Genomic DNA, 72089 nt, shown 5'->3' with positions numbered 1-72089 from the left:
AAACCTCTGCAAAGAAATCTAATCTAAGATACTATCTAGCTTAGACTATCCTTTCTCTTTTTATTAGGTGAATTGACCAATGATGTAATAAAAGAGAGATCACCCCAAAACAAGGTTATATTTTTCCAATGGAGTGAAAAAGGTTACAGTAGAGACACCTCACTGTTTTGCATCCAGTAGCATGTATTATTAAAGCATCAACTCATATCTGTCACATGAAGTCATATTTCTTTTTAATAAATGAAATAAATTTAAGTAGTGTTATTGTGCCATGCCTTTCAGAAGATTTGTCAAGAAAAAGGCATCTTTGACTATTCACTTAGCAAAGGAGTTATACTGTTATATTCCTGACAGTTTTGGGACAGGGAAAAAAAACAAACTTTCCTCTTGCAAAGCATACTTGCATCCCCAGTAAAGCCCAAACCCTCCTTGGGCAGCTCCAGGGCTCAAAAACACAGCTTTGAAAGAGCAATCTGCGCATTGAAATGTAAATATTCGCTACAGTGTACTGTACACAGGAATTCTGAAGGAAAGCAGGATGCTGAGCGTATTTATTCACTCATCATTACCCAGAGTTCTCTGTTGGCTGTTTCACAGAAATGCTTTTCAGTTTGTTTGAGTTCTGGAAGAAACAGAGCTTAGGCATTGCTTTGGAATGGGCAAAGTTCTTTTCTTGCCTCTTGTAGAGTACTAAAACTCATTTGAAGGCTTGATTCAAGAACAGATGAGTCAGTACTTTCATTAACAGATTTTAGACCTTCATACAGAAGTTGCAGGTTTGGTTTTGTTGGGAGAAGTAACAGAGCTGTAGGCCCATTCCCTCCTCCTTTCCATTAGCACAGCCTCCCATGCTACAGCTGTGGTTGTGTAAAGGATTTAAATCAGTTCCATTTGTATTTTCAGACAATTTGAAAGATGGGCAAGTAAATGCCAACATTGAACACTGCTGATGTCTGGGAGGGAAAAAAATTCCTGATCTATACAAGACAGTAATTTTCATTTTTAAAGAGTCCATTTTAGATGACACTGACAAACCAAAGAATAGAATTTGGCTATACCTTATTTCATGCTGATCCTTTCAGAAAAGAAAGAACAACCACAAACAAACAACAACAACAACAACAACAACAACAACAACAAATCTATGGAAATTTAATTATATGTTACCAGAAAAGGACTTTTAAAACAGTATTTCATTCTGTCAAAAAGAAATACTCCTTTTGGGCAAATACAATTTTGTTTCAGCATTAGGTATTTTTTTAAAAGAAGAAAGTTTCAAAAAAATTACTAAAATTCCAAGAGAAAAATTATAATGTCATCTTTTATGGATGCTGAAATAAAACATTGCTTTACGTTCAATTAACAGTTTGGAAAATTTGTGAAACACATTGATGTTACTCCTACTGTCTCCCCTGAAGGGGGTCTTAGCTACAATAATGCTACTCTAGTTCTAGTGAAGTCTTTAAAGTAACGTAGTTTACAACCTTCTAATTTTTCTGCCAAATGGGAACAAATGTAAAATAATATTCTGAATACTATGTGCAACTGTGATAATGAGTCATTCTTCTTTCTTTATGAAATGTTTAAGAAACATTAATACCTGTGAAATAAAATATCTTAATAAATCCTGAAAATTTTAATAGGACACTTGAAATGAGAAAATTATGGTCACATTATCTACTACTATGAAATCATGACAAATCCAAACCAGACTATTTCAATGTAACTGAAGTAGGTTATATTACTGTTCCTGAACTTGACTTGTTTCTTTCAAAATTATGGCAGATTATATTTCTTAGTAAACTCTACATAAATCCTTTCTTTTTCTCAACAGTCTTTCCACTTCCAGGTATTCAGAATACTTTTAGTGACTTTATTGACATGAAAGTTTTCACTATTACTAATAGTTAAGATTCCACAGTTGATTTTTCCTTTGTGTTAACAATGCACATAATTTTTACAGCATTCAAGAGATGGAATAGGTCAGGAGAAGTAAGAAGCAATCCCATTTGACCTTCACATGCCAACAGGGATAGCTTTTAGTGCTGTATACTTTTAAACAAAAGGCAGTTTACCTTCTGGTGTTGTTCTTCAAGCTAGAATCTGTACCTTTGTGAGTCAAGAGCAAAGAGGCAATGGGAAGTAAACAAACCCAGTGGAAAAATAAATTATTTGTGCTGCAGCTATGCATCTTTACACTTCTTGGTCCAGTGGCCAGAATTCAGTTGAGCGAACTGCAAAAGTTCTTGCAGAGCACACAGGAAAATAAAATGTTGAAGAGTGGAACAGAGTAGGTTTGAATGAAAACGTATATGGGGAAAATCTCCAGGTATCTTTTAAAGAGGAGAGCCTTTTTAAAAAAATAATTTTTAAACACGTTTGTAAGATAATAAAGTAATTAATTAAATTAACTTGGAGCAAAATTTTTGATGATCAATTTTACTACAAGACTCAACTGTTAAGAGTTTCAATTTGGAATGCAGTGAAACCCAGGCAGTGTAACAGGTTTTAAGAGAGTCAGAATTAAAAACCTCTTCCTGCTCTAATGGGATGATAATACATTGAGTTTTGTCATGGGATGAAAAGCTGGTCCTCTGTCTAAGAACAAATCCTGAAATTAACCTGATATTTGGAGATTTCCGAGGAGCTGATGATAGACTTGGAAAATTTGATGGTGATGGAGGAAGTACATGCACACAGCATGGATGTTGAAAAGAGAAATCTAAAAAAAACCCAGATAAGAGACAAAAAGAACTACCAGACTTGTGAACAGAAAAAAAAAGAAAAATCTCTTACTTCTGTGAAAATAATATACAGTGACTTATGAAGAGTAGTTTAACCCAGCTGTAAGATTTAATGTTCAGAAGAATTAAATCCTCAGCTTTGAATAACATTCGCAGTAAATTAAACCGGCAGTTATGCAATGTCTGGAGTAGATCGTAGCTACCCCATGATTACCACAACCAGCCAAACGCTGTCCCCGAGCATGCAAAACTTCTAACTGGGATCAAGGTTTTTATCCAGTATTTAGTCTTCTTTGACCTGATTCCTTTCACCACACTTACTTCGGAAGTAAGAGGACAGTTTTGTTTCTGTGAAAGCCAGTGCAGACATTTGAGCCAAAATTGAACCTGATGCAACTCAAATGATGTCACACCAGGGATGGATTTGGCTGAAAGTGTCTTGGGAGGTTAATGTTCTTCCTGAACTGAAGACCACTGTTAATTCATGTCAGCTCTTTGGATTTGATGAAGTTACTACTGCAGACCAGGCCAAGGAGCTGTATAATCTGGTTGCAGTAAAGAGGGGAGCACGAGTTTGCTGCTGCTGGACCAATAACCCCTTTTGTACCTTTACAATTGTGACAACCTCCTAATTTCTTTGCAAAGATACATTTCTTTAAAAATGTGAAAAAACCTTTCCTACCAGACACTATCTTTTTGGTCCCTTCTGCTCCTTTGGTTGGTAGCATTTCAAGCCAGTCACAGCTCACAAAACGCACTTCAATATTTCCTTAGCAATGGTTGCTGCCATATGTCCTGCACTAGGCACCTTTGTAGAACACAGGGCTATCATACACTGTTTTAAGGGCTGGATTCTGCTCTCTCATCCCAGTTCATGAGATGGAAATGGTGTGGCACCATTATAACTAAGAGTGGAATTTAGAGCTAGTACGAAAAATGCCATCTGGCCAGGAGCGCTTGCCTCCTGCATTTCAGATGTTCCTTGTCTGAGCATGCATTCCAGTGAGAGCTCTGTGAACATACAGATGAGTAATGACTTCTCATTTAATAACCTTTCCCCCCAAGACAGTTATTAATGGTGAAAACAACTTACTGCAAGTTTGACAGGTAAATTGTAAGACAGCTATGGAAAGAGTCTGGATGTCCTGATGGCAGTGCTACCACACCTTGCAAGAAAGCTCGGGCAGCAGCGTTACATGTCTCAACTGTGAGGCAGACAGGAGAAGATGCTGAGTGTAGAAAATGCTTATCTCTGTAGTCCTTGTCAAGGAAAATAAGAGGGCATTGGCAAACCTCTGGTCCTCCTCTGGCACAGCCTCTTCCTCCCCCAAAACAGAAATCCAGAGGGCAGAACAGGAAAATAAAGATGGCTGTACACTGCCTTTCTGCTTCCATCTCCATGGGCTGGTTGATGAGCTGCTTTATTCTGAGGCAAAGATAAAGTATGGTCTGCCCTACATCTGCCATCCCTGGAGCACAGCAGGGTGTTCTGGGCACATGTTTTGTACTTCCAAGTGTGGTCCCCTACTAGTGGGGTACTTCTAAGAAGGTTAAAAGAGAGGTAATGCTGTGACCTACACACCATCCAAGGAAGTCCTGCTTCATGGTCCTTGTCTGATAGCAAGGTCAATCACCTGTGCAGGCATGAATGAGTCTCGTGTTGCTTTTAGCCTGACAAATAACTGGAAGAAAGCCCCACTTTTAAATTACAGTTGGACGGGGACACCAGATTAACTCACAAATCCCAACAGTATTGACAAATTTAAATAATCAGAATGCTATCCAGCATTTAAATCATATTTTAATAGTATGGTTAGTAAGTTAAGCTTCCAGTCAGCTGTAACGTATGCAAGCTTTTGGTTTGCCACTGGAAAATTTCCCAGTTCTTGTTCACAATCAGTGTCAGAAAAGCCATCAATATACCTGCCCTCGCTTTTGCAATACCACATCCTTGTAATCTCTTCAGTTCCTGCAAAATCTCACCACATAAAATGCTGTGACATAAGCCAGTTGTTTTTCCTTTCAAATGAAACAAAGAACCTTCAGTTCTTCTGCTCGTCTTTTCCCTACTCCACACACCAAGTCTACATTTTCTTACTTTCCCAACCTTCAAGTGAAATTCATGGGCTACAGTGCCACTAATACCATTTGGTTTTCCCATGTGTGTTTTTCTTGATCTGCAGTATTCCTCACTCCATGATGCCCCTCCAGATCTTGAAAAAGGGGAGGTTTTTCTTGCTTCAGCCAGAAGTGAAAGGGCTAAAGCCATGAAAAACTTACTGATTTTTTTCCCCATGTTAAATAAGTTTGGGTTGTCATTCAGAGGTAGAGATCATGCAAAACCTTCTTCCTCCTTCCTCTGAGAATATTTCTTAGAAAATGTCCTGTGAATCCCTAGCATTAGTCAGAGAGATAAATAGAAATTCGAGAATTACCAGAAAGGGTGTAGAGAATGTAACAAAAAGCAGTTTTATGTGTTGTATGAATCCATGGTGTACTCACAGCCTAAATAGTGAAGGTACTTCTGATCATTCTAACCCATAAATACTATAGTAAGAATAAGACAGTCGAGGGCAGAAAGGATGATCAAAACACTGAAAGGTTTTGCTCAGGCAGAGGCTGAGGCCCTTTAGTCCAGAGAAAATACAATCCAGGGAGATTAGTAGATAATTAAAATATCAAAAGTGGCAAGCAGAACAACTATTTCATCTTTTCTCAGAAAAAGAAGGAAACAAGAGGCTCCCAGTGCAAATTACCAAGCTTCAGGATTAAAAAATCACAGAGGGAAGTGCAGAATGCACTGCAGAATGAAGCAGTGGGACTCATTGACACAGGATGTTATGGAGGTCAAAAGGAAGATTATGAAGAAGGACTAAATCACTTCATAGAAGGGTCTGTGGAGTTCTGTTAAATGTGATGGTCTGGATGTAAGACACAAATCTGAAAATCCCTCATCACCTATTGTTAGAAGATGGAACAGTATGCTACAGGGAGAGCATATTTACCTTCTTTATTGTGTTTCCCTAAACATCCATTACCAGCCCCTCTAACAGGCTGAAAGCTGGCCTTTCAGCCTCATCTGATAAGGCTCATCTTTGTGGTTTTTAATTTCTTTGCCCCTGTAAGACTGGAAGGTGTGGCAGAAGTTTCCCATCTCCTTTGCTGAGCCTTCCAAAGGAAGCAATGCCAGTGGGACACTTTGAAGGAGAGCCTTTGCTCCGAGATGCTAGTAAATGCTCTGGCTCATTACATGAGAATGATGAATCCCAGAATATATAGGTCGCTGTCTCAGCTTTGCCCTTGGCCTGCTGCATGCCTCGCTTGGTGATTATCCCAAAGCTTAGTATATTCTGTGTAACAGAGATTTGCGAAGGAAAAAACACATCTACGTTACCAAGAAAATACAGCTTTTCCTATCATGGCTGTCAGTACCTTGGGAGAGACAAGCATAGAAGAGTAATTCAGAGATTTAGGGTGATAACGTAGACACAGATGTTTCTGTGACTTTGGATTCACTCATTTCTGTGCCTTGGTTCTCAACCCAGGAGACAACAACTGTGGGGTGGGGGTTTTACTGTTTGTTTGTTTGTTTTCTTTTGCTTTTTCATTCTGCAAAGGCTTTATGTGGCTAAATATGTCAGATATTTTGATAACAAGTGAGACAGAAACCATAAAAATACCTGAATTTACATTACATGCCTGCAAATGGAACTGAAGTTAAGTCCAGGTCTGACATTTCCAAATGGCTTTTGCTCTCCCCGATTTAATGCATGTAGTCTTTTTAAAAATGTAAGTGGAATCTAGCATGGTTCACTAAGAGTACTTCTTTAGAAGCTAGAGGGTGGATTTGCCCCACTTCATATCAAACCATTCATACCAGATGGTTGCAATGTCAATGTAAGGACAAAGTCAATGCAGATTTTAGAAAATAGCAGTGTTGTGGAAAAAGTGCTCCCTCTGGTTATTTTGCTGGAGAATTATTTGCTTACAGCAGAAGAGAAGTAGGGCAGAGGGCAGTTGGGTTTACCTGCATTGTTTTCACCATTACAGTCAGGACGAGGGCTGTTTGTCAAACACGGGTTTCTGTTCCCTCCCCACCCCCCAAGGGCACACGTCCCTGACACGCTGTGTTGGTTTTCTGAGGAGATGAGGGCTCTTTCTCAGGGGCCGTTCGTTTCCTGGATGCAGTAGGGAGGGAAAGGACATGGTTTCGTTCCCAGCATGGGTTTCATCCTTTTTACCTGCTACTTCAGCCATGTTGTTTAGGAGCAGAGACCCAAAATGACAGACGTGACTGAGGCAGCTGCTGGAGCCAGCACAGCCTCCTTCAAAGCCCCCTGATCTGACACAACAACAGTGCAGCGTGCTGGCAGCCCTGGAGGATTACAGCATCACCGCAGACTTTCTGTTAACCCTTTGGAGCTCACAACCTGCCGAACGACGTCATGAGCTGCGAAAAATACAGACAGCACCCAGCCCCGGAGGCAAAGTGTCTCTCCAGAGGCAGCACCTTAAATAACGACACACGTGTACGGTACCTGTTGCTGGTGTGGCACAGTCAACTCTACCTGCTTTAATACAGTAACAAAAAAATGGAAACTGTCTTCCAAATTTTTCAAGTGGAAAGAAAAAAACCGAAGAGGTCATGCCAAGACATCGAGTGGAGGTAACAGCAGTAACTTCAAGGGTTATTGCTTCAGGAGGGGAGTTAACATAAATTATTTGTGCGTTCACACAGGGAAGTAGTGTGGCCATGTTCTGGGCGCTATCATTTAGACTAAGTCAGCAAGTACAAAATATTCAAGTGCAGTGTGCTTGATTGCTGAGAAGACATCTTCACAAACTATAAAACTATATATTGCCATATTAAAAAAAAAAAAGATTATTTTTTTTTTTAAGGCAGTGCCCAAGAGAAGAGAGAAGTGCTGAACTGAAAACCTCAGAGATTAAGAATAATCTCAAAATACATCTTTGGGACTGTGATCTGGCACTTCTGCTCCACAACCATGCCATGATTCTAGAGTGCTCTCCCAAGCTAGGTGGATACTAATTGGTATCATTATGATACCTCCTAGTTAATGACAATCACACCTCTGACTCCAATACTCTTGCACTTCAGGGCAAACACATATTGGCAGTGGTATGTCTACATTTTTCAGGAGGTTATTACACCCTCCCTGTAATGACAGCTTCTTAGAGGAGTACTCTACTGACAGCCTGAGGAAGGACCAGGAAGATGGTTTTTTGCACATTCCAACCCTGAGCTGCTTTTGACCTTGACAGTATGGGTTGTTTTTCTTCCAATACAGGTTAATCATTGTATCCGCTCTGTGGTGGTGCAACAGAAAAAATCAGGAACTTTTGTTACAGGCTGTACCTGTAACAATCTGCAATTCATGATCAGGAAAAAATACCTGTTTTCTATGACAGCCTTTCTTGTTTCTATGATAAACAAGGTTTACAGATAAAAACCATAAAAAGTCAAGACTATATACTGTCAGTCCTAAACCCCATTTGTTTTCAGAAAGTGATGTTTGCTGGAATGTGGGATTTAACTGATGCTTTAATTATTGCTTATTTTGCTCCTCATCCTCTTTCTTCCTCCTTTGACACCTAAATATAAGTTGCATTGTTCCAGTATATTGAAATTCTGACTGTGTCTAGTTAGCACTGTTCATAACAAGTGAAAACCAAAGCTCATCCCAGCCCTCCCAGTTGGAAAAAAAAAAAAAAAAATTGAAAGGCTTTGCACCTACAGCTAATAAACTAGATTTCAGTAGACATAGGACACAGCTACTGACTCTATATTTTGTCCAACCAAAATAGGTCAGTTAGGAAGCACTCCAAAGTTGCACAGAAGTTGGCATTTCTGATTATTCAGGCTGAACAATTCCAACAGGCCAGTTGTCAAGCACAATTTGCAAAGGCTCTTGGCACTCTGGCCAGGGGGGAATTCCCCAATTTATGTTATAACACAGACAGCAGCAGTAACATTTTAATCAGGCTGTGGAGCCTGCTGGGAAGCTCTGTTATACACCATTGTTATGCCCAACAGGGCTGCAGTTCAGTATGGCTTGGGAGTCTACAGCGGTCCATGGTTCCTTAGTACAGCCACCATGGATGTTAAAGCAAAATTAAAGAAAATATGTTTCCCCTCTCCCTTGACACTTACGTTTCAGTAAGTGACTGTAGTAAATTGCTCCTTCTGCATAGAACTCTAAGCTATTTTAAGACCTATCTGCGCTGCAATTAGATCAGGGAATACCTTGTATGTTAACAGGGGAAGTCACAATTAAGAAGCAGAGACAGAGGTCTTAATCTGTCACAAGACATGGGTGAAAGATGGATCCCAAGAGCTCACTTTGAGCACTTAAATGCATGTTAAGCACGAGCTCTCCGTCTATACTAAACTTCTAAGATACGTTAGTGAACGCATCTTTGCAATCAGGACTTTAAAATCAAAGTAGAATTTCTGATTGGCTTTTATGTCAAAACCATTCTGTCTTCTAAAGACACGGAGGAATGGAAGGGCAAAAATATTAGCCTTTATCTCATGGTCTAGTTGAGAAGACTTCAGTATAAATCCAAAAATACTTCAAGGAAAAGAGAGGAGTAACAAGAAAAAAGGACCATAAATGTATGGATTTGGCAGAAAAAGAAGTAGTGTATTTAAAAATGAACAACAACAAAACCGCTGTTCAGATGGAATTAAAAATATATAACATTGGAGTTTATATCCTATAATAGTTCCTAAGTTCATGCTTTAGATACATGAACTAATATCTTTCTTGAAGCAATTATAGTATCCCTAATTAAATTGTGAGCCTTTTACTGTAATATCAATTAGCTCTTTTAAAAATCATTATAATTTATCAAGGAGACAACTTGATAACATGGTGAAGGCAATAAAATAGATCAGTCTGTAACGCCCACTACTAGAGGGAATAGACTTCATTCAAAAGTAAACAGACAGTGATGAGCTTGCACTGATTCACCCCTCTCAGGATGGGATTGGCCTTATTAACATTAAAACTTTCCTTTTTTTGTGTTCTTTTGCCTTTTTTCTATACACACAGCCATGAAAAAAATCGCATTTTCATACAGTATGACCTGTAATTAAGCTGTGTTGTAATGGGTTCTTCTTTGCTGTAAAATGCATGTTAGTAGGTGTGGAAAGAAGATAAGGACATAAGAAGTTAGGAGGGAGAATGAGAACTGAAATTAAAACAAACAAACTGAAACAAAATAACAACTTCTTAATCGAGAGGTATTTTAGATACTGACAGTGAAGTTTACAGATGACCCAGAAAAGAAAGGAAGATTGGGAAATACCTCTGGAAACTATTTCTGAACAGCAAACAGATGAATGGGATGGGCTGTGTATGCTTGACAGAAGCTACTCTGTGAAGCAATAAAGGAATACTAGACAACTAGTTGATCTGCTGGTGGGTTTGGATGGCAGAAATATGTATGCACTCAATGTGACACTGCTTTATGGGAAGGAAAATGTACAAATCCTCTGAAGAAGAGGAATACAGACAAACAATGCAGAGTGAGAAACATGACAAGCTTCCTCCACTGCCACAGAATTATGCAGCTCCTTGTTTGCCAGGCTATTACAATGGAAACTGTATTGAGATATGTATGTGTATATATATATATATTTAAATCAAGTATTTAGTATTTCAGTTCTGCTTGTTACATCTCATCAATTTCATTACTCCTTTCTGCTTCTTGTTTTGATCTTATTTCTATCATTGTTTCCTCCAAGCATTCTTCTAGAGACAGTTTCTTAATCAGGGCCCCACAAACATCTTCCTGATTTGCGAAAGTGTCATCTGTATTTACATACATGTTTGGGGGTCAAAACCCAAGCTCTGAATCACTTCAGCATTTGCCTGCAATGTCTTGATGTTGTCGACATACACCCAGGTTGGGCCGTGTATGGAAAGTATAACGTAGAGCTCCATCTGCTGCTGGAGGGGCCTCTCGCTTGGATCATCACCACACAGATTCTTCCAAATTCGTTTAGGGAGGGCACAAAGCTCGTACCACTGAATGATCTTTGGCAATCTGATGCAGTCTGCTGTTTATGTAGGCTTCCAGATGAGCTTGTCTGCTTTGCTCCCATGCCCAGGACACTTGGGTACATCAAAAATACCTGATGAACTCAGTCTCTACCAAATGAAATCTTTGGAGTCACAGAATTGTTATTTTCTGCAAGGAAACAACTGCACTACTGGAAGATTTCTCATTTTAATAAAAAATTTGTGATGTTTTGTAACAAAAGTCATCTGAGTCCTCTGAAATGTGATATAAGAAAACAGTTCCCACTCTTCCAAATGTCTGTGGAAGAAAGAGAATCATGCAGGCAAAAGCTAAACTGATAACTACATATTAGAGACCCACAAAATATTACAGTGGAAGCATGAATAATACAAGACAAAGCTAGCCAGAAATTTAAAATATAATTTTACTCTGTTAAAAATTGCTTTTCTTTATAAGGAATCAGCTACATCACAAGACTGTTCCCATTGTGTTTCAGATATCTGAAGTGACATAAAAATAAAACTGTAAGAGTTAAAAGGCATAGATTCGAGAGCAAGATTTTTGTAGTCTAACTGGTCAAACCAATATTATTGAGGGAACTAAACAGAATTTTTCAAGGAGAACTCGCATTTTGCAAGGCTTATTAAGAATTGTGCTTTTTAAAATATAGTAATAATAAAGGCATACACAGTGCCTAGGTAGAAAATTGTTTTCCTACTTTGAAAATAATCACAATGTAAAACAATTATTTCAATATAGCTGAAACAATCTGTTGTCCTCCATGACAGCATTGTAGATAATCAAGTAAATTTAAAAAAATTTCAGGTTTGGATGAAAACCAACATTTCTGTATCAGGTTTGACCTGATACAGAATGTATAAAACACTGCATATTCAGGCCATGTATTGAAAAATATGCATTTAAGCTATCTCATTTTGCAGTTAAGTTCCAAAGCATCACTTCTCACACAACAGGATCAGGACACAGCAAGACCTCTTGTGTTGCACACAGACAGTCACTATCATAACACAGGGATCTGCAACAGAAATTTGTACAATATACCAAGAAAGGTAATAAAAATTGAAGAAAGATTTACTAAGCTGAAATAAATGGGATAAGTACATAAATCAGATGCTCATTGCCAAACTAGTTTGACTAAATCCAGGAAAGATGGAAACAATTTTGCAAATGGCAAACCTCCAAAACAGTGATGCCTTACATAAGGTTCAGAGAATGTTTCTTTTGAAGATAAAAGTCACCCAAGTGTGAAATCCATGATCAATATAGGAAGCAGAAGGAAAAAGCAAACCAGACACAAACAAAAATTACTGATGGCATTTTCATTTCACATGCAATAGACAGCTCCAGGGGAAAAGACCAATAACTGTACACACTTTATATAAACTGCATGTAAAATATACAGTGTTCATCCTTGATAGTATACATGTTTCCCTTGTCAGTTAGGGACTCCATTTCCATTGTCTCTTTATTCTCTGAAGACTTGATAGAATGACATTTTACAAAATTAAATAAATTTACTCTTCTTTGCTAAGGAGTATCACTGATCTTTCTTAAGAACATTCAGGAGCTTCATGTAGCATTTAGCAACTTCAGGAAACATCATCAGCAATTAGAAGAAGAATGAATTAAATTTTGAATTAGATGGAATAAAACTTCATACTACTCCCACTGAAATTTCTTGGGGTGAAATATTGGATGTGTGATTTCAAGAAGGCCTGGTTCTCTCTGATACAAGTAATCCAGCTAGGGTAAGCTTGGTGGATTGTCTGAAGCTGCTTAAAACTAATTTTCCCACTGCTCTATCCTTCAGAAATGAAGTGTTACCAATCTTGAATGGGGACAGACCTGAGGAACAAAGCCTGGCTCCAAAGATCAGTTTACCTCAAAACATGGCACACGTTTGTGTTTGTTTCTCTGATTTGTTTTCTGATAAATGAGATACAAAATTAAATGTCTGAATATGATATCTTCTAGCAAATGCCTGTTGTGTTGGCATTTAGAAATATGAGTGCTTCAGCACCTCAACTGAACACATATTTAATAGCCTGTCCATTTTTAAGCAGGAGAACAGTCTCGTTGGTTTCAATAGGACTACAGTCAAAATAGTATCTTGTGTGTCTTTTAACAAGTCAAAGAGCAGAAGAATGGCTGACCTCCCAGGGCAAACTCAAAACATAGACAGCAATCCTTTCCAATGTGCAAGAAGTTGAGTAGGCATGGCAGGAGGTTGTTTTGGCAAATGTCATTCTCATCTGATGAAGAAAGATCTGGGAAGTTACATGCTAGTCAGCCTTATCTCAGTTCTTGAGAAGAAAATGTAGCAAATCTTCCTGAACATCATTGTAAGACAAATGAAGGAGACGAAGGTGATGAAATGACTGGTTCAGTAAATAAGGGTATGAAAGTGGATGTCATTTACCTTGACTAAAAGGCTTTTGACACAGTCTTCCAAAGCATCCTTTCAACCTATCTGGGAAGGTATAGCTTGCACACGTGGAAAACTAGATGGATCACCAGACTCAAAGGGCTCAAAATTTGAAGGGTAGTTGATTACTAGTGATGTTTCTAAGCGCTGATCTTGGTACCAGTATTACTTATCATCTGCCTTAACAAACAGGACACAGCTTGTTTGTTAACTGTCTGTTACCAACACACCACTGGCAACAGGAATGATCTTGGGTATAGGGATGGACACCATCCCAGTATAATGCTATTGACTGGTGCCCCTAGAGAGCATACACAATAATTGCATAAAGAAACACAACAGCACACATCCAGTATGTAAAAAATGAACTTACTCGATATTGACTTCAATTTATTTGCTGTTCATCTGCCTAGACACTTCAGAGCAGCGGGATTTTTGATGGCTAGGCATATTCCTCAAAAATGTTTCAGATTCCTCAACTTTTTAATGTGTTATTAAATTCTCATTGTTTTAATGCACTGCTTTGACATGTTTCTATTGTGGAATAAGCTAGGTGAAAATTATCACTTTCCTTTTGTCTTCCTTCCTCTATTCCAGTCTTTTGGGTATTTATAGGTGTCCTGAAGCTTTTCTAGGTATGATTCGGCACTGTGCTGTGTAAGTCAGGGCATCACATTGAGTACTTTTAATTCTCTACTCCCAAGTTACTGAGCATATTTGTCTAAGAATATATACTGTATGTCTTTACTCAGAAAATATAAATGAAAACATAAAGAATTTATTGCCATTTTCCCAATTCTTTAAATATGTGAATAGTATTCTGAGAGGTCTATCAAATGTTAATGTAAGTGTTGGGAAATCTCTTTAGCAAAGTTCTTTTTAAAAAACTATAAAACAATTTGTCTGGGGATACTCTTTCTTATTCACAGGGAAGTGTAAAGCATTTATAAAAAAAAGCCAAACAAACAAACCCAAAAGATGCTTCATGCCTCCTGCTAGTGCCTGCCATGACTGAATGGAAGCTGTGTGAGACATTCCTGCATGACAGATGGTGTTGGGCATCCCTCTTGACACACACCTCTTCAGCTTCTGACTACTGTGAGAGACCTAAAGATACAAAGGCTTGTAGCCTAATAATTTGTATAGGTCTGTGTGATGGTACAGGAGCACTGCAAGTTTTGGTTGCTCTCTTTGTTTCTACCCTAACCTTCATGACAGAACACATTGTAGCCATCAGATTAGCGCCTCCCCCATGCTATATCTATCCAGAAAGCCTTGAGGTGCATACAACTCCTCCCAAAGGCCTCCTTCAAGCCAAATACAGTCTTCTACAATAACACTTCCAACAAACACCTTTTGATGATTTGAGGTTGGTGGAGGGCACTGTGGATGAGAATCTGGCATTCATATCTAGTTTTAGGTCTGCTTGCTGACTTTGTATCTCAGGCATGCACTAATGCCCTTATTGATGAGAAAAACCTTGGCCACAAAACACAAAGCATCTGCTGCTGTTTTCCACTGGAATGGAGGTCCCTTAAAATATAAAAATACACCGCTCTTAATTTTTCTGTCCTTTTTTAATTTGAATTCATTCTTCAGGATAGAATTGAGTCTGATCATTGTAAATGCAAATAAGAGTCCTGCAACTTACCACTAACAGCAAAACCAAAGCAACACTACACTGCCCAGAAAAAGCAATGATACCAGTCTTGTGATGCACTGACTAATACCTATACTGTAAACTACAGATTACTAAGCTTGTGCAATGAATTTTCAGATCCATTCTAATGACTGTCAAGAGCAGTTGCTAATACCACTAACGTCCATTGACTTCAGCAAAAGTGTAATCAGGAGAAAATGAAGCACGTGAAGTGTATGTTGTCTATCAGGAGCATGACTACATCAAGACTGGAAACAATATACTGACCTTCTAATCAAAGTATAATTTATTACTGTTTTGTCCTTTTCTAAGTCCACATTAAGCATAAATACAAATGGTTAAAAACCAATATATACAACAATGTACACTAAAGAGTTTTCAAGAGTTCCCCTTAAAATATAACTCTACATTTTTATGCATGTAAACAGTATCTCTTTACCAAACTTACTATTTTAAGTGGAGTTCCTTTAAAAGGAACACCTGGACTTCAGCTGACAGACTAAAATTTCTTGTAAAACTGAGGAGTATTAAATTTTGGATCCTGTACAAGGCTATGGACTTATTTTTTTTAAATACTCAAAGGACTGACTGAAGTCACCTCCTTATTAATGAACATCAGGTTTTGTAATTATAGGTTGGAGATTTGTTTTAGCCTGTGAAATTTGTTTTCAGAACAATGTCTTCTCAAATTAGTCCTGCAGTTTACAAACACTTGACCTTTAGTGGCTGAAGCTTGTGACTTTTCTTAAAGGCCTTCACTGCCAGCTAATGACTGGGGAGACACTATGCATTTGAAGTTTACCATGCTTTAAACATATTCTAAGGCACAAATACCTTATAATTTGCAATATTCTCTGCCTTGCTTGCTCAAAAAGGATGCAAGGGCACAAATTGGTTTATGATTTGTACATAAAACTACTCATATAAAATACAGTTATTACTCATTTCAATAGCTGAGCTGGCTACAAGCCAAGTTCTATTTAGCTGCATTTATGTAATCCTTTCAGAGTCAAGGGCAAGTCAAAGAATTGGGAAAGCCAAAAAACTAGGCCTTAAATTTTTTCAAAAATATTAACACTCCTGGAAAGATAAACAATTAAGTAATCTGATTGAATCCATGGGATCATTTCTAAAACAGTCTGCTAGCTCTCAGGATCTTGGCTCTGATACACTTCTACCAGCACCAGTGATGAGTAATTCAACTGAAAGCAGTGTAAAATGGGCAAGCAAGACCACAATCATGTCTTTTGCATCCAGTATCAACCTCTTCAATCTTTTATTTAAAACAAAAGTTTTTCCTCTTGATTCATATTACAATTTTCTTCCTAGATATCCTGGCAGAAAACCAGTCTCTTACTCTTTCTCTCTCTTTTACTCTTTTTCCTCAGAGGTATATGGAAATTACACAGCACTTAGAAAAGCTGCCAAGGACAGTTCACCTCTTAGTGTCTCAACAAGCATCACATTTCACACGTTTCTTAACCAGCCTTGATGTAATGCAGGAAAGATCAGATGACCTTTGGCATGTGCGAAGGAAGGACAGACCAATCTATCAGGTCAAAGCTACAGCAGGAGGAAGCTGGTGTGAACGCAAGGAGTTTACTTTCCTGGAAATATTTCAGCCTCAAAATTCACCAAAAGCACTCAGAGTTTCAAGATCTCAGAAAACTAGACAGGGAGCTGAATACTCTTTTGCACCTCCTGAATCTCTCTGTGGGCAGTGGTCCCTCCCAACCTTAACCATTCTGTGTGATTTACTGCCAAACTGGCACTGACTGTGTTACTACACATCAGACTGGCTCCTCATTTCTGCCTCTTACTTTCTCATGTACAGGTACTGAGTAAACAAGGGGCTCCAGCAATCAGTAGGCCTGCAAAGAGGACAAGTCTATTAAAGGCCAAGGCTGCTGGGAATCCAGGTCGGGACAACAGAGAACCATGGTCAGCAACAAAAAAAGCAACAGGGAAATGCCTGTGACCTTTGTTACAACACAGAGAACCTTCAACCTCCATAATGCTGCGTTAGTGACAGCTAAAAGTGAGCATGAGCATCTGGAGGAATCCTAATAAAAATAAAATACAAACCACCCAAGCCCAGTCTTTTTCCTCATCACCCTCAGAAAGCTGGACTGGATCTCTTACCCCATCACGTCCTCTGTGCCTGTCAGACACAGCTCCATCATCAGGCTGTATCTGCTGTAAAAGTGGATGAATCCCACATTTAAGAACAGCATCAGTTTGCAATTGCTGTATTTAGGAGACCTTCTTGTCATTCCAGGAAGTGGCAATTAGTACTTTCATGAGGACAACCTCAACAATTTTGCAGAAAATTTGGAAGGAGGGTAAATAAATTAAGAAAGGACATTTTTAACTTTGGTCTGTATAAACCCAAGCCAAAGACCACCAGAGATAGCAGGAAAAACCTGGTGCAGACCCTCTGCTGGTGCAGCTAAACAGCTAACATCTGTACTCTAGACAGAGCTGCAGCCTGCAGACAAGAGTGGCTCAAAGGACTAATTTGGAAATTGCTGTGTTGTTATCTGCGGTATCAGCAAGCGACAGATACAGATGGATTTTCAAACAAGGTTTTTCCTCCACAGTGGTAGTCAGTTGACAACAGCAGTTTTTTCCAGGAAACGTTATGAGAATTCAGAATAAAATAGGACTGTCCTTACATCGATCTATTTGCAACATATGTCCCACAGCTTTTTTAGCATCTCCTCCCACTATAGATCTTACTTATTCATGTATCCAGCCTCATTATACTGCATCTCAGACTCCTATAAAGGTTTTTGCATCTTCTTAAATTTCATCATTCTAAACCCAATTTTCAGGAAAAATAAGGTTTTGGTCTGCTTATAAGGGTCTTCCTACATGAAATAAGATTTTTAAAGTACTAAAAGTCCTGCAAATTTTATTTAAGCAAAGTGTTGAGCCACCCACAATGAGTTCAGAGGTAGCCAGTTTCTGTTGTGACTTACTCCTTTGCACAATGGTTGAGATGGATTGAGACAGGAAAAGCAAGTTCTTACTGCACCAGGTAGAGCAGCAGAGAGGCTTCAGAGCACGTACGAAGGGAGGGAAGGGAGGCAATTAAGACGAAGGAGCACAGTTTTTCAAGATGGGAAGAGGATAATAAACTCTTGTCTCCTTCAGCAGAGAAACCCAGGACCAGATGGAAGATAGTAAGTTAATGTGTTCGAGAGCCCTGCTAAGGCTTTCCTGCTAACCTCAAGGTTATTCTATTGATGACCAACTTACACATTTGTTCTTGGGGCAAAACAGGGAAGGCACAAATGCCTTTCCCTTATTTAAAACTCAGTGATTGCTTGTTGATAATAAAGGCAGATAAAACATTCTTATTTAAGCAACCTTTTTATCTAATTAGATCCAGTTCATGTGCTTTTCTTCCTCCCTCCCCCAAAATCTTAAGACAAAACCAATGTAGTCAAGACCTTCTTTTCATTTTTCATTTATTAAAAAGGTTGATTTAAAAAAAAAAATAGGATTTCCTTAAAATGTCACTGAAAGTTAAAAATAGGAAGATACCAGAAAAGCCTTTTATAGTGCAATCATAGCAGTACCACCTCGTTGTTGAGCACCACAATTAAAATGATCCATTATGACAGTGATGTGATACATCTCTTCATTTGGTCTTCTGGGATGTAGAAAAAAAAACTAGTACAATTTTTGTTCTGTCTGTCAACCATTTTTTCAAAAGGGGTACTCATATACTTTGAGATGGTAAAGTATTCTTTTCCTTAGATGTGATATGAGTGTTTTATAAACACATTTTGAGGTGTTAAAGTAACATTGTTGTATAGCCACTAAATCTGCTAAGACAAGAAAAGAAAGATTAAGAAAGACTCTAGGATATGTAATACTTCTAACTGGATCCAAGAACCACAGTTTGTTTGAAAGACTGTGACCAGGATAGTTTTGTTGCCTTCTGTGAATTGCGTAAGAGTTGCAGGTGTGAAATTACTTTTGATATTTAGATAATTAAATTAATTTAGGAGACAAATTCATGTTGACATTTGTGAATGTGGATGCTGCTACAGTTCAGACTGAAAACTAAATGTGAAAACCCATTAAAGCTGAAGCATCTAAAGAGGCATTCCTGAATTATATGAATAGTGTGTTTTCTTTACAGTGAAGGGCCATCACAAGAGAACTGTTTTCTTCAAAAACCAATCCTATTACATAATGCAGAAATGATTACAGGAGTCCACCGTACACTAAAATCTCAGTAAATTAATCTAAATTCATAATTTATTAATTATATTGATTTTTAAATTATAATTAATGTATTAAGATATTCATGAATACTTTGTTTCTTTATTCTATGTGAATTAAGATCAAGGAAAATTACAAAGTTAAAGGAATTTTCAGAGGCATTTATTAAGTAGATAAAGTAGATAAGGCAAAAAAATTACCATGACACCAAATCTTGGATATGCAATAAATTACATTTGTGAATATGAACCTAAGTTCAAGCACTTACAGGTATTTGAAGTACTGTGATAAAAATCAGCGAGAAGTCTGGTGGCCAGCTGGTAAGACACATGCTCATGAAGCTCCCCTCCAAGCTGACTTTGCCATGGAATCATCTATTTGTGATAGGAATGTTACACACTCCAAAGTGTTTGGTCAATACTTCTTTACAGAGAGGATTTTCAGAAGCTACAGTTTGGGGGTGGTTTTTTAATAGTTGTTTCTGCCTATACAGATGACACAAACTTGCATACATCAAGATCAAGATGTCTAGCTCAGTCTTATGGCACCAGTGGAAAAACTGGTGTAGGGAAAAAATAATTTCAGGAGGTAAGAGTTTAATTACTGTTTAAGCAACATTGTTATTCTTTATAACTCTTAAGACTGGGAAATTAGATTATTTATCTGGGACCAGTAAATCGAAAGTGCAATAGGTAATTCAGTAACAAAAGTGATACTGAAACTAGGCAGCAATTCTCAGAAGAGCATGCTACCAATGTGGGAAAAGTGTTGCGTGAATCAATACTGAGAAGAACCAGAGTATATAACAATGGCATTTAACTCAGAAAGAAGGCAGCAGGGGTAAATAAAACCAACCAAACCCCCCATAACTAGCTATACTAAGTGGGGCAGAGAATGAGGAGGGATGACTTGTTTGCAAGGATAGAGTAGGTTACTTTATATCATTACATCTGAAAAGGAACGTTAAAAAAAAAAAAATGTAATGTTAATTGTAGTGGTAGGAATGACTGGAATATGGGACAGCATAAAGGCCATTTGTAGAAGGTGTACTACTGGAAACACACAAAAATTGACTGAAGAATAAACTGAAACTATTAGAATTTGCAGTTTTCTAACACCTGGACTGTGACACCCTGACCTGGACAGAGGACTGCTGTGTGAGACTTTGTCTTCCTGCTAAAGCCAAAGTTTACAACATTGCTCCTTCCTCATCCATAGTTCTAGTCATTATAACAGGAATCACATTGATCAAGCATATCACCCTTGGCAAATCCACACTGTCTGTGCTCAGTGACCTTCTCATCCTTCATGTGCTGAGAACTGGCTTCTAAGAGGACTTGTGCCATAGTTTCCAAAGGACATAAACGAGGTTGAGGCATCTGGTTCCATATGTTTGTACAGGTTGAGATTTGTCAAGTGAACCCTGTCTCGATCCTCCAACACTATCTCTCCTATTTGAACCTGTCTCTGGGCATAAATGCTTGTGAAATGCTGGTAAAGGCAGAGGTATTTTTTAATCTGCTGCCACCCTGCACATTCAGCCATGGGCCTACGTTTTCATCATTTGTTCTTTTTGTGGCTTAGGTAGCAGTAAGCGTGCCCTTGATGTCTGTTGTCTGTTTCAGCTCTAGCTGAATTTTTGCTATCCTTCTATAACCCATGCCATCATGGGCAACTCCTACATTCTTTTTTTCATAGCCTGCTTCTCCCTCTTACATATGTTCTTTTTGCATTGGAGCTCAGTCACACGTTCCCTATTTTGTCAAGCCAGTCTTGTGATATGCATACTCATTTTCACGAGTCCTGTTATGGACAATACTTTACTTCTCACAGAAAAAAAATCCTGAACTCCTTTGCTCTTTGGTGATGCCTTTTACAGGATCTCACTTACCTGCTCTTCCTGAACAAGCCAAAATCTGCTCTAATGAAGTTCGTGGTCTGTCCCTTGTTCTTTGCCTACCTCACCCCCTTAGGATCCTGAACATCACTGCTCCATGGTCATGAGAGACCAAGGCTACCACTGATCCCATTAAGAAACTACATGATCTCAGTTAATAGCATTTAAAGGGCTAAGGTACTCAATCCTACAACAGAGGTAGTAAAGATTACTCCTGTAAGACTGAAGTCCCAGGACTCAGAATACTTGCAAAAGAAGGTTCACTGTGCAGCAGAAAATGTGTTCATTTTCTTTTTCTTCTTAAACAGTATAAGAAATAGCAAAGGCTGTACAGTGTGTTTGTATGGATTTCATTATTAAGGGGAATTTATATCAGCTTTTTCAAGATACAGCTATCAATTTCAACATGCCACATAAATACATTTATTCTTTATAGAATAGGGCACAGAAGAATTTTGAAGCCATGCTCTTATCCACTTGCCTTTAAATGCCCAGCAATGACAACTGTACCAGTCTCCTATGAATTCACTGGCAGCTGTTTATTTCTTTATCCCTCACTGTCTTTTCTCCACCCTGTTGTCTCTTAAATTGTAAGCTCTTTGTGGCAGAAAAGCCTTTTGTTCATTGTTTAGTGGTGGGTTTTTTTGGACATCACCCAGCACAATGAGGAATGAGGTTCCTAACGGTTCCTACCATAATAGTAAGCAACACATGTTCATCATTTTTTCACCCATTTTTATATTTATATATGTGACATTTTAGACCCTTTTTACCCAGCTCAGCCAGATGCCAGGAACTACTATCTTCCCAAAGGTAGCGGCTTCACCTGCAGTGAGCAGAATGTTGCAAATACTCTTCTTCAAATAATGTGTAACATAAATACTGACTGATATGTGATCTACAGATATAATCGACCTCCTGAAGAGACAGAGGCACAAAAAGATGACCATGTTATGGGCTGCTTTTGCCAGAGAAAGAAAATTGATCTTTATTAGAGTGAGAAGTTTTGTTCAAAAATAACAGAAAGACAAGTCTAAAATAATGCGATGTTGTTCTTCATGATAGAGGAAGACAGTTCTTATTAACTGCCAATGAAGTATTGACGTATTTGTGCTTAAGTTTTTTCAGTATGCAGTTAGGCCCAGAGAAAAGTTACTTTTCATTTTTGAAAGCTTTGGAACACTGAAACAGCAGTGTTTCTTCATGCCTTCAGTGGCACACAGTCATGTAGAATAACCTTCACCTTCAAAAAAATGACATACTTCCCACAAACATAGGCGCACAATTTCATGGATGATGAAGGAAGTAAAAACAGTTTGTCTCTAAAGGCTTTGTTTCCGTTTTTCACAGGTCTTTACAAACTATTTCTTCTACAGCTATTTGGTAAGTTGACTTCCTTCCAAAGCTTAGCAAGTGCTGCCTAAAATGCTACTACAGTTGGAGGCATTTTAGAAGAGAAACAACAAAATATATAAGTGTTGGCTCTGGAGATGACACTACTCAGGCCAACAGAGAGGTGGTCCAGCAGAACTGACAGTCACTCTCACGCCAAATGCTTCAGTATTTAAGAATATGGTCTACAGCAACATAATCCGTTCAAGCACAATCAAAATAGTGGAGGATTTCAGGAACACTGATGAATGACTCTATATTCTCATTTGTGCCTATATGTCAAACCTGTTTTGTTGGTGTGGTAACCTGAGTGGAACATCTTCTTGTTTCAGTAGTGACTATCTATTCTGAGCAAGATTTAAATAAATTAGTCTCTACTTTCACCTATGTGGATAAATTTGCCAACACTTCTAAGCATCTGCAAATAAAAATTTAAAAAAATTGACCTTTCATGAAGCCTGACTTGCATAATATTTTGCATTTTGTGTGTATTTTTCTTGAGAGAACCTCTTATACTCTGAAACATGGGTTTATGCCCTATGAATCTGTCAAAATTTCAACTATTTAGTCCTGTAAAATATAATAAAATATGTCTGTAATAAACTCCTGAAGCAAATTTACCACGTTCACCTTACAGCATGGTATTTTTTCAAAAATAGAAGAACTAAGAAACAAATATTATGTCTGAAGTGCAGCTTTAAAACTCTTGTAGCTTACACATGCAAAGCATTTAAGGAGTACCTCTCAGAACTTGTTTCTTTAATAATTTAATATTTTTTTCCCAAGCCTGCTAATTTTTCTGAGATGCTCCTAATAACCACTTTACTTTAAGACATGGCTTTCTTTTATTGCATGTGAAAAAGAAATAGGCAGATAATTTGAGTTCATTTTTAGGGGATTCTGCAAACAGCAAAGGATTCTTGTGTATAATTGTACAAGGCTGGCTTTTCTTGTTTGTTTTACACAAAGAATAGGGTCCCTCACATACCTTGCAGTATCACACCTATTTCAGCTGAGGACTCACAAGGGGAAAGAGACCAATGAAGTAACAGTTTTCTACCTCACCTCATCAGTAGTCTGGCCATACCAGGACATCAGGTGAGACAGAAGACTATGCTGCCTTTTCACAGCCAAGGTCAAGTCCCTTACAGTGATAAAAATCCAATTAATCACCAGGGGTGAAAAGTCTATTTATATGGGTGATCAGAGGCTTATGATATACAAGGTGGCTTTTCCATATGAACAGCTTCTCCCACATGGTCATCAAAATCAATAGGGTGTGGTAAAGCTAGTGTTTTTTCTGTACCTACTGGTACTACAGTTATTTCTGTAATACTAACAAGTAATCGATGCTGTTTACAATAATATTAAATGCAAGTTTGAAGAGTAAATGCTAAAGGTATGAAAACAGCAATGAAGGAAGACCTAATGCATACCATTCTGAATGTGAACATGTAACAAAATACTCACACAGCTTCAGAAGATCCAGGTGTCCACCTAGTGTTACTCCAAAGCATTAATTTATGGGATACTCTCCTAAGAGCTCCCAGAGCTCCAATCATATTGTAAATCCACACTTTGTCTGAACATCTGAACTAGACTTAAATAAAACAGATTCAATAAAGTGCTGAATCCGTGTTCTTGGTGAAAAGGTGTTCAAATATTATTGTGTCAGAAGAGCAAGACAGCTGCCATTCCAGTTAAGAATAAATTTCTAGGAAGCGACAAATTTCATATGAAACAACAACACAGAGACAGAATATTTCTTGTGTCAGACAAGAAACAAAAACTTCGAGGTGTAAAGGAATCATGGAGAATTAATTACTTCACTGATATAGTCTCCCTGAAGTGGACACTTCAATGAATCAGCTGTACTTATGATGACATGTACCAAGAAACACGTAATACCATATTTCAGAATTGTTCATTCTCACAGATCACGTTTACTGAAGCATTCTTTGCTTACAAATGAGATTGTAGCACTGGAAACCTAATATTTTTTTGATGTTTCTTCTCAGGATAATGGTCGAGATAATGACCGTATCAGTAGAGGCATTTAATAAAAGGAACTGGATGCTACAAGTGAAATTACTGAGAGGGTCAGCTGAACTATTCATGATATCTGTTTGTCTACAGTATACATACAGTATCTCTGTTAGCCAGCGATTTGGTTGCCTACCAGCACTGAAATAGAAGATTTCTGTTCAGACTGTATTTCAAAGCCCTTTTGAAAGTACTCCCTTAGTCCAGGTGCTAAATAATGCTTCTCAGACTTTAGGGGTATTAAAAGGGTTTAGTTTTATGAGAGAAGTAAGTATTTCACAGAGTTGCTGACTCCAGAGTACTTGTATATAGACATTCGGATAAACACAATACAATTGAATAATTATTCTGAACTCTTGCAGATGACAGAGGCTTGGGATTCAAAGAGACCAAGAGAATGTTGGGATCTTGTACAAAATATACTCAAGTAAAACTGGATGTATCCAGCAAGCAGTGATAGCGCAGCTCTTAGCCTGTGAAATTAGTCCTGCCATATTTTCTTCAGAGTAAAGAGAAGATAGCTTCCAGATCTGCCTAGAAAGAAATGAGAAATGTCTTCCTAAAATATCTACTAGAACTTTACATGGGCTTAGATCTCATCTGAGAGAAAAGGGTGTAGGGCTCTCAGGAAATAATACCATAGTCAAACAGGATAGTTTTGTTTGGATTATGCTAAGTGTTGCTCTAATATCCTATTTATTGCTCCAAGAACCTCCTCCCACAGTAGGTTCAATTTCTACAGATAGTGATTAAAAGCCCAGAATGAAGCAACCTCAGGAAAAGGAGCAGCAAAGAATGCAAGTTGTGCTAAAACCAGCCCCAGGCCAGGTTGGTATTATTGCTGGCATAAGTTTGAGTCAAAGAACAAACACTGCCAGTGACCAGGCCCTTTCCACAAACTGCAAAGCAAATCAGAGCAAAAATCTAGAATTGATGTGGTAATCCATACGTGCTGGGACACAGCAATAAAATGTGCTGACAGGTACAACAGAGACTTACGAAAGCATTTATTTTAAGAACACATCTGCAGATCACAGTATGATGGATGAATACTTTTTTGCAGAACTTCATCAATAAACTGCATTTCATTAAATGCTTGGCTAAAAAGGACAGTTTAGAAGATATCAAAAGCAGAAGTATGACAAAGGTATCTATAACTATTCTATAGTACTTAAAGCAGCTCCTCTGCTTTATGTTATGCAAAGATCACCGTGAGGAAGCCTATCTCCTCAAATTATCTGTGGAGGAGAGGTAGATTCCTGTTATTTTGCTCTCAGTAGGTATAAACAAATCAGTCATTCCTGAAGACACAAATGTCCCTGTACTCCAACCAGGAGATTGCAGCAATGAAATCTTGTATAAAATACCAGAAAAATAGGGAGCAAGGGAAAAAAGAAACCAAAGTTTAATAAGAGAGTATACTCCCTTGTAATCAATACCTGTGAAGCAGTGATCAGCCTTTGCAGGATTCCTGTTTACAAGTTGCATCAGCAGTGCAAGGGAAAAATGAAAACACTGTAGTTTTTGCAAGCAGGCAAATTTATCAGCAGACCTCTTCTGAGCTTGAGGAAGTCTGGAGTTTTCCCACCTCTGTCTCAAAGTTTGTAGGATTTCACAGGGCATCTGTATCATAGGATCACAGAATGGTTTAGGTTGGAAGGCACCTTAAGTTCCAATCCCTCTGCCATGGGCAGGGACACCTGCTACTAGACCAGGTTGCTCAGAGCCCCATCCAACCTCGCCTTGAACACTTTCAGGGATGAGGCATCCACAGCTTCTCTGGGCAACCTGTTCCAGTGCCTCTCCACCCTCACAGTAAAGAATTTATACCTAACATGTAATCTAAGACCATCCTTTTTCAGTTTAAACCCATTTCACTTAAAGTGCAACAATTGATGTTAGTGAAAGCCATTAGCAACTCTTCCGCTCCAGAAAGTTTCTATTTCTCTCCAGACAGCTCCTGCTGTGAGAAAGCTACCTTGTATCACCTTGCAGTCTATGCAAAAGTAAGGCTGGATTTGGGAGATTTCTGCTGTATTGGCCCATGGTATCAGTTTCAGACAACTAAGTGGCTGGCTTGTAGCAAATGGCCTAGAAGACAGAGCTGTATTAATGATAAACTTACAATGTTCAAATAAACAGTGAAGTAAAGGGTGCTAAAGATCACTTTAAGGACTGGTGGAAAGAGAATTAGTAGGTTGTCTCAAGTTTATATTTAATTCCTTATAATTAACTTAAAGTACATCTAGTGGCCTTTCTCCAAGAAGACAGATACATGTTTATTTAGAAAACAATGGGTATGTGCCATATTTCTTAAATTGTGTTAAGACTCTTTAGTCACTAAAGAAGCATGTCTTAAGCATTACAGCTTGTGTTTGCCAGTAGGGTGCCAGTAGGGAGGAGGGGAATGTCATTAAAAATACACATCAGTGCTGTTATGTTCCCAGTTACCAAAGGCTACTAAATCCTGGAGGCAGGGTTGTATTTTCAGAGAGCATGATTAGAATTTATGCTTCAGATGTGACTGATTGCTACTGTTTCTGATTTTACTTCATTTACTTCTTGGGGTTGCATTGCAGCTTGCTCTGAAAATTATTCTATGGAAAAGCAAGCATGTACAACACTCTTATTTTATCTACATTCAGTTCCTTTAAGTATTTGACAGAGCATGAGTCATTTGATTAGGTTGGTCTGGTTTGGGTTTTATATTGTATTTGATTAGCTACGCTGCTCCAGTACAAAGATACCGCCTAAATATCTTCCTTGTCCTCATTTTCCAATGCTTTACCACCAGGAGGAGCTGTAGGGTGCCTTGTAATGAGATGGAAAACTCCCGGAAGATTTATCTTTGAACAGACCCGCAGTAAGGATTTGGTCCAGACTCGGCCGCTACCACTAACAGGAAATAAATATATAGATGAAATCATGCCCCTATATCCTTCTTCATTTCATTCTATCTTCAGCGTTTCAGCATCTAGCCTTCTCTATCGTAGAGTAAGATACTTCAGTTGTTTGCTGATATTTCTTCTCTCCGTACTATTCTCTTCTCATTCATATTTTTCCCAATGTATGAGCTGTAGAAATAATCTCACTCTTCAGGTCTGTTCATCCTTTTGCTTCTCTACCACATGCTGCTGTCTACCAGCATGACAACTGGCACTAGTGACTGGTATGATCTGAACACCTATTTGCTACGAATTAGAAGTGAGTTTGATCCAATTCCATTGCATGCCTCTTTAGATTTGCATTTTACTTTGCAAAAGAAACCCCTATTTTATGTGTTGTTCAAATACATCATCCCAGGATATTCAGTCACAAATAAGGTTTCATTTTAATTGCAGGAACTTAACAGTTTTGCTTTCAGTGATATAGTAAACAGGATAATTTGGAGCACTGAGATGTTTTACTATAGCTTTCATTACTGAAATCAATGAATCACTTTCATCACTGAGGCTGTCATAGGAATTGGAGCTATACATAAAAAAGCTTCTGTCATTGACTGTAATTGTATATACCATGTATTCTTTCAATAAACCAGCACTCTATTTTTTTGTGTGTAATGCCAAAACAGATCCAAAATCCACAACAGACAAATTTAGCATCTCCAAAAATAAATCAGATCTAGTATTCTGAGAAGCAAACTATGCTTCTGCACCTTTCGAATGAATAATACTTCAGTGTTCAGGCAAATAGCTGCAAAACATTTTCCACATGTGACTAAAAGCACATTTTGGTGATGGGCAATTAAAGGGTATTCATTGCATATTGGGGGAAAAGCAGCAGTATCCTTTCCTCAACTAAGTATTTCCACCACAACACAGAAAGAATAAAGTTCTACTGACTTAGTGTAACAACACTAAATTCTTGGTCAGGAGTGGTTTGCCCCTTTAAGCATGAGGCAATGCTTGTGGTTCACAGCATTTATAGCACTATTGGGATGCACAGATTAAGTGCATACGTGTAAGAAGGAGGCATCATATTTTTCAGCAAACTTTACCTTGTTGTTCAAGAAACATTCTTACTTATTGGAAGAAAATGGGTGCTGTTAGACTGAAGGATGTTAACAACTTCTACTCCCAGCTCTGCCAAATCCATTTTATGCAGCTTAGGTTCCTCCTTTGTGCAGAAGGAGTCTTGACTTTCATTTCACCTACAATTCAAGGCCATTTACTGGTGATGCTCATGTTCTCTCAAGGAGAAGTACAGTGTCCCAGGATTGCCCCAGTTCATTCTGTAATCAAGCTGGTGCCCAAGTTGTCACATCATTCATAATAATGAAATTCCTAATTTCCTTAATGGTGCTTCCATGCAATGGAAAGGAAAGTAGCAATGGAGAGCCAGACCACTGCCAAATGAATAAAGGCAGGTAAATGCTGTGGTCTCCGTTACAGCTGCATGATTTAAAGGTTTTCCCTGTGATCTTGGCAGCCAGAGATTTGCACAAAAACCAAAACATTCTAAAACCTAACTGGGAAAAGTCACTTCCATAAACACTCTCCTCTGTGTGGATAAACCAGCCTTATATAAACACTGAATGAATTAATTTAAAACAACCAGTAACACAGGGAAAAGTCTGAGGTCAGGTAGTGGGGAGCCATTGGGAGAGGGGAGAGCAGGAGAATATAGACTGTGAGGGTTATTTGAGAAATGGAAATAAGATACAGGGAAGAAAAGAAAATTATCTCTTCCTACAGGAAGAGAAAATTTATGTAAGAAAAAGTGAAGGGAGAATGGATTTTAAGTATTAAGATTTGAAGTTTTTGACCAAGTATAGTAAGTTTTTACTTAAATTGACTCTCAGGTTACAGAACTCTTTATGGGGGGGGGGTGAATTTCCTCTAGGAACATACTTCTATTATTCTAATTATTAATAGATTCCTTTATATGAGCTGCTTTCAACCCAACTTAAAACAGAAACGATAACTTCAAAACAAGTTAAATAAATCAGTAAGACTAGTTACACATCATTTCAGAGTAATATACCCCTAATAGCAGAGCATCTAGGTGGCAGGTAAACTTCCTTAATCTCTTAAGATTCATATGATGTAAAGGCATTTTCATCCAAGATGCTAAGAGATTTTAGAGAAAATAAGCCTTGGGGGATCTTATCAAGGTGTATAAATACCCGATATAGGATGTAAAAACAATTAAGCTGTATCGTTAAGTGCTACCAAGTAATAGGACAAGTGGCAATAGATACAAATGGAAATACAGGAAGTTCTATTTAAACATAAGAAAATACATTTTTACTGTTACAGAGGTCAAACCTGGCACGTGTAGTGCAGAGATACTCAAAACCCAATTGGACATGGTCCTGAGCAACCTACTCCAAATTTACTCTGCACTGATCAGGGCACTTAGACTAGATGATCTCCAGAGGCCCTTTTCAACCTCAACAATTCTATGACTCTTCAGAAAGAAATGTGCCAAAAGAATAGATTGTATTTATCTGTCATTATAAACTCTATTATTTTTTAATAATTTCTATCAATCTCACATAGTTAAGAGGTTTTTTAATATATTGTCCTGGTTTCAGCTGGGATAGAGTTCATTTTCTTCCTAGTGGCTGGTACAGGGCTGTGTTCCAGAATTAGGATGAGAACAATGTTTATGACACACTGATGTTTTAATTGTAGATAAATTGTGCTTATTTTAAGTTAAGGACTTTTCAGTTTCCTGTGTTCTGCCAGAGAACAGGTGCACAAGAATCTGGGAGGGGCCATAGCTGGGATGGGTGACCTGAACTGGCCAAGGGGATATTCCACATCCCAGAATGTCATGCTCAGTATATAAACTGGGGGGAACTGGCCAGGAGAGGCCGATGGCTGCCTGGGGCTGGGTGTTGGTCAGTGAGTGGTAAGCAATTTTCTTGTGCATCACTTGGGGGGTTTGGGCTTTTACTTCTCTCTCCTTTTGTTTTCTCCCTTTTCACCATTATCGTTATTATATTTTGTTTCAATTATTATACTATTCTTACTGTTCTTATCTCAACTAAGGGCTTTTACCTTTTTTTCCAGTTCTTCTCCCCATCCCACTACGTGTGTGTGTGTATGTGTGTGTGTGTGGGCATACGTGTGTGTAGAGTGAAAGGCTTTGTGTTGCTTACTTGCCAGCTGGGGTTAAATCAAGACATACCTCTTGACTAAAATTGCATTTCAAACCCAAACTTAAAGCAAAGAGACAAGGCGAAGAAGAATTACAAATGAAAAATGTTGTGTATTAGGGCAGCTTCCAAGAACATCATCAACACAGAAAAACATCACCAGTACACATTTAAGAAGGGATGAGTAGCCTCTGACACCTGAGCTTTGCAGCCAGTTCAAGCACAGCTCCTGACATGGACCTACACCATACCCTTGTCAACAGGCTTGTGGTAGCTATGTCATCTAAACCCTGGGCTTTGGGAGGAAATTCATTAGCAGGACCCAATCTTCAAGTTACACTGGGTACTAGCTGAATGCCCTGTTGCACTTATCTCCAACCAGTTGTGATTTACTGATAAAACTCCTTCTTTCCCTAACGTGCTCTTAACTGTGTTCTAGGTTTTAGCTATATGAAGATTTTGATACATGACTACAGTTTGGGAAGATCAATTATACTTACACTAGAAGGCAATTCTTACACTTTTGGATAAATATATAGAAAATGTCGATACTAATATAAATAGCAAGAGTGAGAGAACATGATGGCAATCAGCACTCAAATAAACCTCTACCAAGGCTGCTATGCTGCCAGCAGACGTGTATTTTATTTTGTTCTGCTGAACAATCCCACTAAGATCAGCAAAACTAGAGACCACATTACAGCGCCATATCTTACAAAATTGACAGCTTCAGAAAATTAATCAATTAGGAAATGAGCTATACAACACAATTACAACCAAAATAAAAGACTGGTTCTTTCAGTGAAAAAGGCTTAACCAAGATCTAGTGGCAATTTTGAGTTTTTAATGAATATTGAAATCCTTACCCAGAAGAAAAACAAACAACATTTGTCTTCTCTTGAGCTTGCAACCCAGGCCAAATCTAAACCAGCTATCACCGCCTGAGACCCTGTTGCCATGGCCACCAGCCAGAGCTGTGGCTCCTTTAGTTTATCACAAGGGCAGCAGTAAGTGGCCAGCAGGAGACAAGGCAGCAGCCACAGACACCCTGCAAAAACCAGCTGAGCACTGCAAGCAGGGAGCTAGAGGGAGTCAAGGCTGGGAAGACAGCTCAGAACACAATTGCAGGTACCTCAAGACACGAAGTTGCCCCATTCTCTTTTCCACCTGCCCAATGCTAATTTTATTGCCATGAAAATCAGTGTAAGAGGACAGTTGGTAAACGACTTAGGAGCTGCGGAAACTGCAGAATGCTTGCAAAGCAATACATAAATAAGTGTAAGGGTCTTTTCTAAGAGACACAGTTTGAACCTAAGCCTATCAAAACCTGGCTGGGTGCTTTCACATGTGAGTTACATGTCAAATTTGGGCAAAGCCTACTTTTCCTGCTGTATCCCTCTCCATGCCATTTCCTTAACTCGGATGTTAAAATAAGAACAAGTTCTTTAAAACTCAAGAAATGAGGATGAGTACATGCCCTTGGGGGAATCCTATGGACACCATACCTCATTGGAAGGTCATACTGCCTGCAATATTTGTCAGCTCTAAAGAGAAAAGGGACTGTACACATTCCCCTAAACTTTGCAATTTGTGCTGGTGAGATTTAGGCAACTCCCTAAAGAGTAGATACATTTTAATGTTGTCCTTCTGAGGTTTTAATCTCTTGGAAAGTAAAACCTGGGAAACAGTAGGAGGTACCTCAATCCTTTTGAAATACAGATCTCTCAAATGACAGCAAGTTAGATGCCACTTTTGGATGCTATCAAGAAATGTGAATATCCTGGTGATGTTCTGGTCTAGACAAAAGCACAGAGACTAAGGGTTGTGGAGGTGCATTGTAGATGTCAACGAATAACCATCAGAGTACAGTATGAAACCTGTTTACTGAAGTGACATTATTTTATAGTTTGTTTAAAACTTTTTGGTTTTCACCTTAGAGTAGTTGTCTGAACACATTACCCAAGCCTTATATCAGGAAAGGAGAGAAACTTCAGGAAGTTTTTGAAGCAGGTCTAATAGAGTAATTATCCATCAAATAAAGCGGGATAGTGGCATACACTAAATGTCAAAGCAACACAGATACATTTTGCTAGACTGTGAAGTTACAGCCTGAAAGAACACCAATAGTTAAACTTTGCTGGGAGACAATCTGATTACCTGACTTCCTCAAAGCTAATGCAGATAGAGATGGAAAGGAGTCTGTGCTCCTTCAGATGAGAAGGCCATTACTATCTTGAAGAGATCCATGATGGAAGCTTTGAGGTGAATTTTGCCTTTCCTGGAACAGAATTGCCCTACATGAAGAAAATCAGAACAGAAATCCTCCTGTAACAGAAGGATATATTAAGTACATGCTGAAGTTTTTGGGGAATGTGTAGACAAAACCCATGTTGAATTATTTAGCAACCTAATTGAGACCATTCTGCAAATGGTACAGAATGCAGTCTGCAATGCAAATTACACATTGAGCAAAAAAAAGGCAGCATGTACATCCTGCAGTCTGGATGCTCACTGGGTGAAACTGGGATTGTTGAAGCACTGAAGCTGTAAGAGGTGCAGTCCAGCACTGGCAAACCCGAGTCTTAGATGGTTTAACTGCTCTAAATTTATGCTGCCCTGGATTCAGCAGCTTGGTAGGAGTTATTGGATAACTGATATTTTTTCACTAATGTTCATGCTAATAAAGTCAGACAGAGATCTACCGTAGTTAGACTGGTCACCACATGGAAGGTGAGATACATTAACCTAGTGAGGAAACTAAGTCTTTTTAACCTATGATGTAGTCCAAACATAAATGTTTCAGCAATCATGCCATCTCAGATAGTGACTATGCTCTGAGCTGTGTCAGCTTCACTATTTTTGTGGAGAGGGTAAATCAAAATGGGAAACTGGTCCAGCTGATGAGTTTTCTTGTGTGGGTTATTTTTTAGCTGGATCTGTTTTCTGATCTGGTTCACTGAAGTACACAAGTATTGGTGTCAGCACTGCACAATGGGCTGTGCAAGGGTGAACACAAAAAAGCAAAAGTAGAGAATGCTGCCACTTAAAATACATCAAGGTCCAGAGAATCCCACACATAAGAAAAATGTTTACTACAACAATTGTTTGATAGAGGGTGAAGCTCATGATGCAGTCTTTTGCTTACTGGGATCATTAGCAGTTTCTCTCTGTCAACCAAAAAAAAGTGTATGGATTTAATATCTTCCCCCACCCCTCTTTCAACTTTCATTTTAACATGCTAATTGATGCAGATTACTATTGCTTTATAACATGCCTCCAAGAGGAGCAAGGTAACAGCCCCATTTATACCTACTTATAGATACACCTTCTGCAAAATAAAACATTTTAGCAATATAAACAGCCCAAGGCAGAAGGCATACCAAATCACTCAAGGCTGTGACAGAAACTGAAACAAATCCCTCAGAGGTGGTGTGTTAATGCTTTAATGTCATAAGCTGACGTCTCAGCACTGCTGCTGAGAGAAGCAATCATGCTGCCTGTCAGGCTCCCTTACATCTCCGTCTGTGGCACCAGCATGAACATGCATTCATCTGTGTAATGAAAAGGATAAGGGTTTGATCTGGGTCACAATTAACCTTTATTCATTTACTTACTTGGGTTTTGCCTAGTTAATTGTAGCTCAGATCAATTCCCTGAACTGGGTCAATGCTTGTCCATGAAAACAGCCATGTCAGCAGAAAAGAAGGCATGGGAGTGAACCGGGAGGACTGAGGAAAATAGAAAGACCACCCCTTTCAGTAGCGGTGTTTGCTTATCCTGGCATAAAGTTTAAACTGTGAAATGATGACTCAAAATACTTTTTTCATTTCAAGTGAAAGGAAAAAAATAGGAGTGCCAGTTCTGTGGCAAAAGGGTCAGTCAAGCCCACAACCAACACCTGCATCATTTAATGGTTCAAGAAACTAAAAGGGACTCCAGCTTTAGGAAGATTTCAATTTCTTTAATTAACATCAATTCTGTCATTTGTTGATTCATATGTAAAATAAGATTCCTTTAACTACATGTCTTGATTGAATTCCTTCCAATAATGTTTCTTTCCCAGGTGCTCTTAGAGAGAAAAACCAGTGCAACCCAACATACCACTTTAGATGCATTCAAATAGGATTTTCTGATTTCCTGCATTCTGCAGATTATTTTTAATGGATATCTTTTCAGTACTGACAAACAGGGTATGATATGTAACCTTTCACAAATAGTTGTACCACTTCAGAACAGGAGGATGACAATGTACTTATTCCACAGATTGTTAATAGGGGTTGCGAATCTACGTTTTAAAAGATATAAGTCTTTCAAAAGCTAAATACACAGATTTGCTGGTTACCATGTAAATCTCTACCAAATATCTTTAAGATTATTTTGTATGTTATTTCCTAAAAACACATTATTTGTAATTCTATTTTTGCTTCTGTTCTGCTTAAATATCTTTAGAATAATATTCCTGTTAATTTAAATGTTCAGTCAATAAACAGAGCAACCTGCTGAGGAAAGCGTACCAACACAACACACTAATTACAGAGAGAAGTCTCACAACAATATTACCAAATAGTTTATTTAAACATGCAACTGTGACTTGCAAGAGCACCTAACTGCTGGTGAGAAGAGGCAGAAACATTACTGTGATGACTACAGAGTATACAGCCTTCTTCTGTGTCTGAATACTTAAAGTAAATAGTGAATGACCAAAGTAAATAGGAATCTTAGGAAAATTGTGCTAGACCCTGCCCAACACAGACACCTCCTGCAACTGTACTGTAAAGGGATCAGAAAGACTGTACAGTGAAATACTGAGAGAAGATATTGAGAGACACTACAGCACATAAGAGAAGTACTAAGCAATAAAAATACAGTGTGACAGCTACTTTGATGGCACACTTGAGGCAAGCCCTTCAGTAGCGGCACAGGGCCTAAATAATTACAGTACTTCTCAGACAGGAGGCTTAGCCCCTCGGAACCTCATTTACAAAAATATTTCAGTGAGGTAGGCCTAAACTTGTAGTCCAATACACATGATCTCAATCAAAATTATACATGTTGTCCAACTTAACTGAATGCTCAGAGTTTTGGAAAGATTCATGATTCAAGACAGGAGAGAATATGTTTTTATTACATGAGAATAATCTGCAGCTAGATGGGATAAATTAATTTGCATTCATGGTAAAAGAACTGCAGTGGTTTGGAGTAACAAGGGTGTTTTTGGATGGGACATTAGAACAGAGAGATCTCAAAGCATGCACCAAGGTGAGTAGAAGTGACTACTGAGAATTGTGGTCTAAGAACTTGCTATTTTAGATCCAGACTAAGCACAATGGTGCAAAAAGGCTATTCCTCCAGAATTACATATTGCTTGAGAATGAACCAGCGATCCAGCCAAGAAAAGTGGAGTAAAGCACTGTATAATCTGTTAGCTCCTGATCAGAGCTCATGTTTGTATTTCTTTGTTGGTAAAAATCTCTGCTTAAGTAAATAGGTCCAAGTCTAATTTCCTTTTATGTTTCAGAAACTGAGCATACCTTTCACGCTGAGGAAAGAACAGGGCGCACATAAACAGAAGGTTCCAAAATCAGGCTTACAAAGATGTCAATGATTAATGCCCTTTGCTAACATTGTATTTTTCTACACTATAGCAGCAAAACTAGGAAAATCCCTCTCTCACGTTTGTCATCATCAACACAAAAACCATGCTAACAGCATCACAAGTAAGTTCTGCAGGATTTATTGGACTGATTTTCAAGGGGAAGGTGAACAAATCATCAAGCAATCTTTCTGTTAAATATGTATTAAAGTTCCCTGTAGTGATAATACAAAACCATTTGCCATAGAAATCAAATTCTGAATAATAAAGTACATGACACATCTGCTTCCTGGATAAACAAGTTCTAATAAAGAGAGAACAGCTACCTTTTCATGGTAAAGGATGGCAAATATTGAATTCCTTGATACTAAGTTCTGTTCTGTGACACTATAGAGAGCATATTTCCGAAAATTTACAGGAAAAACTGTCAAACACCCAACATAAAGACTACAGAAATTATTGCAAAGATGCAATAATTATCATTACAGAAAAAAAATATGACTGTGTTGGTCATACTGCAGAATATTGTGCAATCTTGAAAAACATGGAGATGCAAATGATACAGTTGTCACCTCCATGTGTCTAAATCAGCTCTTACTATGTCAGTATAGTTCCTCCTTTTCACCACAAAGTTACGCAAAACCCTTTTGGTTAAGGCTTGTATCAACATTTCAGAGAACCTGTAATTACGTGAAACACGCAGCACATTATTATAGATAACAACAGCCAATCATTCTGCAACCAAAATATCAGGATTCAGTGGTCTGAACACTTATTACATGATTTTGTGTTTCATAATAAGGGCACAATATTTTATCTAGCACACACATACCTCGTATTTGTTATGACAGGACATATATGGTAAAAAGCACTTGTGCACATGTATAAAGGGACAGAAAAAAAGTATGTAACATTGAGCCACATTGAAAGCCTGTCCTGTGAGGTTTGTGACTTTGCTCCCCTAAGATCGCACTTTCATGAGTAATAATACATTGTAAAGCAGAAATAGTTAAAAACATGCTAAGAAAATAAGTCATATCACTTATGTAAGGAAATGGTAACACCACCAATAGAATAGAAAGAGGTTTATATGACATGTTATTCACAAAATGGAGTTTTTAATGTTTTAGCTCACCTGAGCAGCCAGACAAATGCTAAGTAGTTTAAAGGAAGAAAATAGAAGAAAAAAGAGAAAGTAAAAAAGGAAGGGGGACATCTGGAGGTACAAGTTTCCAGAGACAGACACAGCAACTTGCACTCTTGTAGATACAATACATGGATTAGGTTATGTATCTTAGAGAGATGATGAGAAAAAGAAACCACTGAAGTTACTATTTCTCTATGTCCCTCTCTGGTGAGCACTGAATACTCATCTTGGTGTCTGTATTTAATCCTAGAGCATCCAATCCATCTTTGAATGCAGAGATGCCTTTTTTGCTGTCTTCAGGTAAAACTGAAAAATTTTCATGCATTCTCGGAAGTTCCAGCGTGATTTGATTAAAAAGGCTGGCCTATTTAAACTGCTGTACATTCAACACAATAAAATCTATGTTATTTAATCTCAGATATTTAACAGCAAAAGCCTTCTGCAAGTGATATTGGGTGAGAAGGAATCTCTCAGACAAAGCAGAGCTGCTAAGTCTGGTATTAATCTGCATACAGGGAATAGAAAACACACTTCAAGAGACCATTTTTCCTTGACATTTAAATGGGTGAACTGTGTCTAATGGGTCTCTTTCATTATTGTTAGTTGTCTTCAACTAAGCAAATATAGAAAAGGCTCTTATGCTTTTAAAAGGATAATAATTTAAAGGCAAAGAAAATTCAGGAGAAGCACACTTTTTTCCCCTTCTCTTGTAGCTTCTAGACAGTAGCATAAAAAAAGAAGTATTACTATTTTGAACTAAAGGAAAGAATAAGAAAATTTTACCCAAGGATAAAAATGCAAAGAAAAAAACCTTCATTTTACAACTAATAATAAAATGCTAGAGAGAGCTTTGCCATTGGGATTTGCTGGTCAAACAATAAATCTGAAGCAACTTACTAAATGAGTTCTCTAGGGAGCCCTCTCTAGATTCATTACTTTAGTGCTAACAATACTACTACAGTAAACTTTCAACATTACATTACATTTTTGTAATGATTTTTCTGGCCTTTTCGAATGACAGGACTAAAATTGTTGTGTGTGTAGGGTTTCATTATAAAAAAATATTATTTGACAAAAGAAATGCTAGCATTACAGAGCCAAATTCTCCTTTGATTCACAGAAAGCCTTGTTCCTATAACTCAGAGCAAAATTTAGCCCATAATTTGGCTTTACACATTCAAAATACTGTCTCTAACAAGTTACATACTTGTAAGACATGAGTTTTGTTTGATTAGGGGTAAATAAGGATATAGATCAAGAGCATTTCCTACAACACCTTTGGAAGGATCCTTTTAAAATCTTCTACAAATGTGAATGAATTTCACCTCACAGTTCTGTGTAGCACAGAAGGAAATTACCACTGAGAGGCTAATACACAAATAAATACCTCCTTTAAGCAGGTCTGCTAGAAGTGCAAACCAGTAAAGGTTGTGTCTGAAATTGAGAAATGCTAGGCTTTTGGACCTGTAAGCATGAGGAAAATTCAAGGTGTATCAAGTTCAAAGAAGAACACCTGTACTTGAAATCCAAAGCTGTGTTAGAAAAAGTCAGCTGTGTCAGATTTGGCCCAGGTCACACATCATGGGCTTTGCAGTATGAGAGGAAAAAGAACCATTCTGTCTTGATTATGAGCCTCTAATTGTTACATACAATTTCGGAAAACTGTAATCAAACATTTTAGGAAGAAGAACCCCACAGTTCATTAGTGGCTTCAAAACATTTATCCTTGATGTAGAACACAAAATCTTAAATGCATTTACTTTTGGCGAGAGGGGAAAAAAGCCAAAGAAAGGACTAAAAGATGATTTTGTTGGATGTATTTTGAAAGAAAACTGACAGAGCTGAGTATCAGAATTGTAAGGATCTTCACAGCACCTACCTAAACACAGAAACGTCCTTCACAGAGCAGGTAACACTGGAAAGGAAAAATTAAATACACCTTCAGGAGCTGAAGATGAAAGAGTAAAAGCTTAGCAATAAATAGTGATATCTTTTAAGTTAGACGGTTAGATGCCAGTGTTTATTCTGCCTTTACGCAGCACCAGTTTCACTGATATACAGGTACCAGGACAACCAGCAGCCCACCAGGAGATTTGAATGGAAAAATGACAATGCAAACATTTTATGAGATACCTAAATAGAAAGCTAACACAATTAGTGGCCCTGAATAATGTTGTGATGACCATTACAAGGCACTTTTGGGTGAGCTGAGCTAAGTCCGTGACTTTTGCCTCTCATGGAAGTGTTCTGGTTCCACGTCCATTCATTTTCCATTGACCGCTCTGGTGACCTCGGCTGCCCACTGAGTTTGCACCACAGTCAGTTCTATTTCTGACCACAAAGTGACCGGAACATGCAGCAAGCTGAATGGCCAGGTCTTCTTGTTAACCCTTGCTGTGAGTGAGTTTAGGGTCCCGAGCAGTTCCTGAAGCGCATTTGGACACTCACAAGTCTATAGGGCCAGATGGGGATTCATCCAGGGGTACTGAGGATACCTCCCGCAGCCCGCCCTCCCTGTGGCGATGGAGGCGGCGACCTCCGCGGAACGACCGGGCCGCTACCACCGCCCCAGCAGAGGGCGCGGTGGATTCGGCAGGGCGGGGTTTGCCGTCTCCTCCTCCTCCTCCTCCCTCCCACCCCCTGGTTATGGCGTTCCCGGCCCTGACCTTCGTCCGGAGGCTGTGTTGGCGGTGGCCGTGCGGGATAAGGTGAGTCCCGATGGCTCCAGGGGTGCCCCGCGGAGCCCCTGGCGGGGGTGGCGCGGCCGGGGCGGGCAGCGCTGGGGCCGGGGTGTCCCGTCCGTACCGTGGGACTGGGCAGCCTCGGTCTCCCTCCCGCCGGGGAGACCTGGTGCTGCCCTGCCTGTGCCGCTGGATCAGCCGGGCTGACGTTCCCTGGATGGCCCCGGCCTTGGTGCGCCAGGCCAGGCGTTGCTTTCATCCTAAAAAACGGGGGAGATCGCTTTCTGCCTAAGTTGGGGGCACCTCCAGCTGTACCACGCTGTGTAACCTTCTCCTCTGGACAGGAACGTCTAGTCTTGCTGCCGGCTGATCTTGGTTAATCACATTCCTGACGAAATTTACAGTTCTTTAACACCGGGGAAAATTGTAGTTCATTTGCTCTTTTCAAGTACAATTTAAGGAGTTTTAAGGACATTATTTTTAGAAAATGATCAAAAATTAGATAGGCAAGCATGAAAATAAATCATGAAGAAATTTATGCTAACATGTTTTTACATGTTTTCAAGCTTACCTTATTAAGAAAAAAAAAAAAAGCTCCAAAACTTTATAATTAGGCACACTGTTAAAACAATAAAGGAATGGATGAGGGGTAATGCTTCTTGTTTACCTAAGCTTATTCAGTTACAGAAACCTTCCAATCTCTGAGAGTTTTTTTTTTTTAATCTCACAGTAGTTTACTGAAGTATTACACTTTTTGTAAATGATCTGCAAGTCTGATTTAAAAAAATTATTGCAATTCAGGTCTAGTACTTCCCATTGACATGCACTCAAGTGCTGCATGTTCCAGATATTACAACTGAGGTGGTAAAAAAGGTTTCCCTCCCTGGGGGGGGACAACTGAATATTGTTGTGTTGTGGTGTGTTAGCCAGCACCTTTGAGTAGTGGTGTGGTGGCTTGTGTGCCAGCACCTTTGAAGTTTGTTTTAGGAGTTGAGAACTTATTGATGTGTACTGTACGAAATTAAGGGCTTGTTAGCCCTTGCTCTTGTGGAAGTGTGTTGTAAGAATTTAAGGGCTTGTTGGCCAACAGCTTTTCAGTCTAAATAGTGGGCTGGTTGCCATAGTTATGGTGACTGTACAATAAGTTTACCACTACAGTACTTGGCTTGGAAACCCTTCCAAAACCATTATGGTGAGGGGAAGTGGTGATGCAGCAACAGCAGACCCCTCATTGAATGCCTGGATACCCACGAGGAGGCAGAGCTGGGACCACTCATTCTGTGCCCTGTCCTCACTACAGGGTGTGGGGACTGTCCTAAGGAGAGACAAATGAAACTTCTCCTGGGGAAAGCCTCAGCCAGGGATCAACTTCACAAACAAGCCTGGGATCAACTTCACAAACATGGCTGTGCTGAGGGGGAAGTTCTCCTGCAGGCAGTGGTACAGGCCAAGCAGGATGCAGTCTGCTCAGGATGCTGCAGATCTGAAGGACATAATGGGTTTGGGCCTATTGTTCCAGATTTATTAAATCACAGCTGTCCTCCATCTGGCTCAGTGACACCAAAAGAGCAGTGCACATAGGTTGAATCTTGATTTTTGCTGTAGATTTAAAGCCCTCAGGATCAAGATGGTCTGAGTTGCCAGGCAGGAGATGATTTCATTGCTGTCTGTCTGCAAGGGCTGAAGGGTTGTGACCAAAAGAAGCAGAGCCGAGATGAACTCCTGTATCTGCAGAGACCCCCAGACATCCCCTCCATGGCCACCTCTAGGCACAAAGCTCTGTCAGCCCCTGCTCCCCAGCAGGCTCCCAGCAGCACGGCCCCTGGCCCTGCCGTCCTCCCCCTCAGCAGGGGTGACCCCAGGAACCACCAGGAGCTCAGGGGGTGGAACTCAGCTAAGTGGCCACCAAGCCCAGCTGCGTGGGCAGGGGGGGCGGAGGGAGGCTGAGACCCAGCATGCAGGAGCTGGGGCTCAGGCAGCCCCAGGGCCGCACCTCCCTGTCAGTGCAGGAGCAGGGCCAGGACCAGGTTGCCCAAAGAGAGACCCAGGGACAGGGGCTCACTGATGAACCTGATGGCCACCTCTTGCAGAGTGGACTCAGAGTCCTCAAGGTACATCAGGCCCTGACTCAGGCACTTTTCAGCCCTTCTCCTGTCCTTCCCCAGCTGGAGAGAGCACAAGGACATGGGCATGTCACAGAGTTCCCCACTTGGCTGCAGCAGTCCCTCCTGCCAGCACTCACTGTTGCTGAGAGCCCTCTCTCCCACTGGGTCAGGGAAGGGAGAGGGGCCTGGACAGGAGCCCCTGGGGCTCTGTTCATGGAGGACAAACACTGGGGTGCAGCTCCAGGCTCTGGGCTCTGGGCTGCAGCAGGGCAGGTAAGGCCCAGCTGCAGAGCCCACACCATGGGCTTTGTGTGTGGGGCAACCCTCACCCAGCCTGCACCCTGGCACTTTTCCTTACCAAGCACTCGCCAATCCTCCATGTCTGCTGTGTCTGCAGCAGGTCTTGGAGCTCCCTCCACCTCAGGAGCTCAGCAGCAGGAAGGAGCTCTTCTTTGGTAGCCTGCATAGCAGCAGAAGCTGTGAGATAGCACCATGGCTGGCAAAGGAGAGCTCCTGGCTTTGTTCCTGGGGTGATCCTGCACTTAGGAAGCTGGGGCATGCCCTTGACAAAGCATCTGGGTGTCTCTTGGGGACAGCCCCGAAGGACAGGGACTGAGGCTCACAGCCCTGGCTCTTGAGATGCCCCAGAAGCCACATCAAGGACAGCCTGTGGGGATGTGCCTGTTCAGGCTTTGTGGCCACAGGCTGCTGACGAGCCCTACTGGAGCCGTAGAGCAGGTGTTAGAAATGGCCGTGCCAGCTTCTCCGTCTCTGCTCATGCTGGTTCTGTGGGAACCTTTCTCACAGGTTGCACTGGGGAAGGGCTGCCCACTGCCAGCAGCCCTTGCCCTGTTAACAGCCTGGGCCCCACAGGGAGGGTCAGCTCACTGCTCTCTGTGTCAGTGCTCAGCCTTGAAATCTGTACCCTGGCCACTCTAGGGGCCTGGCTGCTCATGCAGAAGAGCAATGCACTCCATATACAGTTCTTCCATCTCTTCTTGTTCCTCATCACCGCTGACCCCACGTGGTCTCTGAAGAGGCAGATTGAGAACTCTCAGATCTCACTGCTCTCCTGCTAGGAAGGAGGAGAGGTGAGTTTCAGAAACAGCAGCCACCTGCCCACAGTGAAGGGAGGTGGGGATGGCGGCTGAGGGAGATGCTCCAGGGTCAGATTCCAGAGCAAGGAGAATTAGCACTGGGCTGGCTGCAAGGCCCAGAAGCCACAAGAGCCCAGGGGAGCAGAGCCTGCTCTGAGTGCTCCTCACAGGGCTGGGCTGCAGGGTAGGTGTCATTGCCCAGTGCCCATCTCAGGGCTCACACTCCCACATCAGCTTTACTATGTTAAAGAATTGCAGAAGGTTCTCCACCAGATACTCATGGGTGGGGCTGGCCTTTTTCTTCTTCGGGTTTTGATGTATCACAACTTTAATGATCATCATGACCTTTTCCTTGAGATCTTCAGTGCCAAGCCACAGGAGCTCCATCATGTTTGGCACGAGGAGCTCCGTTTTTCCTGCTTGTATGACAGACAGATTTTCTTTTTTGTGAAAAGATCCATGCCTGGAAAGCTCCACAGGCAGCCACCAGCCCCAACATGGCAGGAAGGGTGTTTGGAGCAGTCACCCCACCACCTGACTCCCAGCACACACCAAACCACTGCTTTACCCCCAGCCCCAGACCCCTGGATGCCACCATGGCTGTCCCTGAGGCCACCCTACTCACCAGGTCAGGTGTCTCTGACAGCATGAGGAGGTCTTCGAGCACCTGGGAAGCTGGGAGTGTTGGAAGCTCCTCATCGATGTCAAGGTTGTCATTCAAATCATCATCCAAATTGTCCAATGGAAACTACATGCTATTGTCACTGGGGAAGGGCTGTAGAAGCAAGCACAGTAGTGAGATCCTGGCAGAGTCTGCAGGGCTCGTGGCAGGGGATCAAGTCCTTTTCTGGTACCTCACAGCCAAGTCAGAGATGGAGCTGCTTTCCGAAGAAGAAGAGCTGGGACTACAGGGCCACCAGTCGACCCAGAGAAAGACAGAGAATGTCCATAATATCCTGCATGTCATCTTGGGCTCAGAGAAGAATCTCTATCACCATTGCATGGCCACACTGCAAGGCAGAGCACTATGTCAGCAGGGCTGCCTCGACCACAGCATGGCCTGGGCCAGCCCCAAATGGCTTGGGGTGCCTGGGGGCCCTGCCTGGGCAGACAGGAGCGGGGACTGAGGTGATGTTCCCTGTGAGGCTGGGAGCAGCGTGGTGCCTCTGGGCTGGCTTGGCCAGCTTTGGCTGCTGCAGGCCCAGACAACCCACCAGGACTGGAAAGCCTGGTGGGATGGAGAATCCTGCTCTTTCGGGGTGTCATGCAGCATTCCTTGGGTCTGGGAGCCAGAGAGTCTCAGGGTTCCTCTCCCCACAGAGAATAAGTCCTCAGGGTTTTCAGGACCAGTACTTGTCTCCTTGTGGAGCAATGCTCAACAGTGTTGTGACTACTTCCTGGGTAAAAACTCAGCTACCAGGAGAAGCAGGGAATCAAAGCACTGCTTCTTTGGCCCTTCCTTGATGCTTTGCAGGCTTTTGTGCATGAAGCTCACAATTTCTGGCACCTGGAGGGGACACAGGCGAGAGTAGTGCTGCCCTTTCCATACCTCTCTGCTGTCTTAAGGTGCCTTCAGGTGCCTGAGACACCTGGGTTTGGGAGGGAGGAACCCAGATGTCTCAGGAGGGAGGGAGGAACAAGGCCTTACAGGGCTGAAGGGCAGGACAGTCCAGCCACAGGCCACTTACGTCTGTTAGCAAGAGGCACAGGATATATGTGGCCACCCTCAAAATGGGTTTTCTGGTATTCCAGCGGCCTGTGAACACAACTTTTTTCATCTCTTCCATGGCTGCAAGGATGATGCGTGTCCTCTCAGAGTGCGTGAGGTACCTTTCAAAGGGCTGTGGTGGGAAGAAAGAGATGTCACACAGGCACACTGATGGTGCTGCTTAGCTGGGCAGTGAGAGCAGCCCTGACCACACGTGCCCAGCAGTGCTGGCAGCAGTGCCCACAGTTACTGTGTGGAGGAGAGCAGAGGGTCCTTAGGCTGAGGGAGGAGGGCTGGGCTCATGGTCATGGGTTGCTGGCCAGGGACACCTGAGTGCCGCCCTCAGATAGTCCTTACTTGGGGACAGCAGGGACCCTCTCATCAGGGACAGTGAGGCCATGTCAGCCGCACTGATTCTGGGTCCCTCTGGTCACATGAGTGCCCTGCTGAAGGCATGGACAAGAATCTCAGCAAAGGGGGAGCTCATTATCTTGGTATGGTACTTTTTGGAAGTCGGCAGCAAGGAGCTGATTTCACCTTCTGCGTGGCGTGCACATCGTTTACCCCTTAGCCTTGTCCTGCCTACAGAGTGGGGCAGACATGGAAGTCTGTAAGACAGCAGCTTTGCCGTTGGGCTTTCCAAACCACCCTGAGATCTGCTTGTGAGATGGCAGGACTGCAGATTTTGGAGGGTGTTAGATTGGGGTCCACAAACTGGCAGGATTGAAGATGGTGAAAGGAGCAGGGAAGGAGAGCAGCAGAGAACAGATCCAAGACTTGAGGAGAGCACTCAGCTTCTACAGCGAAAGAGAGCTGGAATACTATGGGAAGCAGCCAGAGAGGCAAAGGTGGTCAAGCAGAGAAGCGGAGCTGTGAGGTGACGTCTTTGTGCAGAGGGATGAAGGCCCTTAATTTTTTGCTTACAGATTAATTCACTAGAGTGATGAATAAGTCTTCTTAGCTATAGGACTCCTTTCTAAGGTATTTGCCAAAGGAGGATATGTCTCAGCAGCACTCCGAGGAATGAGATCTCCATGTCATCAGAGTGGACAATGGAGTCCTCTTTTTTAAGGTGGTCCTGTGTGAGGGAGGAAGAAGAGCAGCAGGACTGAGGGCAGCTGGTGCCAAAGCCCCATACCTGAGAGTGTGCTCAAGGCTGGATTCCTCGTGAGTCCAGGCTTTGTAGGGCCCTGTGGCACTGTCTCCTGGAGCAGTCAGCTGGGCAGCAGCCCAGGGAGAGTGGCAGGGAGAGAGGCATGGCCTGGCTGGAGGGTTCCTAGGCCTTACCTGCTGTTTGGAGTAGCTGTCCATCCATTCACTCAGTGTGCAAATCCTCTCCATGGCTGCAACCTGCACCTCAGTTCTCTCATGTCTTGTAAAGTCCAGCAGCACCTGAGCAAAGAGAGGCTGCTGGTGAGCCCCGGGAGCAAACACTCACTCCAGCAGCAGCAGAGCAGCTCTGCTCCTGGGTGGGACTTGCACTGTCCCTCAAGGCTTCCTCTGACCTCAAGCAAAGCTTGTAGCAGGGCTCTTGCCCTTGGGATCCCTTGTGGGCCCAGAACAAAGGCCCTGGGCCAAGCTTTTGGCCAGGTGGGAAGGCAGGTGCCGCTCTCTGTGCTCCAGAAGAGCCTGGTCACACAGGAAGTGGGCACTGTCCCCGCAGTGTGCTCTGCCTCCATGGCACTTGTCTGAGGACCACCCACCCGAGAGTGGGCAACCCCTTCCCTAGAGGGTGAGGAACAGCCCTGGGACTCCCATTCTTTGCACAGGCCAGACCTGCAGGATGTTCTGCTGCTCCTCGACAGTTTTGGAGGGAGGAGTGTTCCACACTATTCCCGTCAATATGGAGTCCATGGCTTCCAGGGTCTGCAAAGACGACAGAGAGCAGTGGCAGTGATTCTTCACCCCCAGGAGACTGATCTGAGCTCCCAGTGCCAGAGAAGGAGAGGTAGAGCAGCCTGCAGCACTGGATGTGGCTGGGCCCTGGGAAAGGGATGAAGGGATGAGGGCAGGAAAGCGAAGCTGAGACCCTGTCCTGCCTTGGACCTGGTCATGGGGCAATGCAGGATGGCCAGAGAGCAGCCCAGAGGGACTGGTGGCTCCTGCAGCTCACCCAGCACTTACTTCCTCCCTGAGCTTCTGTGCCCCCCTTACTGATACATTTTCTTTAGGAAGGAAGAGAACAGCTCTGAAGCAGGCTCCTAGGAGTCTTCTCTTTTTGCCCTCCAGCACCTTTTCCACTGGGCTGCAGAGAAGGGGCCCAACTGGACAATGGTGCCAGGAGAAACGCCTCGAGGCCTTGTGCAGGGGGACACAGTCTTCTGGGGAAGGGCTTGCTGGGAGTGATGGGTGTGTCCCTCAATCCTTTGGTGGCTAACAGGGTGAGCTTCTGCACCTCTGTGTGCATCTTCTCACGGAACTGGGCATCTGGCAGCATCTGCAGAGCACAACTGAGCTGGGACCTGGCAGCTGCCAGAACCCAGTGCCAGCAGACCGTAGCGCTGCCCAAGTGCTCAGCCCTCACAGGATGCCAGTGCCAGGGGGCCTTGCCCCCTTCCCCAGAGCTCTGAGTGTCCCCTCACCTGGATCCTCTCTACCATCTCGTATCTGCAGCAGATGTGGACCAAGTGCTGTGATGAGCCACAGACTGTGGTGCTTATGCACAGATCCATGATTTTCTGAGGTGACCTTGTGGCCCACATTCTGGCAGCCAGGGGCAAGAGAGACAAAGGGGAGCATGAGTGAGGGGACATGGCCAGCGAGACTGGAGCCCTGAGGTGCAGTGCCCTGCGGGAGCAGCAGCTCTGCCCAGCCAGCAGAGTCCTTCCCAGCAGGTGGTGGCACAGCCACAGTCCAGCTGGCCACGGTAACGTCTTTGGAGCTGTCGAGAGCCTGGATGGAGACCATGGCTTCCTGTTCTTCTCTGCACAGGGGTAACAAGTTGACATCTAACAGAGGGGTCGAGCAGGGAGGGCTGCAGAGGGTCCAGCAACAGGAGAGAGCAGAGGAATATCTGCCCTCTGCACAGCTCCATGCCCACTCCCCTGGCATGGCCTTTCCTGGCTGGAGGGTGCCCAGAAGAGGAGCTGCCATACTGGAGAACATCTTGGCAGGGAAAGCCACAGTGCCTCAGGCTGAGGAATGTGCTGGCAGGCAGACAGGAGAGGTCCAGCATCCCACTGCATCGCTGCCTCCTGCCAGCCAGCTGCCTCTTGCTGCCCACACCCTGCAGCAGGAGCTGGGCCCTCTCTGCTCTCCTCGTTCTCCTCAGTAGAGGCTGTGCTGGGGCTGGTGTCCAGCCCTGAGCAGCCTCAGCATTCAGGCATCACATCCACCCCCAGGATCTTTGCTGCCAGCGTGTCAGGGAAGCATGATCCTGGCTTCATTGCAGGATGTTCTGGAGAGCCTCAGCCCTGCCCAGTCCAACAGGGCTTCTGACCTGTTTGTATCTGTGGTGTTTCAACAGGATCACCTAGTAGAGTTCTGCTGGAGATCTGCTTTCCTTGGGAACCCCATCCTCCATCCAGGCCACTTCAGGGGGCTCTTTTGGAAAGCTGCTTTCCTGGGCAGCACGCTCCTCCATCCAAGCCACCCTGGGCTTGCTGGGGGGGAATCTCTTCTCCATCCTGCTAGAAAATTACTAGAAGTAGGGAAGGGGGAAGTGGGAAGCTTTGGGGAAATAACTCAGCAGTACTGGGCAACAGGGAAAGCCTTGGTCTGTGCTCAGAAGATCCTCGCCAGCTCCGCACTCCCATCCCATCACTGTCCTGCCGGACACTGTGGCTGTCACTGCGGCTGTGCCAGCCACACCTGGGGTTTGTAGTTGATTGCTTTGTATCGTAACTTAAAAAAAAAAAAGCAAAGCAAAACCAGCATAAACCAACTCATGCAAGTCTTTCTACAATAGCAGCAGCAAACAAGTATTTTCTTTTTCTTCTAAATTGGAAGGAACATGAGCAGAAGGATTGCCACTTTATGATGCTATAATACCATTTCTGTATGTGAAATGGCAAGGGGTGGTTACTGTGCCCTTCATTGTTCTGCGTGAGGAATGTATGGAAAGAACCACACAAAAGATGAGAGCACCTTGAGATAGTGATCATGGCAAAGAAGAGATGTTAATGTTATCTGAAGTATTAGACATAATGGACAAAAGGTGCTCCAGGATTCCCAGAGTGACAGTTTGTGTACAGCTTGCTTCTGTCTGACAACACTTCCCTTTCTTTTTCTTCCGTATCTCTCTAAAGCTACTTAAAATAATGTGAAATGAGCATTTTCCAGTTCTGTCAGGAGTTTTAAAACTATGTTTCTAGCACCACCCACTGCTTTTAATCCTAATAGGATTTTTAACTGCTTTTGTATGTGCTTTATTTCCCCAGGATCTACTAATGTTTTAAAGAAAACCTTTATTAAGTAAATGGAAGATGGATTTCAGGTATATCCATCCTTTCTTTTGCTAAGCGTGTCTGATGTTTTCTGTGCAAAGAGATCTTTGGCTTCTGTTTAGTCTTGAGAAAACTGCTATGTTGCTTTAAAAGTTAGGAAGTTAGCAGTCAGTATTTTACAAAATGTTGGCATTTTTAACTCTATAAAGTCCTTATGCAAGTGACAGAACTACATAGTAATGAGACACCTGTCTTTAACAGGCTTTGCAGTCTTTTTGTTAATCACCTAAACAGTGAAAAACTACTTTCAGTGTAACTGACTTTGAAAATTAGGAGTCTTATGTTTGCATGTTTCTTGGGATAAGAGACATTTATGTCAATAGCTAGAGTGAGTAGGATGAATGGTGGGCTTCCAAGATATCCTGAACGATTAAATGGCAACAAAGAGATGCCTGAAGTAAGGGAATAAATATGAAATGATTGTCAGCCTGGATGTTTCAGGCTCAGGTAGTGATGACCAGGATTTATTTCTTTTTTCAGAGTGTACAGCTGGCGAAGTACCCAGTGAATGATCTTGCAGGAGTGCGCAGGCATTTGTCATGGACTCTGACTGCTCTGCCAAGCTGTGACTCCCCTTGCTTCTCGCTCTCTCCTGGGAGCTGGCTTCTTACCTAGCTGGGTGAGGTTGCCGAGCCCTCGCCACTCTTCTATGGGTGTCGCTACAGCAAAAGGTAATTTGTAGGAGCGGGGCAGGGGCAGCTAACTGCCCATGCACGGTGCAGGGCAATAAAGAGGAAGGTTTGTGTTATAGTTTCATACTTTTTGGTGAATTTTCCACAGAGAGCCTACTCTCTGCTAGGGTAAGATAAACATCAGGCTTCACTGTTTTTCTAGCTCGGGCCTTAATGATTGTCGTATTGAAAAGCGAAATAACCGCTGGCACACCAGCTAAATTGCTTAAGGGAAGCCCCATCCCCGCTGTACCAGAGGAGCTCTTGTTCGTGTCTCCCCCTTCCCTCCCCGCTCCAGAGAACTGTGAGAGGAATCCCTGTGGTGCTCACCCCAGAGGACAAGGGGCAGGGGATCGCTCCCACTGTCACCTCTGCTGTCACCGAGGCTGCCACTGCCTCCTGGGGCTTTTGGGTCTCCCTGCGCTTCGCCGGAGGGACCAGCACCTCCGTCCCTTGCCAGCTGCCGCCTCAATAGCTGAAGACAAGGGGCCCGGGCCTGGCGTGGGAGCCCTGTTTGCCCGGAGGGAGTTCCCAGTTTGCCGTGTGGGGAGCCCCGTGTGCCTGCGGCGGCTCCCTGTGCGCTGTGTGGGGAGCCCTGGTTTTCCGCAGGAAGCAGGAACAGCCCGCGGGCCTCCACCCTGCTGGTTATGGTTATACCTGCGCCGAAAGGCAAAAAATGCTTAATTGTGTTCAGTGAAAGTTTCCGTCACGGTATTGTTGCTTGTTCTGCTACATATATCTATATCTATATATATTCATCAACGAACTGTTATTATCTTTTCCACATCTTTTCGCCTGAAACCTCTTAATTTCGAAGTCGTAATGACTTAGAGGGAAGAGCCTGTTTTTTTCCTGTCCTGCTCTCCTTAGCAAATGTTTTTGTCCTGTTAAGCTAAGACACTTTGTGAAGGAAATTATTTAGCTTTGTTGCAGTGAGTAGATGAGAAGGAGTAATAGAGGGTTTTTTTGATTGCCTTTCCTAGGCTTCTTTTTTTGCTTGGATTAAAACCAAGTGCAAGTTTGACACTGGTGGCTTGTAGGTCATATGCCAGGCTCTCTGCCTGCCTTGTGTGGTTTTGGCAAAGTCTTGTGTGACCGCTAAAATGGAGCATGGATTTGCTCAGTGAGTGACTAAGAAGGATTCAGTGTCACAACAAGGGAGCAGCAGATGGAGGGAGCAAATCATTCCCATAGTGTACTGCAGCAGCCTCTCCTGCTCCTCTGTCTTTGGGATTCTGGCATGGCAAAACTGCGTAGGCCCAGAGACAGCAATGCTGTTGTGTGTGCTGAGAGATGTCAGGTCTTCTTCTCCTCTCTCTGTGATCTGCTTGAAGGTGAAGGAGCTCTGTTCCTGCTATTTGTGTAAGCCTCTGAAGAATGAGGTCCTGCCAAGGTGAATAAAATGTGAAATAGTTAATCTTTCTTTTGTGTTTTTATCCTTTGTTAATTTAATAGCATTAGCTTAACTGTAACATTTTTTAACTTAGTAAAAACTGAACAGCAAAGGAAAGTCACTCTGAGTCTGGACTTTCTGATTGTTCCTCTTTTCTCCAGCCAGATTTTCTTTATTGACCTAATTGTTTTTTTGTCCTCTTCTAACTTGTCCACTTTGCATCCTTAATAAGGAAGAGAACTTGTGGCCTGCTAAATGCCAAAAAACCTTTAACCATAAATATATGTGCGTACCTACCTTCAGACCGGCTGCTGTGTTGTTCCCCTCTCCCCAGCTGCTCATCCTCAACTTCTGCTAATTTCTGGTCATTATCAAATTGTATATAAAGAGGAGTCTTAAAGCCTTTTTATGATATTGACCACAGCCAGGCTGGAGTGAAGTGTAGATTGTCAAACATGGTGTAAGCCTATAGCTCCATTTTTAAACACTGAATTCACTTCAGTCACTGTCTAGATTGACAGGAAAATTTGTACCAGACACACAGATCATCCTGGGGACAGCAGCACTCAAGTAATTCCAAAGGTGGATAGTAAAACTGGAGGAAAACAAAGCAAAACCAAAGCAAACCTCTGCTCTTCCCACACTTTCATTTTCTTCTTTCCATAAATGTGGCTTGAAAAACATGTGTGAGAATGGGATCTGAAAGTAAGTGTCATGTTCTGGGCTTCCAGGACAGACCAGTTAGAGAAATGTGATATTAGAAAACTTGTATCTGTGTCTGTTTAGTACACTTTTTCCTGTTGAAGGTCTTTTATTGATCCTGGAAGTGAAGTCCCCAAGTTGGCTAAATAGCATCCAGGCTGGTTAAGGGATGAACTTCTTAAACTCTGACACAGTCTTCTGAACACATCAGTTTAAATGTTAGTTATACTGGCATATGTTTATCCTGGTTTGTCTGGGTGCACTGCTATCTTAATAAAGGCCTAAAGCTGATCAACTGAAGTAAAAAGTCTTTCTGTTCCTGCAGCCTTTTTTGATATCCTATTCCACTTTGTATTATTCAGATAAGTTTCTTTTTGCAGACGTAAGATTTTGAAGCAGATTTTGGAATTCTTTCATTTTGAAGGAATTTCTCTGTACAACAGAAAATATTCTTTCCATGGCTGCCATTCAAACTTGGTATCTCCAAAATACCAGGAACTCTAGACTTTCATTAATACAGACAGGCTGTAATAGGACATAGACCCAATAGATCTTACAAGCATTTTTACAAGACACCTAGACAAGCTATCTCCATAAAATGAAAGAGGAATAAAAATAATGGCACATAGTTGGCATTCTTTACACTGTCTGCCTGCAACTTTTAAGCTTGCAACTGATAATAAATTTTCTTTACGAAATAAGAGCAATGAGGATATTTTTGAGGTAGGCAGGAGAATTTCTTTAGTTCTCGTTAGGTGTGCATAAAAAGGGAGAATTTTCATGTTAGGTATGATTTTTAAATAATGGTTCTGTAACTGAAATATTAACATTAAATAGATTAAGCATTCTATCAATCTTCATTTGAGGTAATCATTAATTTTTCAAATGTGACTGGTTATGAAATCTATTATATATGATGCTCTAAGATGACAGCTGTGTCAATGAGTTAGGATGGGAAAAGTTGGGCTTTTTTTCTTCTTTTTTAGCTAAAATGGAGGAATGTTGATACAAAAACTGAAAACATTTTAAAATTAGTAAAAATGCTTAACATATATTGCAATTTAACCAAAGAAGGCTGTGACAACATGCTTTTGCCCTCTTGAAATAAGCCAGTTATTAGACTTCTTGGCTTTTGATTCCTAACTGTTGAAGTAAACCTTCTTTTACAAAGCATTATAGAGCTGGATTAGGTTTGGTCCTTTGGAGTGTGGTTTGATGGTTTTGAGGGAGATTTTGATGGAATTACCTTGTGTCTGATGGAAAGTTGTTCTCCCAGAATGTTTTGACCACCTTTGTTTTCTTACATGTCTACAGTCTGTTTTACTTTTCCAAAGTGTGCTTTACTTTTCAAAGTGTACTTTTCCAAAGTACACTTTGAAATTAGTCTTCACTTATGCTGCCCTGATTGGAGAACCAGGCTTTCAAATTGAAGTGTTTCTAGATAGAAGCACACACACTTGAAATGATCAAAAAGAACAGACAGGGTGCATACTATAAATATGTCTATTCATAGGCATATAAAGCTGATAATCGTAGAATCATTTAGGTTGGAAGGGCCTTTAGGATCATCGAGTCCAACTGTTAACCCAGCACTGCCAAGTCCACCACTAAACCATGTCTCAAAATGTCACATACACACGTCTTTTAAATGCCTCCAGGGATGGTGACTCAACCACTTTCCTGGGCAGTGATGACTGACCACTTGTTTGGATATTAGGAGAATTTCTTCACCAATCTAAACCTCCCCTGGTGTAAATTGAAGCTGTTCCTCTCCATCCTGTCAGTTGTTAACTGGGAGAAGACACTGACTGCCAGTTGATGGTCAGTGAAGAAGGTCTCCACTGAGTCTCTGTTTCTCCAGGCTAAAAAGCCCCAGCTCCCTCAGCCACTCCTCATCAGACTTGTGCTCCAGACCCTTTCCCAGCTCTCTTGCCCTTCTCTGAACATGCCCCAGCACCTCAATGTCTGTCTTGTGAGGGGTGTAAAACTGAACACATTCTCCAGGGTGCCAAGGACAGGGGTGAAATTTAAATAATTAATACAAAGTAATCATTTCCAAAGGTTAATTATATTGCAGTGAAAGCAGGCTTCTAAAGCAACTCTCTTGTAAGTTTTAGTATCTTGCATGTTGTTGTTTTGATTAGTGCAGTATGTAATGTTTTATGTTTACTTTAAATGTCTTAAAAAGCAGCATTTTCGTTTCTCCCCTAGTCTTACACAAAAAACAAGTAATGGGATTTTTTTTCTCCACTTACTCACAGACAAACACAAGCTGTTTGCATTCCAGCGATTCACCTGCACATGACTGCAGCCACCATGCGAGTCAGCCAGAAGGACTTTGAAAAGGCTCAGGAACAATTGAAGCTTTTGAAAAAGGATCCTGGGAATGAAACTAAGTTGAAACTCTATGCTCTGTTTAAACAGGTAAGCTTGATTTATTTCATTTTGTAAGGAGCATTTATAACCTGAGGGGATGGATCTGTAAAATATTTACTTGATTTGGGGGCTGTTCAAATGTATTGTGCCTTAACAAGCTCTTCATTTCAAGTGCTTGAATTCTCTTCTTGAAATGCCAGCCCCTTAAACTCTGCCTAAATTCTGAGGGAAGCCAAACCTGTTTTTTCTTATAAATCATACTTTGAATAGAAACCTGTATTCAAAGAAATAGAGCCAAATTACATCCATTGTGTGATGCCTTCCATATAATAATATAGATTCAGCTTTGGAAAATGGCTTTTGCCTAGGAATAAACCAGTATACTGTATGCTTCCTCTTAAATTTGTTGTATCTACAGTGCTGTGCTTATAATATAATGGTGCTGAGATTTGAAGGTTGATTTCTAGGGTTTTTTCTCTCTCTTTTTTTAGTATGGTCGTTGTAGGTTTAGTTTGGGTTTTTTTGGTTTTGTTTTAAATTCAAGGAACCATTCCACCACACTTTGAGTGAAAGTTATCCTTTACTACAGCATGGAAGGAGACCTTTGTAGAAATAGCTGCAGGTCCTTAGTGGGGTTTGTACTGGTTTTGGGGAAGTATTTGTGGATCAAGGTTGGCTGCAGGGTCACTACAGGCTGTGGCTTGTTATATTGAAGAAGGCTCATTTAAATAAAATCGTAAAGATGGATGATGGTTCTAGGTGGCTTTACTAACTACTAATATTGAGCTCGCAAATGTATTCTTTCTTTCTTTCCTGCCTCCCACTTGAAATATTTCTCTCTGATAGTGTACTTTTCCTCAGGAAAACTGATCACAGAATACTTCAGGATAGCTCAGAACTCTTGCAGTTCAATTGGTCCAATGCCCTTGCTCACAGTAGGGTCAACTTTGAAGTAAGATCCAACTTAATAGATCCTATGCAATGGTTTCTTTCTTCATACAGCTTATGAGTCTGTAATTTTCTTTCTAAGTATAAAGCTTCTGCAGTTTTTGAGGTAGGAGAGCTTAACTGTTTTGGAAACCAGTGTCTAATATTGAAAACCCAGCACCAGGTGTCAGAAGATAACAGACACCGAAGAGTTCATGGTATGTGAACTATCTGAATATTGTCCAAGGTCTAGGTATTTCTTCTGTCTCAAAGTTAAATTCGGTATCCAGATAAGATAAATACTCTGAATAGTTATCATCTTTTCTACCAAGGCATCTGAACTTTAGTCACAGGTTTAAGTTTGTTTTACTCTCTTTTCAGGCTACTGAAGGTCCCTGCAATGCTCCAAAACCAGGTATGCTGGACTTTGTCAAGAAAGCCAAGTGGGATGCATGGAATTCTCTTGGCAATTTGTCTCAGGTGACAATTCCTATAATCTCACTTTGTAGATTACTCTACCTTGATGTGCCTGATCTGTAAGTAATGGCTGATGTCTATTACATGCTGGTTGAGCAACTCTGCTTCAGCCATCAAAATGTTTTGCACTGTATTCCTCAATCATTTCACTGCTTCAGTGTTTGGAGATTTTTGTTTAGTATGTAAGCCTAATTCTACTTTATTACTACCAGATTGTCTCAGTGTCAGAGATCTTACATACATGGTGATTTCCAATGAAAATACTTTTTTTCACACTATGGTCTGTTCTGCTGTTCTCTTTGAGAAAGACGGATTGAGCTTCTCTGCTCTTACAACAAAACCCAAATCTCTGAATACAGCATATTAATAACTTTGTCATTTTAAAAAATCAGTCTCTGATGCTGTTGACTAAAAGGCTAGGAAAAAAAGTGGTGTATGGAGAGCCTTTCTTCATTCTTTATTCTCAGTATATCTTGACCTCTTCAATACCTTTCATAGCCTTTAGAGAAGTCAGTTGAAGCAAGCAGGAAGAATAAAGATGCAGAGATACATAAGCATTCCCTTTTCACACAGACTCCAGTAAGTCTGGCATCGCATATAGCTACCAAAGTTTCTTCAGTTACTCTTAAATGAAGGAAACAAACTTTTCAAATCAGCTGTGTCACTGCTGCATTAGGCCTGTTGTTCAGCTGTAGTTGTTGAGGTCAGTCAAAGGTATTCCCTAATACAGAGGGGTTTTTTTGCTTTCTTTTGGGTTTGTTGTAAAAGTAAACATGCTTACATAATTTCATGAACATAATTCCTTCTTATCCTGCTTTGGGGTTTTGGGGATGCATTTTAATATTTTTGTGGATTTTTTGACGGCCCTGCTTTTAGGAGTAGTGAAGAAACACTTAAGGAAAAGAATCTGGTCTTGGTATTCAAGTGGAGAGTGGATAGACAATTTCATGTGCCACAGATTATGGATTATAGAATTGTTCAAACTATACTATGCTTTCAAGAAAATAGGTTGTAATAACCAAGAGCTTGAAATTCTTTTAAATCACTGCTTAATGTAGAAATAAGGAGACAGGATTTTTAGGCTTTTATGTGTCATGCTAGTGCTAAATGAAAATTAGTGTCTTCAAGCAATTTTAAAATGCCATAAGACCCATTTCAGCACTCTAATTTTCAGCCCCATGTATTCTAAAATAAAAGCTTTTGTTGGAGAAATGTTTCACTGGAAAGCAGAAATGGATGTTCCATAGAAATGTGTAAATACTGGGAATATGACAAAGATCATCTTAGGTGTGGATGGGGGCATTTCACCAACAAAATAAATGTCATCATCCCAGCATTTATGCACTTCTACTTTTGTGGATCTATCGCTGCTACTTTTCAGATGACTTTAAGCTTGTTCTGCAGTGTTTAAATACAACACATTCCCCTTGTCACCCCGCTAATTAGAATGCTTTGTAATTGAGATTTTTGTTTTCTTTTGTCTTGAAGCACAGTAACCTTCCCCCTCACTCCCCCCAGGTACCCCTTTTATTAGTACTATAATTGATTTACATTTTAGCCTTTCATAGTATTGTGTGTGGGTTTTTTCCTTTTCTTTTAATATTTTTTCTTTATTTCCTTTTTTTTTTTCCCTTTCCTTTTATTACAGGATAATGCCAGGCAGAAATATGCTGAACTTGTGTCAAGTCTGGTCTCTGCAGAATCTGCTAGCCAGGAGAAAGATGCTTCTCCAGAAGAGGGCAGGCATGATGGCTATGAGACATTAATTGTTACTACCAAAAACAATATCACAAAGATAATGTTTAACCGACCTGATAGGAAAAATGCCATCAACCATCAGGTAAAGAAATTAACTTGGGAGGATTAATGATTTTTTCTTTCCTGGGTAAACTATAGAAATTTTAAAAAATCTTCACCACAGGTTAAACAGAACTGACTGAGGCATGGTGGTCTGAATTTTATGAGGGGCTGGTATCCTGACTCCAATGACAACCTAAGGAATAAATACCCAGTACAAAACTAAATCATTCAGCTAAAATTTTACAGATTAGGCTTTTTTGTGTCTCTTGATTTCATTCAAACTTAATATATGATTATGGTCTGCACTAAACTAAAATGGCAAACTGTGGGAAGACTGGCCTGTTTTGTGCATGCAAGATTTGACTGTAATGTGTGTAATGAAGCATTGGTGCAGCTTTTGGCTCTGCGCTGTTGCATGCACGTGTAGGTAATCTTCCATTTCCCACAGTTATCTCCATGACTAAGTCCATCCTGTTGGATGCATAATGATCATCCTGTTTAACAACTGCAGAGATACCAGAACTAGGGTCTTTGCCCCACCACTGCTAACTTTTCAGTATGTTATTTTGCCCACTTAAACTACTTCTAGAGTTTTAAAATTAGCTTCCCGTCAGTGTTTGTTTATCAGAGGACCTTATTTTGTCCTTTAGATTTGCACTGGAATTTTTCAGTAAGCGTGTGTCTTTATGGTCAGAAGTACCTCACATATAATACTTAACTTTCTGTGCATGCAAAATTTTTCAGTACTTTAAAGAGTCATAATTAATCTGTCTCTCAAGTTCCTTGTTCTCAGTGTCAGTCTCATTGTTATGTTCTTTTTCAGCATCACATTTGTACTTTGTTGATTTTTCTTTTATGCAGATGTACAGGGAAATTATCAAGGCACTTGAAGAAGCTGGAAAAAATGATTCCACTATAGCAGTTATTACTGGTACGTTTTGTATTATACCAAAGTATAGTATTGACATGAACTATCTACACGTATTTAGGCTAAGATTGAATTGTGTAAGTGAGGAAGTTCTTTCTTCTGTTATAGACCAAAGATTTTCCAAAGTGTCTTGGCAAAATTACTTCAAGGTGGCGTTTTGAATTCTTTAACAAGCTTGCTGTTACATCAAAACATGTTTCTCAGATGAGCATATGGACATGAAATGCTCCTATGGGCTTTATTACTTCTGAGTAGCTGATATATTTGTTCCACAGCATCTTTGTCACTGCTTTTGGAGTTCATTGGTATGAGTTTAGTCAATTTTCTCTACCTCTGTTATACATTTGGAACACACTAAAAACAAGCATCTGAAATCCGGTACTGGCACAGCCAGTAGAAAGTTTACGCTGCATATTTACCGATGATCATCAGAAAAAAGTGGTATTTTATGTTGATTCTTTTTTTTTCTGTGGCTGCCATAGGAAAGGATTGGCCAGGGAAGCTGCAACCTGGCTGAGCTGTGTACATCCCGGTCACCAAATGTGTGCAACTGGATGACTGCAGCAATAGTATGGAAAGGGCAGCCCAAACTCATGCTGCCTGTGAAGTCTAGCTACTCTGGGTTCTCTACAGGACTCTTTTGGTCTGTCCCTTAGGCTGACTGAACAGCACAGTGGCGAGGACAGAAGGACTGAGGGCAGGCGCTGCCTGTCTGGCCCATCCTCATTGCAGATATGTTTGTCTTTTTAGGAAGTTAGCCAAAACTTGAGCTTTGGCTGGCAGCTAAGTAGCGTGAATTCAAGGTGAATTTGGGCTTTTACCTGTTTACTCTGAGGTAATTGCATGCATATTTGTCTCCACTGTCTGCTTTACCAGCACCTGGTTCCCATTCCCAGGCTGCTGGATTTCCTTTCAGTAGCAGTGACTGAGCACCACATACCTTACAAAATGAAAAGGGTAGTTCACACAACTGAAATGTCTAACACATGTATAGCTCTGAGTAAATAGAAAACACCTCTGCACAAACCCTTCTATTGCATTTTACATAGTGAATAAGAGCACTGCAGTGTGAAATAATGGATGTGCCAACCCGTGAGAGGTCCCATCCTGTGAATGTCCTCATGGAATATGGAATGATTTAGACAATTAAGTCATGCAGTCTAGCCTTAAAATGCTCCATGCGTTTTTTTGATGGCACTTCAAAGTGACTTATACATTCACTAACAGGTTATCTGTTTCTTGCTGAAGAATCCATCTTCCAGTACAGTGATTTCAATGCAGTACTGCCAGTCTTATCCTTAGAATGCTATGCCTTTTCCTAAATTGATCATAAAAAATGTGAAACTTCTAGCACATATTGAGTAGGCTATTCTGTCTACTTTTGATTCCTTCATCAGTTTGAAGGTGGATGAAGGGAGATACGTCAACTTACATTTCCGTTGTCCTGTTCAAAAAAAAAAGGTTCTCATCCCTGTTAGAATGATTGCTAAATGACAAAAAAACCCCTGAGAGGTATGTAGGGAAAGAAACAAAATATTTTTCTATCTGACTCTACTACAGAAAAAAAAAAATTCTGCCTCAAATATTTCACAGTTAATATTCTTCGGCTTTTTACAGCCAAATAATTTTTTTTCAGCAAATTGTCAGTCAAAACTCCTTTTTAGACCGTAGACGTCCTTTAAGATAATGTGTATACTTTGAGAAAATTGCTTAATAATGTTAGACACTTAGTATGAAATTCTTTTGTAGATCTAATAAATGAAAGCTTCTCTTACCTACTCGGAAACCATTGATGCATTTTCTCATATGTGTTCTCTACAGGAAATGGAGACTACTATAGTAGTGGAAATGACCTGAATAATTTTGCTAATATCGGTCCTGGTGAAATGGAGAAGATGGCGAAAGATGGAGCAGTATTACTCAAGTAGAACATCTTGGTTTCATATATGTATAACTTACTGTAATGGGTTAAATATAATTTGCAGGCTTTGTTAGAAAACACAACTGCAGGGGCCCAGTTATTCATCTACTTAAGTGACTGGGTCCAAGGGCTCACCACGTGCATAAACACAAAGATCATGTGGGAGGAAGAAGTATTAATTGTATGAAATAAATGAGATTAATATTAGAAGTCGTTTTAAGTACAGCGATGCTAAAGACTTAATTTCGTTTTTTAGTCCCCAAAGTACATACAGATATAATGACAACATCATTGTTTTAACTGTATATGAAAAAAATTGTGGGTTTTTGATATCCAACAGAGTCTACACTAGCAGGACATGTCAAATTCCTTCAATGTCAGACTTCTTTTCAATAGAGACCAGCTGGAATGAATTTGTTCAAAATTGCCCAGTAATTCTGAGATCTTGGTTCCATCATTAAGTGAATTTATCTGTTAAACTAATTTATTTTCTAAGGTCAAGTTGGTCAGGGGTATCATCTGACACAGAAGTTTTGGGGACAAATAGCATGTTTCTTTTTTCCCTACTTGTGCAGATTTTGTCTTCTTTTTTACTTCTGTATGTGATGATGGCTTTTGAGAGATGCTTGCAAGTTGGATTGTTCCCTCGGGCACTTGTATTTGATGGAAAAACTAAAATACACAGAAACCCAATGTTTTTTTGTTTATATTTTAAAGATGAACTGCAAGTAAAGTACTCAGCTTTTACTTAGACAAGTTGTCTTTCGATCACAGTTGCCCTCTGAAGTGATAATGATGCAGTGTGAACCTGTTTTGAAGCTGTTACTCAGTGGTACCTGGCAAGTGTTCCAGCCTGCAGTGCTTTATAGGATGTTCAGCACAGTGCAGAGCCTCATGTGTACTTTAGGGTCTTTAACCTTGCTCTTGTGAGAGGCCGGTGTTTGCTGTGCTGTTATTGTTACACAAGCATAGTGCTTCTTTACAGCTGATGCACAGAGATGTCAGGGAACTGGAGTTCTTACAACACTGTTCACTTCTGGGAAGTGTTTTATTTTGAAACAAAAGGCTCATTCTCAAACCTGTGCAGAAGAGCACCAGGGAATTCTGTGTTGTGATAACATCACAGTTTTGGTGCCCACTGGGGCTTTGCTGCAGAACAGTCTGTGAAGGGAATGGCTGTCTCAGGGGTGGAGATGGGATGGATGTATAGGCAAAAGAGTGTTCTGAGTGAGCTGTATTCAGTAACCATAGCTGAAAAGGAAAACACTTCCATAACTTGACTGCAGGAACAAGGAAAGCTCTACTGACGTGTATGTGTTTGATTCTTGGTTCCTAAGGAAGTGCAGGTGTTTTCAGGTAGTTCTTATTTTGTCAGAATTAATTTCTGAAAGGGTCAAAAACATATGCCATGTAGTTTCTATCTGGCTCATGGGGTTTTTTATGCAGTATCTAATCACGTGTTTTGAAATTTGTTTATATTGGATGAAAACCACTTGAGATGTCTCTTGCATCTCGCATTTTTTCTTTTCCCTTCCCTCTAGAGACTTTGTGGGTCATTTTATTGATTTTCCTAAACCACTGATTGCAGTGGTAAATGGCCCAGCTATTGGAATCTGCGTAACAGTCCTTGGATTGTGTGACATTGTCTATGCTTCTGACAGGGTAAGTACACTGCATAGCTGATCCCAAGAGAGTCTTTAAGCCACTGTCTGTAGCAAATACTATTTGATTTGGGGTAATCTTGGGAGAAAATAACACTTTAAAAAAGTCTAAATGCATTTTATATCACATCAAGATATGCGTATATTAATTACCAGCAAAAGGGTGCACCAGCCAGTGGTTAATATGCATGGAATTTCCCTGCTGTGGTTACAGTTATAAAGTTACTGTCTCCAGTTTAGAGGCTCATTTCTAAGAGCTTCTCTTCTGTCATGATGTGAAATGATGCTTGTAAGGTTGCTTTCAGGTGTGGGAGGAGGAGCAAGGGTTTATTATGGAATGGAAGTTCAGTAAGTGGCTGAAGTGATCCATTACAGGATCACTCACGGCCAAGGCACTCCTGACATATGCTTGTATAATGTGTGTGATTTGTTCAGTCTATTCTGGTCCCTAGATCTCTTTTTTTACTAGAGAAAATTGCTGGATTCTCCCTCTTTCACCCCTCCCATCTGGTCTATTTTTGCTGCAGGGTGAACCTACTGTTTCTTTTTCCTCAGTTTAAAGAACAGACTGTTTTCATCCTCCCTTACAACAGCTGTAAATATGCTTAGCCATCAGCATACTTAGGCTATTAGATATAGCTCAGGTTTATCTTCACTCTCTCTGTCTTTTCATTTTTTGAGATAAACAGCTGCAGTTTGTTCAGCTTTTCCTCATATGGCCTGCAGTCACATTCCTCTGGACTCCTTCCAGTTGTTCTGTGTCTCTTTAAGCACAGTGGTACAAGCTGGACACATCACTCCAGCTCATGTCTTACTCATGCGAAGTGAAGCAGAGGAATTTCCCCACATTTTGCAGGCTGTATTTCTGCTTTGGCATCCCACATTGTTATTTGATTTTCATACTTGTGATCTGATATAACACCTGGATCCCTTACTGTAAAGTTGCTAGTGAAACAATTGTTCCTGTTGTATAACATATACTATATACTAAGTTATTCCTGACAAACTTTTACTTACCTGTACTAAATAATGTCTTCTGACTTATACCTCTCAATTTTATTAAGACTATTTGGAATTCTAATCACCTCCCCTCAGCATAATATCTCCTTACAACAAGTTAGTATAGATTTAGTTGAAGTTTAATCCAAATAAGCATTAAATGTTTTGTCCTGTTAATATTATCCTTCTTTCTTGAATGGCTTGAAATTCATACTTGAACTTCCTTTCATTGAGAGAGTCTGTTAGCACCTACCTACCTGCACTGGTTCAGGTTTTGCTTGTGCCCTTGGAAACAGTTCCTGGAGTATTTCTGTATGGTCTAACCTAACCTTTCACTTAGGTTATCCTTCATGAAAATTTTCCAATTAACTTCAAGTTTATCGAAGCTTTCTCCAAGATGATTGTTCTCTCTTATTCCCTTTCCAGGATTGTGAACTCCCATGCAGTAAGGTCATTCTCATCCAAATTACTACTTAATTTCACACTCTCCAGTAGTTTCATTGGAGTGCTTTAGGCCTTGACTGCCCGCTCCAGAAATGGCCAGCTTTGCTATGTTCAGGATCCGGTTTTATTCTTAGCTGGGTATGCCCAGAGCAAATCACTACCAGCCACTTTATGGGATACTGCACAGCCCAGTCTGACAACAGATCAGTGAATGTCCTTCTGCCCTGGGTTTTGCTCCAGTCATGAGACACCAGTTTGTGCCCTGTTGCTTAAGCATGTCTAATACCAGTCTGCATTCTGGCAGATTCTAGCCTTTTTGTACAATGTTATAAATGTCACTCTCTTGCTAGGAAGTCTATTGATCTGTCTTACCATGTGGCCTTCTATAGTATAGCAAGGGATTCTTTTTCAATGAAGATTCGTGAATACGACTCAAAATCTTCTGTTTCACTGAAAGCTCCATTGGCTACTTTTGCTCTCTTTGTGATCACTTCATATTTTTAAATGGAAATAAAGGCAAGCATTTTGTCTTTCTTGTTTAAAGTTGATGTGAGTTGTCAAAACATAAAATTCTGCTGTTCAGTTCTAAATTGCCATTATGGTATTATTTTGTGTGACCGCATGATGCATTTCTGGCACAGGCTCTTTTTAGATTTTCATAAAATTAGAGGAAAGAAGATTCAGTGAATTGAATTCTTTGGGAATAGAATAAACTTAGTGTGCCTTCAGAAAGGCAAAAATGCTTTTTGCATTCTAAGTTATTTGAAATATGTATTTAATGACTTAGGGCAGATGTATATGAGCATCCTTTCTGTAAAGATTTGGCACATACATATTAGATTCTCTAAGTGCTGTATTCAGATAATGTAACTTCATCACTGGGATTGTTATGATAAGGAAATGAAATTCTATAGACAAAGCCAACTTTTGCATGCATTGAGAGCATGCAGCAGTGTTACCAGATGACATTTAAAGCCTATCGTGGTAACAGTTCAAATGTGGTTTTGGTTAACTCTGTCACAGTAGAGGCTTTAAAGTGAAAACTAAATCCTAATACTTTGATTCTGTGCTCTGTTGTAAGGTTTGCTTTTTTTTTAATTTTTTTTTCCCCAGGCTACTTTTCACAGCCCATTTAGTCAACTTGGACAGAGCCCAGAAGGATGTTCCTCTTACCTGTTTCCAAAAATCATGGGCTTAGCCAAGGTAAGAATATCTGCACTGTTTGTGGGATCATCTGACCTTTGTGTGTTGTATCTTCTGATTGTAAGAGCAGATGTGGTCTTCTGGCCATACTCTTATTTCCTCTGTCTACTCTAGAAATAAGGAAACTAATAAGAGTAAGTTTAAAAAAAAGGGAAAAATTACAAGAGAGACTGCAGAATCTATCTAAATTTTCTTTTCTCAGAACAGCATAACTCCTTTCTGCTTCTTTTGATGTCCCACAGAAAATATTTGTATAACTTTAAATACTTATGATACTGCATGCATTAATACAGTGTATTTTTGTTGAGCAAGGTTTAAATCTATAAGGAGCAGAGAGAGTGCTTCATAAACATCCAAGTATCAAGAGTAGTCTGTTCAGTGAGACATAGCCTGCCAGTACATGTTCTAGAAATCTTGGAGTCACTGCAAAAGTGAACAAACACATTTATGGTGAGGTAATTCCAGATTACATCCTCGGAGCTCTGCTCAGAAGGATATGTACACTCTTAGTGAACAGTAGGAACTGTAGGCCAGTCACCAGTGGTGTAGCCAAGGGATTGATACTGGGTGTAATACTTACTAACCTCTTCGTTATGGCCTGAATGGTGGGACTGAGTACTCTGCTTGAGCAGGGGCTTTGAAGCAGTCAGTATCTGGAGGTTCCTTCCAACATCATCAATTGTGTGATTCTGTGTTCTTTTCAGAGGGCAGATATTAACGAGCAAGAGAGTAAAATAAATGTGTCATGGAAGCGTGTAGCTTTCCTGTCAGATTACTCGAGTTTTGTGTCTTGTTGAATCACACTTTCTACTTTTCTTCACGTAGGCAAGTGAGATGTTGCTTTTCAATAAGAAGCTGACTGCAGCAGAAGCCTGTGCCCAGGGACTTGTGACTGAAGTCTTCCCCGACAACAGTTTTCAGAAGGAAGTTTGGGCAAGATTAGAAGCTTATGCAAGCCTCCCCAAAAATGTCAGTATTTTAAATTTTTCTCCACCTTGTAAGCCTGTAGCACTCCTGATTCTCCTGCCAGATCTGTCCTGTCACTTGGTTTCATTCCATCCTTAACTGAAATAATGAGGCTCATTATATTTTCCTTCAAGCACAGATCTGTCCCTCTGCTGATGGGAAACAAATACCTCGCTACTACTCTGTCTGCATCTAAGACAGTGCACTGTACACAGAGATTCAGTGGCTGAAAAGCCTTCAAAATGAATTAATTAATCCATCTGTGCAGTCTCTCTGTGACTGCCTTGGATGCCTTCTCTTAGGTTTTTATTTTGGCAGTGGTTTATTTTTAAGAACCTTACCACTAGGCCTGCAACGTTAACTGTGCTGTGCGCACCCTGCGCGCTCAAGATGACACTAGGTGACTTTAATTTTTGCTGCATTCAGTCATCCTGCTTGCCAGCTTAGGTTTTGCAAAACTACTTAAGTCACAATGGTGTTAAGTTACATTGGACAAGAGGAGACACCTGTGCCAGCTGCTGATAAGGTGGGTTCATTGGACACTGCAGACAGTGGAGTGGGTTTCACTTCTTATGGCATCTACTGAGATTATGAGGATTTGCTTCCCATGAGCCTCCTCCACCTTATTAGCAGTTTTAGTAATTAAATGCAATAAACTTCCAGTGAAAAGGTTGACTAAAAGCTAAGAGATGCAATATTAATACAACTGGAATAGGATTCCGCTGTGGGTTTTGTGTTATTTTCTGAAACTTTAAATTAAAGTATAGAAAAAGTATAGAATACTTAGCTTCCTAATGTTCCTCTCTTCCTCCTCCAGTCCTTGGCAGTGTCAAAGCAACTGTTACGAAGTGTGGAAAAGGAGAAGCTCCATGCAGTCAACAGTAAAGAGTGTGAAGTGCTGACAGAGAGGTGGTTGTCTGATGAGTGTGTAAATGCTATTGTCAGCTTCTTTCAGAAGAAATCAAAACTCTAATCTTCACCAGTAGAATCTGCACCATCTGGCAATAGCCTAATCTACCCTCATCATTAATAAACTTTCTCTTCAAATAATAATTCTTAATACCTTTTGATGTGGTATATTTGTATTCTCAGTACTGGGTTAAAACTGGTTCATAAAATTAATACAATATTATGTGCCTTGGATCCATTATGGAAATTTAGGTTGAGGGAAAAAAGGTTCACTATTCTGTAGGCATCAGTGATGTTTCTGAACAATACTAAAGCAGATTGTCTTCCAAAAGAAGCAACAAATTCAATAGTACTCTATTTTGATAGCTCTTCAATAATTATGAGTGGTTCTTTTTATTCAGCTGTGGGGAAAGAAATACTATATTAATGAAAAAATAAACAGAATTATTTAATTAATGCTGTGCTTATTGTTATTCCTTTTGTAAAACATCCTCAGTGACAGGAAAAGTAGTTCCTGGGAGGTATATTAATACAATAGTTTTACAAAAAAATATTCACTTGACTTTGTGTTCATTGCAGCGATGTTTGTTTTGAGCTTTGTGGGTCTAATCTTCAACATATTTTTCCATTAATTCCTTCATATGACCCCTTTTCTGTGAAAAAGTGTGATGTGTTTGCTTTCCTCAAGGAAAAATGCAGCCATTGATAACCTATTGATGGATGAAATAACAGAAGCAGGGTTTCCTTGATCAGTAGATGCCACCATGCCTCTTACAGCAATGGGAGATGAACCATTACTCTCCATGAGTAATGGGAATATTACAACATTACCTCTAGGGAATGGAACTCCTATGTGGTTTTAGTTAAATTTTTGAAAAGTTGAATCATTGTCTCAGATCACTTAGGAATTTCACTTCAGAACTTTTATGTTCACATATTCATTATCTGTCATTAGCTTAATTTCTTCAGTAGATACGTTGTATACTCTGATGTTGGTTTTTGTTATTAATGAAGTAGTATACAGCAGGGAGGGAGATTTTTGCTTGGCTCTTCTTCTTTTATTGGTACTGGGTCTATCCAATTTAGGACTGCAAGAACCTCATCAGTACTTTCAAGTACAAACAACAATTCTTGTGCACCACATTTTCTGATCTATAGGAAATGCTCATGCAGATTGAAAACTTCAACATGAACTTCTAATAATTCACTTCCTTGTTTTCCCCAACTGCATACACAAATAATGGTATCTCCAGTTTCTATCCCTCATGATAATGAGGGATAAAAAAATATGTTCACCTTAAGATGTAGTGATGTGTAGAGTTTTATATTTTTCAGCCAGTAAAATATCTATGGCAAATGTATTTTTTACCTGGTAGTTTAGATAAAAGAGGTATAGCTAATCTTACAGATATGAAATAAGGAATTCTTTACCTACTGATGTGAAGGTTAATTTAAAAATCTGCAAGGGATCTGCATAGATTAAAAAATAGAAATTAAAGTACTTAGAGAAATTCCATGGAGTTTGTAACAACATAGCTAAAAGTAGATAACAAAACAGTTTCTAAGTTGCTACAATTTGCATTGAAGGGATGTTTTTGTTGTCTCACAGCATTGCTGAATGTTGTTCTATTCCTTTCTGACATTTAAAGTGATGAGATTTGTGGAACTTTTAAAACATTTTTTTTAAAAGTATCTGAGCAACAAAAGGGCAGAAGCTAACTTCAGATCTTACTGTTCCATTAGCCCTGATGTTCTAAAACTGAGTGACTTTACAGTTCTTTTGTGACACAAGGACAGAATACTGGGGTTTTATCAATGTCTGCCATTGTAAATGAAGTAAAAGAAAGTATAGTTAAGCACAGAAAATTCTGCAGTAATAAAACAGAAGAATACATAGTCTCTATTTGTCAAGGACAAACAGTATCAAACAGATCTAATTTCCTTCATTAGTGCACCTGGCTTGGTGTAGAAGCGGACAGCAGTGAACGTAATTTAACTTTAGAGAGGCTTTTGTGCTGTTCTGCTATGCAGCTGCTGTAAACAATTCCAGGAAATGGGATCTAGATTAAATCACAATTGTAGGGTTGTAGAATTGGCTGAAACACTCTACTAAGAAATAGTCATCAGGCTATCAAAGTGAGAGGGCATAGACTGGGATCTGACAGGAATCATAGAACAGTTTGGGCAGGAGGGGACGTTTAAAGATCATCTAGTTCCAACCTCCCTGCAATGAGTAGGGACACCTTCAACTAGGTTAGGTTGCTCAGAGCCCCATCTTAACTCAACCTTGAATTTTGCACCACATCTCTGGGCATTGTGTTCCAGTGTTTCACCACCCTCGTTGTAAAAGACTTGGTTCTTATAGCTAATCTAAACGTGCCCTCCTTCAGTTTAAAACCATTAACCCTTGTCATATCGCAGGAGACCCTGCTGTTAAATCCAAGTGTGACGATGGCATGCATCTTAACGTTTTCTGCCGTTCGTTTTTCTGAGTATGTTTGTGAATGATTTGGATGTCAGAAGAAAACATTATTTTACAAAACATGTGGCTAACACCAAGTTTTAACAATTATGAGCCGGACTATTCAAAATCAAAAGTATGAATTTCAATGAAGAGAAGCACCTTTCCACTCATACGACTATGGCTACATTTTCTTTTGATGATGATGCCACTGACAATTAGATTGTCTTCTAGCAATGCTGAAATTAGATGCCCCAAGAACTGACATAATTGCCCTAAAATGGTTACATCAGAACCATTTCAATAATGATTATCCTGTTTTAGCAAAACCTTACGTATATTTGTTCCAAATTTAGTTCTTGCTAATCTACCCATCAAGGACAAAAAAATTCTCCCACATGGGGTAAGAACACAGAAATCCCCTTCAATTTGGCACTTTCCTGTCCCAAATCCTCTACTCTCTCCATAGTTCTTCATCCCTGAGAATGTGCTTTCCCTTGGAGTTTGTTGGAAGACATAGAGAAAGGCCAGACTAATGGAGTGGAGAGGGGAATTGTCCCAAATTTTGCTACTCTGTGCTATAGCTAGCAGAGAGCGCATCGGTAAGTTTTGGAAGGGGGTTTTATTGAAGCATGCTTTTGCTTGATTTTTGTAAACTATATATTCCACAATATTTAGGAAGAATCTCTGAGATCACATTTCCTGTCGCAGGACATTCTTGTAGCAGTTGTGCCATCTGCTTCTATAGTAAATCTGGAAAAAGAAATGAAAATATGCTTGGCTGTCTCTGCTGGGAGTCAGCTGGAAACTGGGAGAACCATAATGGTTGGCTTTGCCAATCTTTCCTTCCCTACTTCGTAAAATCCTATGGAAGTCCAGTGGCTTAAGCAGTGCTCAGTAAAGACAGATAATATTTTACCTCTGTGGTGGATATTAAACAAAAAACCACTAAAAATTTTTTTTTAACTCCTTTCACTTGCATTTGATGCAAAATCAGCTTAAGCCAAACAACAGTTTCCCTTGTGCCTTTCAAGCTTGATTTCCTTTTACCATTCCTATTGCAATAGACACACTGGTATCAGTTTTCTTCTTCTGGCCAGTATTCTGGCCAATGCTTAGGGTATTCATCATGGGGCACTGGGCTTCTCCTGCTTATGGGGAAAAGGAGATTGGAGATAGAATGCTTTTTAGACCAAAACCAGACTGCTGTGTTTGTTGGTTTTGGTTTATGTATTTATTTCTTTTTGCCTAGTATCTAGCTGTGTTATGAAAATCTGGATAGCTTTTAATTCATAACATTGCAGCACATACTCTGAACAAGACTGTACTTTGCAACAGTAGAATTTCTCACATGGAGAGTCATCTGGGAAAAAGCAAGGAAGCCCAGACAGTGACACACTGGCAATTGTTTCTTACCTGTGTTTTGATGTGGTGTGCATCTTCCTGTGGGAGTCCCGAACAAATTTGGAAGTTAATGGCACACGATTAGGTTCAATCTTTGGAGCAGAATGTGATAAGCATATCTTCTGAGAGATGATTTTAATTGCTCTCTGTTGCATATATGCAACTACTATAAAAGTTATTACATGGTATGAGAACCTCTGGCTTATTTTTAGAGGAGAAAAACCTTAAGGAAAAAAAAAAGCATGTGATCTTGGCATTATTTGGGATTCTCTTGTAAACATAGCTGAGCTTTTTATTAAGCCCTTATAAACAGAAATAGATTGCAAATTACTTGCAAATAGGAATGGACTTGGTATATTTGTTTTTATTAGCTAGCAGAGCAATTTGGGTCATGTTGTGAAACTACCCATTTCCTTCCTTGTCAGAGTGCCTGGTTATTCTCAGTAAAAGAGGAAGGTACCTCTATGCCTAAGTTTGCTCTGCCAGGTTTATTTAAACCTCCTGGGGGGAGAAAATAGATAGGCATTTTGCATGTTTCAGATTGAATTTAAGAACTCCCAGAAAGAGTGACCAAATTGTCATTATCCTATGTGAAGGAGATCATCAAAGGAAGAGTTGTTGCAGGCAGTCCTCACGTTCAGCCATAAAGCAGCATCTTCATTCAAGAGGCTGAAAGGAACAGCACCTTTGCCAGATTCATCCAGCTGTCTGGATATGAAATCCAGAGTGAATTTTATGAAATTCTTTACAGAATTCTGTGCATTACCTTTCTGGTTGTCTAGTGGGTACACAAATAACAACGGTGTGGAGGTCAGCTTGGCTTTAGTCAAGCAAAACTTTGTTCTTCCCCATGGAAAAGCTGCAGCCCAGATGCAGGGTAGTCCTACATGGAGCATCTCGTGTGGATAATGTTTCTAGCATGAGTTTTGTTTTAACATAGGAGAAAGATCTGTAGAACACCTGAGCTCTAGGTGAGGTTTAGGAGCAGAAAGAATACAGGTTAGTTCAGAGATGAGTGAGTGTGACACCTCAAAGCCACCGTAAACAGTATTGGCAGAAGAAACTTGCTTTTGTCAAAAATCACAATTATTAGTTCTGTTGTTCCTCCTTTTAATGTGTTCTTACTTTTTCCTATAGTACAGCTCAAATTCAATAAATTGCAGGAAGAATATTATTCTCCCACTATATAACCACTAATTGAGGTTTTTATATATTGGACAAGAATTATGGCAGGAGTGAGGCATGAGTCTTATGAAAGGGTAAGGCCTTACATATTTGTGTTACTTTAGAACCAAAACCCCATTCATCACAAATAACTTAGCACAACAATTAACACTGCTAGGAAATGAACCTTTACAAATGACAGAAACCAACCACAAATTGTCACAGTGCTCTCCAAGCTGCAGGTCATTTGTTCTTGCCCTGTGCTCAAAGCACAGCTAACTGCAGAGGGTTACTTGGCATCACATCCTGTTGGCTCCAAGAGCAGACATTTCACTGC

The 72089-nt window shown here is 40.5% G+C and overlaps 1 protein-coding gene across 4 annotated transcripts; it reads left to right on the top strand.

Moving 5' to 3' along the window:
* Positions 1 to 39897: 39897 nt before the first annotated feature.
* ECI2 (enoyl-CoA delta isomerase 2) lies at positions 39898 to 67179 on the top strand. 4 transcript variants are annotated; one of them, XM_050318209.1, is made up of 12 exons: positions 39908 to 40018; positions 49281 to 49336; positions 49827 to 50017; positions 54400 to 54536; positions 55797 to 55895; positions 57541 to 57732; positions 58554 to 58623; positions 60442 to 60544; positions 62083 to 62203; positions 64759 to 64848; positions 65674 to 65817; positions 66632 to 67179. In XM_050318209.1, exons 3-12 carry the CDS (start codon positions 49996 to 49998, stop codon positions 66785 to 66787), a joined length of 1134 nt encoding a protein of 377 aa, XP_050174166.1. In that variant the 5' UTR covers positions 39908 to 40018; positions 49281 to 49336; positions 49827 to 49995; the 3' UTR covers positions 66788 to 67179. The 4 variants fall into 4 exon arrangements, with proteins under 4 accessions (XP_050174176.1, XP_050174166.1, XP_050174184.1 ...); XM_050318227.1 differs by having other exon boundaries at positions 39910 to 40018; positions 54374 to 54536; XM_050318219.1 differs by lacking the exon at positions 49281 to 49336 and having other exon boundaries at positions 39898 to 40018.
* The last annotated feature ends 4910 nt before the right edge of the window (positions 67180 to 72089 follow it).

This window comes from Myiozetetes cayanensis, unplaced genomic scaffold (genome assembly GCF_022539395.1).
Source record: "Myiozetetes cayanensis isolate MyiCay16 unplaced genomic scaffold, myiCay2020 scf1, whole genome shotgun sequence".
Classification (NCBI taxonomy): domain Eukaryota; kingdom Metazoa; phylum Chordata; class Aves; order Passeriformes; family Tyrannidae; genus Myiozetetes; species Myiozetetes cayanensis.
The sequence above is the reverse complement of the archived record's forward strand: the minus strand, read 5'-3'. Positions and strand labels throughout refer to the sequence as shown.

Coding starts and splice junctions, on each gene's coding strand:
- ECI2 (XM_050318200.1), top strand. CDS start 39,957: ATGGCGTTCCCGGCCCTGACCTTCGTCCGGAGGCTGTGTTGGCGGTGG. Junction 40,019..54,373: donor CGGTGGCCGTGCGGGATAAG/GTGAGTCCCGAT, acceptor ACTTACTCACAG/ACAAACACAAGCTGTTTGCA. Junction 65,818..66,631: donor ATGCAAGCCTCCCCAAAAAT/GTCAGTATTTTA, acceptor TTCCTCCTCCAG/TCCTTGGCAGTGTCAAAGCA.